The following is a 55,341-nucleotide window of genomic DNA, read 5'->3' as shown; positions in this document are numbered from 1 at the left end:
ACAACATGATATGAAAATATTGAACATGTATGTACAGTACATATTTATAGAAACCATATGACTTGAACATCATCACACTCAACCACATCACTGTCCTCCGTATCTGACCATTCATTATCTAGCTATCTCCTCATCTGAATCATTACTTGAACTGAGGTCACTTGCGTCATCCTCAACCAAGTTGTTTAGGTTCAAATTATCTGGCATTTGTGGCCCATCAAACCATTTGATTCATACATTGCCATGATCATCCATATTCCAGCCATGTTGTGCTGGATACAGCTGCAACCTCTCCATCACAGAAGTGGAAGGAAAAACAGGAAATGTGGAAGGAGGTGGGTTTAGGGAGGTTGTTCTGATTTTCATCTTTTTCAGTGTTTCCTCATCTTTCTTTAATAGGGCATTCCAGAGTGGTGAGCAATATTCCAACTTGGGACTTACCAAGTTTGTTTGTGGTTATTTTTGTTTATTCTGGTGAGGCTTGTGGAGGAGCTTGGAATAAATGAGGGAAAACTGACCATGAAATCTGATTTAGTAAAAAAAAATTACTTCATTCCAGGATAATTTTCATGACGGTGTGAAAAAGTCAGTTTCTGAAAGTTCCCTTGACTAGGTTTGGCATCGTAAAAGTGGAATCGGATTGGATAATGCACTTTGTTTAATCCCATTGCGAGTCACACTCAGAGTCCTGCTCACACTCTGAGGAATCTTTTTCAGTTTCACAAACATTTTCAGATTCTTCAAGTTATGAAGAAGAGTCTATCTCCATAAAATGGTCTCTTGCTGTTGTACCATTGGCTGTTGGACTGGTTTGGACAACCTGACATTTTCTACATGGTGTTACCTTCCTTCTGTCCTTCAGGTTCTTCCGCTCTCCACCACCTCTGTAATTAGATCATAACATTATTTTTGCTCCATTTATGGAAATGTGGAGAAATGAATAAAACCCATAAAATAACATGTGTTGCTTGATTCTGTTTCTCAGTCTTACTTTAACTCTTTCGCAGTGGAGTACACCGCCATCGAATCCTCTTCAAGAATTCCTGCTTTTTGAATAGGTCATGTTACCAAGCACTACAAACAGAATACCAGGACATGCCATGAAGCACATTGTTGTTTGTAAAGGAAGCTGGTGTAGGACAATGGACTTTGTTCATGAGTCAAGACGTTTGTTTGATGACCATGACCTTGATAGCTTTGACCGAGAGTCACATTTCAACGGCTATCCGAGCAGAGAATGAACTTTTCCATATTCACGATCCGTTGTTCTTTCAGTCATCTGCACAGGTATTCAAACTGTTACGGATCATTTAGATCCTATTAGACAGTATGTGCTCCGGGTGCAGTTCCGTTTCGCCAAGTGTCACTGTTTGAGTGATTTTTCATCTGTCTGTTTGTTACCTGTGAAATCGAAGATTCATAAGGATATCGGTTGGTCTGGTCTGTTATTCTGTCTGTCTGTCTCTTTGTATGTCAATCGCCTAAAGGGCATATATTTACTCCGATCTTCACGAAAATACACCAACTGGTAGAGTTGGTCAAAAGAAAGAAGCTTGTTGATTTTGAGGTCAAAAGGTCAACAACATATTTGGCCGTATTTATAAAATCTTCAATTGTAATCTGATTGACTTGAAATTTAAGGATGTTTTGCACCTCAGGTCACTAATTTCAATCGCAAATTATACTTGAGGCCAACTTTCTAAAACTGTCAATTTTCATCTGATCAACTTGAAATTTGAAGAGGATTTGCATATTTGGTGATTGGATTCAACCATCAATTATTTTTGAAGTTAACATCGGCCAAAATGTCAACATAGGGCAAAGGTCAAGAACTTTGGTGAAGTTTCTAACATCCTCAATTTTCATCGGAATGACATATTCGCATATCATGCCACTGAATTCAACAAACCAATTATTTTTAAGGTTCTCCAGAATGGCTGGACAGATGGAGGGGAAACTTCACAAAAATGTTCCCCAAGCTATGTGTGTACAAGTTTGTTTTTAAGGAATAATAGAAAGGTCACATGGTTTGGCAGCCACATTGAATTGAAATAAATAAAGAAATAATGGTTTCTCTGGAACCGCTTCATCAATGTATGTGAAACTTCGCATGTATGATCTAGTAGTGATGGGGAATAAATGTTTCAAATTTCAACTTGTTCAGGCACATGGTCTGGGTTTTTTTATTTATTATTATTATTATTATTATTATTATTATTATTATTATTATTATTATTATTACTTTTTGGAATAAGGCTCACTTGGCTGTGCCTGGATGAGTTTGAGGGTAGAGGAATAGCAGCTGAAATGCGAATCCTATCCAGGTTCCTCCTGATGACTTCATCTTTGCTTTTTGCTTGTTTGGGTTCCTTCTGATAACTCCAATGCAGGATTTGTATCTATCTGGTCTTCCACATGATTTGAATTGAATTAATTTTAATCCCATTCTAAATTCATTTGAATTATAATAAACGTCATGGGTCAGGGTCAAGTGTCCGATCAAAGCGGGGTTTCATCACAGTGGGATGTGTTGGTACCCTGTCATCACTGCCGGCAGTTATAAAGTGACCGTTCTAGTTATGTCTCTTATTAATTACGTAACACACCAGAACACAAAACTACACAAACACCACACAAAACAAGTCCTGCTGAGGGTCTGCAATCTCTGATTGCTCTTTTTCTTGTTCAAAAATGTATTGGGCTTGATATGTTCAACTGGATCAGGCAGTTGATATGTTGAATGGGCAGAGGTATGTGCTCTACCGGGTGCCCTTCGAGTTCGTCTCTCTGTTGTTGTCCAAATTACCTCCTATCTGTCCATGCAAGAGAATTGTACAAGGTTTTGGGCAATTTTATGGTCCCTTTTGTCTTGTTTTCTGGACATGGTGATAATGGGAGTTGGGGCAAAGACTGGATATCATTATGGATCTGAAGACTGGTTGTGAATGCAAATCTCCACTCATCTGCACTCTCATCGAGTCTTCTCTGCTTTAATGGCTTTTGTTATTCCATAGTTTTTGTATCTTTCATGGCAAAACGGGTGTTTCTACAGTTCAAGTAACATCCATGACACATGACAAACGCCTCTTTACCTGTGATCTAGCTGTTGTAGAATTTTGTAGTTAACGTTTTAACCGACTCGATGTAAATCCTGTTACTCAAACTGTAAGAAACAATTAATTCATTGTGCACAACGGAAAGTACATTACATCAGATAATTTTTATTAACATAGTACTATGGAGTACAACCCACTGAGATGGTATACATCCACAATGATTTGCACTAAACCAAGATTACATTTCCTGGTATTTACATGCTTTCATGGGGGAGTGGAGGGGGCTGATAAGCATTAGGCAAAAGAACTCCAACTGCAATACGTGTCTACTAGGTGAAAGAATCATGGCAAAAGTTGCAGTGTTATCAACCAGGTCACTTTGTTCCATAGCAAGACATTCCTTTTATCAACATTTAGGTCAAAAGTCTCTTGGCTAAAGGAAAGCATCACTGACATCCAATTTGACTTGTGGCATAAAAAAATCAAATTTATAAAGCACCAGCAACAATTATAATTGAGAGTATAATTATTATTTTAATATAATTATTTTCTCCCACATTGCTCTCCAGGTTGGTAAAGGTTTTAAACTGATTACGAAGTGCAGAACAAAAGTCTCCCCATGACGTGGCCTTATCCATCTTTTAGCTTTATCTGTAGTTGTTAGTCAGTTACACATATGACAGCCTGTATTGTTGCATTCCTGTATTGTCATGACTGGCTCATTTCTCATTCTCCTGTCCAGTCCTGATTCACTTCAAGCTCTTTGTAGGTTCAACCTCAAGGTTTTGAACCACAACACACCCAAAGATTAAACGTCACGCTGCTCTGAGTTTGTCATTTGGACCACTGAGGCAGCATCACACCCCGGGGAGAGGGAGGTGGTGGGAGGCTGCTCTGAGTTTGTCATTTGGACCACTGAGGCTGCATCACACCCCGGGGGGGAGGGGGAGGGGTTTGATGTGACTGTATGTTGGGTTTTGAATGAATTTTTTTTTAATTCGAACTGATATTTATTTTCACTTTCCGAGTTATTTATTAATTAACCACTGTTTACTCCTGTCCTGATCTAAATTCCATCGACAAAAGCCCTGTTGTTTATGAATGAATAAATAAATAAATAAATAAATAAATACCTTCTGTTTCAGGAGCCTCGACATTGACCTTTCAATGAAGATGTAGTCGGAAAAGCTCTGATTGTCCAACTTTTCTGTTAAATGTTAAAAGACGAGCCGTGGGTTCTTGATTGCGGTTCGTTCAGGAATTCTTGTTTGTTTTGTAGTTTTTCAACAAAACCCGAATGTTTTAAAGGAAATCCTCGCTCTGTGGCGAATCTGCCGATTGGAATTGGTGAATGAACTATTTACAGGGAAAGCTCGCACGTTGTTGTTTGTAGTACTACACTGTACATGACTCCACCGCAGATTTTACTCGACTGTATTGTACCCTACTGTACTCCGCCCTACTGTATCTTACCTCACTGTCCTCTCCGTCTTACTGTACTCCACCCTACTGTATCTTACCTCACTGTCCTCTCCGCCCTACTGTATCTTACCTCACTGTCCTCTCCGTCCTATTGTACTCCACCCTACTGTATCTTACCTCACTGCCCTCTCCGTCTTACTGTACTCCACCCTACTGTATCTTACCTCACTGTCCTCTCCGTCCTACTGTACTCCACCCTACTGTATCTTACCTCACTGTTCTCTCCGTCCTACTGTATCTTACCTCACTGTCCTCTCCGTCATACTGTACTGTACTGTGCGCCATGGATGGAGATCTCTCCGGTGAGGAGCACGGAGAGAACCTCCCCGGATCCACGAGTGTCTCCCATGGGAGGAACTTGGTCGGTGCGAAAAGCCTTACAAGTGTTTCGTTTGCAACAAGATTTTTGATCATTCCGCACAATTCTATGAACATAACAACATGCACAGTGAAAGAAGACCACACAAGTGCTCTGTTTGCAGCAAGGTGTATATCGCTTTATCATCTTTAAAAGCTCACCAAAGAAAACACACGGGTAAAAAGCCGTACCAGTGTTCTATGTGCAGCAAAGATTTTACAACTTCCTATTCAATGAAAAGACACGAAAGAATTCACACGGGAGAGAAACCCTACAAGTGTTCTGTGTGTCTTAAGGGCTTTAGACTTTCGCAAACTTTGAAGATTCATCAAAGGACTCATACAGGAGAAAAGCCGTACAAGTGTTCATTTTGCAGTAAAGCGTTCGCCGACTCGTCACGTTTATGCAAACATGAAAGAACACACACAGGAGAGAAGCCGTACAAGTGTTCTCTGTGTCTTAAGGGCTTTAGTGTTTTGCAAACTTTGAAGATTCATCAAAGAACTCACACAGGAGAGAAGCCATACAAGTGTTCCTTTTGCTGCAAAGCGTTTGCTCGCTCATCAAAGTTATATGTACATCAAAGAACACACACAGAAACAAAGAACACACATTAATGTCACCCAAGCAAAGACCGCATCTCCACCGAAGAAACGACAACGAACAGTTTAAAATACAAGAAAGGAGAATAAATCAAGCGGTCCTTAAAATTCTCCCCAAATCACCTAATCTGAGAGAATTTAATGATGTGAGTTTTGCAGCAGCACTTTATGTCCGAGAAAAAATAACAGGCAAACAATGGCACAAAAAAAAATATATATCTGATAATTATCTGACCAGAAACAAAACATCACCATGGAAACTGAGACTTGAGAAGCAGAGAGACCGACTGAGGGTGGAAACGGGACAAAAAGTACAATTTATGAAGGGAAATAGAAGCCCAAATCTCAAGAAGAGAAGCAGACAAATAGAAAATAATGGACTTGAACCATTAGCTGCCCATAATAATCTCCAAATTCAACAGATAGCAGGGAAAATTGAAAAAAAAAACTATGATGAGGCCGACAACAGAAGAAATCAAAAGAAACAGTTTGAAAACAACATGAAATAGTTGTACCGAGAGCGAGGGAAACAGAAACAAAATGTGACAGCTCTCCCCCCAAAAAGAGGACCTAAAATAGTTTAGAAAATAATATTTGAAGATGAAAAAGAACACAACAAGGAAGCAGAGCGGATACAACACTTGGAAAAGAAAAAGCAACATCTCCAGGAAATGCAGCCGCACACTTCTATGTGTATGCGGGTGTACACGGGTGCAATGATAATAATTGATGAAGAGAAAAATTCGAAACCATCTCGCAAAAGGGCTGAACTTCAAATGCCCAGGCCCGGATGGGATTCCAAACTTCTGGTGAAAGCAATTACAGCTCCTCCACCCTCACTACGCTCGAGCATTTAACAAGCTCATCCAAGGAGAATAGCCGATGGATGAATGGTTCACAAAAGGCAACATTCTTCTGATTCCCAAATCTGAAGAAATCCATCTACCCAACAAATACAGACCAACAACATACAAACTTTTAACAGGTATAATCACCGATGCAGTTTACGACCACCTTACTCGACAAGGAGCTTCAGAAGCAGAGCAGAAAGGATGTAAAAGGGGATGTTATGGAACAATAGACCATTCATCTATATATTACTGAAACTCTCATCTTGTATATATGCATGTATGTATGTATGTATGTTCCTGAAATACAGCCAAAACGGTACACGATAGCGCTAAAATTTTCAGCCCCCCTTACTTACCATTCTCCTGTGGTGTGCAGTATCAAGTTTCGTTCAAATCGGGCAACGAAAATTTTTTAAAAAAAAATCAATTCCCGATTCAGTCAAGTACTCTTCGGCAGAATTTGTTTGATGCAAACAACCTCAGCGGTATAGTTCGCTGGAACTATCTTTTTTTTTCTTTTCTTTTTTGGAAATGATTTTTTTATCAACCGCTGTCGCAACGGGTTCACGGGTCATCTAGTTGTTAAAATAAAACCATCCTCGAAAACTGCAAGCTCTATCAAACGAACTTATCCACAGCCTGGATAGATTACAAAAAAATGCCTTCGATAGTGTCCCACATTCATGGATTATAAAATGCATGCGAATACACAAAATTGGCCCCCAAATAGTCACACTGATTGAGAAAGCAATGACGCTCTGGAACACAACGCTGATACTACCTTACTTGGATGTAAAGATTGAAATCCCTGGAGTAAAGATACGACGTGGTATCTTACATGGTGACCGTCTTCTCCCCCTCCTGTTTGGTCTGTCTCTGGACCCACTGAGTAACCTCATCAATGAACAAGGACATGGATACAATCTGATATGAAATAAAAAAATGACAAAAAAATAGAAAGGTGACGCACCTATTGTACATGGACGATGTAAAACTCTTCGCCCCAAATGATAAGAAATTGGCAGATCAGCTGAAACTAGTGTTGAAGAATACTCAATTCCTCTTGTACATTTGAACCATTTAATACATATGCATATGGAGAACCAGAGGCGATTCAATAACACGAGCAAGCAACACGCTCTTCCTCTGATTCTGCAATACATAGATTTTTGAGTTCTTTTATAATATGCCGGGTTAAGGGTGGGGAGGTGGGGTAAGATCATGAGACAATATCTGATCATCCTTGAGCCAGAATGGCACCAAGGCTGAAGTTATGGGGTTCATGGAAAAGATCACTCATAGCCTTATTGCCATATTGCAGCGGCCATTCGGAGGTCAGCTTGAATTCAAAGGGTGGGGAACATTTACGATCTGAAGTTTGATTGTAGTTCAAAGTGACATTTGGACATTACCTTCGCACACATTCCATTCAAGCTAGACTCCTGCTTCGAGCCAGACTTTCAGATGCCAACAAATAATTATTTATATATATATATATATATATATATATATATATATATATATATATATATATATATATATATATATATATATATATATATATGTAAACAATCCCTTAATGAGATAAATAGAATGATAGATGATTCTATTCCACTGGATAAAGATTAAAGAATATTTGGAAGGCCAATCTGTTTTGGGAAAGAGGGATGTTTTACCTGGCAGACTGGTAACCTTCCAATAAGAGTAAAGAGATATAAGGTCATTTAAAATGCAAATATATACATTCAAAATAGATACATGTTCAAGCATATAGATGTATAATCATGTTGTATTGGAATATATTTCCCACTAAAGGGTTATAACAATACATTGTTACATGTTAAAAACATTTACTTTTTCAAGTTAATTATCAATTAAGTTTAATGTGCAACATTTTTTTCAATCTTTTTGTCACCCTTAAACCCATAATGCTAATTTTGGAGAAATTTGCATCTACACTAGTAAAGCAGAACCCAGAAGATATCCAAATAGAGTTTGGTCTTGACAAATGTGCCAAATGCACAGTTGTACAAGGAAAAACAAAAAGAACAGACAACATCTCAATCAATGAAAGTACAACAATACAGGAATTGGAAAACAAAGCATTCTACAAATACCTTGGAATAGATGAAGGCCCCGAGGTACAAAACAATGCATAAAATAGTCAGCAGAGTACTGATGCAGAATAAAATGAATTCTGAAATCATCCCTCTCCCCAATAAACAAAACCAAAGCTATAAACCAAGTTACAGTACCAGTATTCCAAGATAGCTGTGCAATTATAAACTGGCAACAATTGGAGATCAACAATCCACTCTCCGCCGGTACCTATAGGCCTCTGTCTGTCCATCCTCCAGGCTGATGCCTGGCCCATCCCAAACTCCTTGAGATGCCGATCAACCATGAGGCACGTGGTCGGCCCATTGGCCTCTTCCACTCATGAGGCTCTTGCTGAAAGAATCTGGTGAGCAGGATCAGCGCCGGGAAAATGAACCACGTGTCCGTACAGCCGCAGCTGATGCTCACGGACTATGCAGGTAACAAATCTCATTTGAGTCTTTCTCAGCAACCACTTGTTAGACACAAAGTCTGACCAGCGATAGCCAAGGAGTCTCCAAAGAGATCTGGCACTGAAGGAGTAAAGTCTGCTTGTCAGATCCCTGGTCAGAGTCCAAGTGTCACATCAGTAGAGCAAGACTGGAAGCACCAAGGACCTGGTGACTCAGACTTTTGTCCTCCTGCACAGGCACCAACAGTAACACACTGTTTTTGTACATGCGGGGATACTTTGTACAAGCCTAACCCTAACCCTAACATTCAATTGACCACACCCCATGATCCAGTGATTCCATGACTCCCCAGGCCCGACCCAGATGTCTATTCACCTGTGGCTCACAGCCAGCGGTGACCTGAATATCACGGCCAAGGTAAGTGAATCTCTCTGTGTCCTCAATATCCTCACCACAAACAGGTACAGACAAGATAGCAGCATCCAAGATGTCAATGAAAGCCTGGATCTCAGTTTTGACCCAGTAAACCAGTAATCCCAGCAGCTCTGATTCAACACCTCATCCCCCAAAAGGACATCAAACTCTCCGCCAAGATGACTGCATTGTCTGTGAAATCAAGGTCAGAGATCTTGACACTCCCAAACGATGCACCGTATCTTGATCTCTCCAACATCCTCCCCAGAATCCAGTGCATACAAGCGCTGAAAAGTGTGAGGGCCAATACACACCCCTTATGAGCTCCAGTAACAACTGGAAATAAGTCCGATGGAACCACCACATCTCATAGCACTCTCAGTACCAGAGTATAGTTCAGAAATCAGATTGATCAGTTTTGGTTGCACTCCACAAAGACCGAGAATCCTCCAGAGGGCATCCCGATTCACTGTATCGAACGCTTTGCCGAGATCGACATAGGCTGCAAGCAGCCCCTACCGAAACTCTCATCTGAGTTCGGTGAGGACCCAAAGAGCAAGGATACGGTCAATCGTTGACCTCTGTGTAAAGCCTGACTGCTCTGGGTGCTGGTGCTCAAGCAGATGGTGGCAAACCTGATCAACAATTGTTCGAGCAAAGACCTTGCCCGGCACTGAGAGCAGCATCACTCCTCAGTAGTTGTTGTTGTCTTGGCGATCACCTTTCCGTTTCAAGAGAGGGATGTCCAGGGTCTCTTCCAGTCATTTGGGATGATGCCTGTGTTCCAGGCAGAGCACAGAACCACATGCAACGACATGAGTACTGTCCAGCATTTCCACAAGCCTTGATATGTTCAGTATGGATGCCACAGATCCCAGGAGCTTTACCCCATTTAAACTGGTTTACCGCAGCCTGTGTTTCCACAAACAAAGGTGGATCACAATTGATTGGAGGGTCAGGAATAGGGATAGTGACACCCCTGACATCCAACTCAACAGCAGGTGGGTCAGCTTGCCGCTCAAAGTAACCGATGTTCAAACGCTGGAGCTCAGATGATTCGAGTTCTCTGATGATAACAAAGACAGGTGATCATCCTCTCTTAGGGATAGGATATTCCCAGAACAAACCTGAAGGGTCCGCCTCAGGTTAGCACAAGGAGACCGCCATATGGTGGACGACACCCCAGCACCACTGCAGTCTGATCAGGAAGTTTACCCCGTGATTTTCCTCCTATCAAATAATGTGAGTCTCAAAGGCTTTTTACCAATCCTGTCATCTGGTGAGCTGTCAAGCGAAAGGCAGCAGCACAAGAGGTACTTGTGTCCACGGAGTGAGTTTTCAGTTTTCTTTGCGTTTATGGGTTTTGCAGAATGAAGTGTTTTACGGTGGCTGGAGTGCAAAACCTGCCACCGACCTCCTAAAAAGTAACCCAACTGCAGGAGGACACCCGAAGACACAGTCGGGCACTAGATATGGATGGTTGTTGGCTCACAAGGAGCTCCTCCGCCCCTTTGGAGGCTCATTGGAATGGTTACCAAGAGGCCAAATTAGTTGGGATGGAGAACGAGTCATCATCAATGCCGAAGACCAAGGAAATTACACTAATGCCTTTAATATAACGGCAGGATTGAGCAAATCGGACAAATGCAGGTTTTGTGGGGAATAAACAAAGTACCAGTCATCTCCTTTAGGGACGTTAAAAACTCGTGTGGGAACAGCTGCACACAGAATGACATGACGGCGTCTGTCAAGTAATCCGCTGGCACATCTGTAAACATTACAACATCCCGGTTCCAGAACAATCATGGAAACACAAACTAAGTCCGATCCTTGAAAATGAACACAAATGGAGATAACCCCCAACATGAGAAGCCCTATAAGTGTTCTGTTTACAGCAAGGATTTTCTAAAGTCCTATTTCATCAAAAGACATGAAATAATTCACACACATGAGAAGCCATCCAAATCTTCTGCTCGTGGCAACGTGTTGTTTGTTCTTCGTGTTTATATAAACGTCAAAAAGTACAAAAAGAAAAATTGGAGAGAGGCTTCATGAGTAAGTGTTCACACTTGCAGAACAAAAACATGACCATGACTAGACAGTTCATAGCACACAATATCTCTTTTAGTGTTCAGATCTATCCTTCAATTTAAATAAAATAAAGATTGCAAAAGTGATTAAAAAAAATTATTTCCTGAATTTACTGCCATTGCTGCAGTGTCTGTCACACCACCATATCTAACACGTTACATTAGTTATTCGCGCTTGTTGTTTTTGTCCTTTATGATATCCTTAAAAACAATGTTTCCTGTTTGGAGTGATTTTCAATTTTGTTTCAATGACAGACAGACAGACAAAAAACGTTATGTCACTCCTCTCTGCGCATGTGTGATCGGAACAAATTCAGAGCCAAAGGCTATATCAAAATATAAACCAATTATTGCACCGTAGTCCTAAGAAGGAAGCCAGACATAATACACGCACACACACACACACACACACACACACACACACACACACACACACACACACACACACACACACACACACACGCACACGCTACATAGTCTGGGATCCTTTCTTTGCAACAATTGACCATTTGTCTTGCATGATATTTTGTGTTGAAGGGTAGCCGTCGGCAATAGAAAAGTGCAGTTTTTAGGTTCCTGAGTGGTGGGTTGATGTATCAGACAAACCATATATGTGTTAATTACAGTTAGTGGGACAACTTAGCTCAATATAGCATCACAATTGTGCATTTTGTGAGGAAAGCACCAAATTTGGCACACTAGTAGCCTATCATATTATGAACAGATTTGGATATTGGGCCATCTCAAAATTTTTGATGGCAGTGGAAAATGGCTGCCACAGCCATGAGCGGCTGAATTTGAGATGGCCCAATATCCAAATCTGTTCATAATATGATAGGCTACTAGTGTGCCAAATTTGGTGCTTTCCTCACAAAATGCACAATTGTTATGCTAAGTTGCCCCAGTAAGTGGTCATGGTTTTTTTTTTTTAAGTTCAGTATCACAGGGTGTGCTCTCCTGACCATATACATCATTCAAATCATACGATATTTGGTATTGATGTACTGTCGTGGTACCAGCATCCACTTGTGAAACCAAATTTTAGTGAGAGCTCTTAATTCTGAAACCGTATGGATTTCATTTTTCTAAAAATGGGAAAAATGACTTTCACCAGGGTCACTTCCTTTCTGTTTGAGTGAGTGATGCACACAAAACACTCGCCCAAACTTCGTATTACTGATTCAGAAAACTGTGCCATGTCCTCGCAAACAAAATGAGCGATATACGAGGTCCATATTTGCAAAAATGAGGGAATTACAGGCCTACCGGTAAATTACGAACCCGAAAGTGGAAATATGTATGAAAATCAGTCAAATTGGGCAAATCGACAATTATCACAATATCATTTTGACATGAAGATTTGATATGGAGTTAATTATTTCTTTAAACATATGAGTAATGGCAGCCAAGTGTGATATTTGCTGCACACACATATATTCAGTCAATAATGCACTTGACATGACAACATGATATGAAAATATTGAACATGTATGTACAGTACATATTTATAGAAACCATATGACTTGAACATCATCACACTCAACCACATCACTGTCCTCCGTATCTGACCATTCATTATCTAGCTATCTCCTCATCTGAATCATTACTTGAACTGAGGTCACTTGCGTCATCCTCAACCAAGTTGTTTAGGTTCAAATTATCTGGCATTTGTGGCCCATCAAACCATTTGATTCATACATTGCCATGATCATCCATATTCCAGCCATGTTGTGCTGGATACAGCTGCAACCTCTCCATCACAGAAGTGGAAGGAAAAACAGGAAATGTGGAAGGAGGTGGGTTTAGGGAGGTTGTTCTGATTTTCATCTTTTTCAGTGTTTCCTCATCTTTCTTTAATAGGGCATTCCAGAGTGGTGAGCAATATTCCAACTTGGGACTTGCCAAGTTTGTTTGTGGTTATTTTTGTTTATTCTGGTGAGGCTTGTGGAGGAGCTTGGAATAAATGAGGGAAAACTGACCATGAAATCTGATTTAGTAAAAAAAAATTACTTCATTCCAGGATCATTTTCATGACGGTGTGAAAAAGTCCGTTTCTGAAAGTTCCCTTGACTAGGTTTGGCATCGTAAAAGTGGAATCGGATTGGATAATGCACTTTGTTTAATCCCATTGCGAGTCACACTCAGAGTCCTGCTCACACTCTGAGGAATCTTTTTCAGTTTCACAAACATTTTCAGATTCTTCAAGTTATGAAGAAGAGTCTATCTCCATAAAATGGTCTCTTGCTGTTGTACCATTGGCTGTTGGACTGGTTTGGACAACCTGACATTTTCTACATGGTGTTACCTTCCTTCTGTCCTTCAGGTTCTTCCGCTCTCCACCACCTCTGTAATTAGATCATAACATTATTTTTGCTCCATTTATGGAAATGTGGAGAAATGAATAAAACCCATAAAATAACATGTGTTGCTTGATTCTGTTTCTCAGTCTTACTTTAACTCTTTCGCAGTGGAGTACACCGCCATCGAATCCTCTTCAAGAATTCCTGCTTTTTGAATAGGTCATGTTACCAAGCACTACAAACAGAATACCAGGACATGCCATGAAGCACATTGTTGTTTGTAAAGGATGCTGGTGTAGGACAATGGACTTTGTTCATGGGTCAAGACGTTTGTTTGATGACCATGACCTTGATAGCTTTGACCGAGAGTCACATTTCAACGGCTATCCGAGCAGAGAATGAACTTTTCCATATTCACGATCCGTTGTTCTTTCAGTCATCTGCACAGGTATTCAAACTGTTACGGATCATTTAGATCCTATTAGACAGTATGTGCTCCGGGTGCAGTTCCGTTTCGCCAAGTGTCACTGTTTGAGTGATTTTTCATCTGTCTGTTTGTTACCTGTGAAATCGAAGATTCATAAGGATATCGGTTGGTCTGGTCTGTTATTCTGTCTGTCTGTCTCTTTGTATGTCAATCGCCTAAAGGGCATATATTTACTCCGATCTTCACGAAAATACACCAACTGGTAGAGTTGGTCAAAAGAAAGAAGCTTGTTGATTTTGAGGTCAAAAGGTCAACAACATATTTGGCCGTATTTATAAAATCTTCAATTGTAATCTGATTGACTTGAAATTTAAGGATGTTTTGCACCTCAGGTCACTAATTTCAATCGCAAATTATACTTGAGGCCAACTTTCTAAAACTGTCAATTTTCATCTGATCAACTTGAAATTTGAAGAGGATTTGCATATTTGGTGATTGGATTCAACCATCAATTATTTTTGAAGTTAACATCGGCCAAAATGTCAACATAGGGCAAAGGTCAAGAACTTTGGTGAAGTTTCTAACATCCTCAATTTTCATCGGAATGACATATTCGCATATCATGCCACTGAATTCAACAAACCAATTATTTTTAAGGTTCTCCAGAATGGCTGGACAGATGGAGGGGAAACTTCACAAAAATGTTCCCCAAGCTATGTGTGTACAAGTTTGTTTTTAAGGAATAATAGAAAGGTCACATGGTTTGGCAGCCACATTGAATTGAAATAAATAAAGAAATAATGGTTTCTCTGGAACCGCTTCATCAATGTATGTGAAACTTCGCATGTATGATCTAGTAGTGATGGGGAATAAATGTTTCAAATTTCAACTTGTTCAGGCACATGGTCTGGGTTTTTTATTTATTATTATTATTATTATTATTATTATTATTACTTTTTGGAATAAGGCTCACTTGGCTGTGCCTGGATGAGTTTGAGGGTAGAGGAGTAGCAGCTGAAATGCGAATCCTATCCAGGTTTCTCCTGATGACTTCATCTTTGCTTTTTGCTTGTTTGGGTTCCTTCTGATAACTCCAATGCAGGATTTGTATCTATCTGGTCTTCCACATGATTTGAATTGAATTAATTTTAATCCCATTCTAAATTCATTTGAATTATAATAAACGTCATGGGTCAGGGTCAAGTGTCCGATCAAAGCGGGGTTTCATCACAGTGGGATGTGTTGGTACCCTGTCATCACTGCCGGCAGTTATAAAGTGACCGTTCTAGTTATGTCTCTTATTAATTACGTAACACACCAGAACACAAAACTACACAAACACCACACAAAACAAGTCCTGCTGAGGGTCTGCAATCTCTGATTGCTCTTTTTCTTGTTCAAAAATGTATTGGGCTTGATATGTTCAACTGGATCAGGCAGTTGATATGTTGAATGGGCAGAGGTATGTGCTCTACCGGGTGCCCTTCGAGTTCGTCTCTCTGTTGTTGTCCAAATTACCTCCTATCTGTCCATGCAAGAGAATTGTACAAGGTTTTGGGCAATTTTATGGTCCCTTTTGTCTTGTTTTCTGGACATGGTGATAATGGGAGTTGGGGCAAAGACTGGATATCATTATGGATCTGAAGACTGGTTGTGAATGCAAATCTCCACTCATCTGCACTCTCATCGAGTCTTCTCTGCTTTAATGGCTTTTGTTATTCCATAGTTTTTGTATCTTTCATGGCAAAACGGGTGTTTCTACAGTTCAAGTAACATCCATGACACATGACAAACGCCTCTTTACCTGTGATCTAGCTGTTGTAGAATTTTGTAGTTAACGTTTTAACCGACTCGATGTAAATCCTGTTACTCAAACTGTAAGAAACAATTAATTCATTGTGCACAACGGAAAGTACATTACATCAGATAATTTTTATTAACATAGTACCATGGAGTACAACCCACTGAGATGGTATACATCCACAATGATTTGCACTAAACCAAGATTACATTTCCTGGTATTTACATGCTTTCATGGGGGAGTGGAGGGGGCTGATAAGCATTAGGCAAAAGAACTCCAACTGCAATACGTGTCTACTAGGTGAAAGAATCATGGCAAAAGTTGCAGTGTTATCAACCAGGTCACTTTGTTCCATAGCAAGACATTCCTTTTATCAACATTTAGGTCAAAAGTCTCTTGGCTAAAGGAAAGCATCACTGACAGCCAATTTGACTTGTGGCATAAAAAAATCAAATTTATAAAGCACCAGCAACAATTATAATTGAGAGTATAATTATTATTTTAATACAATTATTTTCTCCCACATAGCTCTCCAGGTTGGTAAAGGTTTTAAACTGATTACGAAGTGCAGAACAAAAGTCTCCCCATGACGTGGCCTTATCCATCTTTTAGCTTTATCTGTAGTTGTTAGTCAGTTACACATATGACAGCCTGTATTGTTGCATTCCTGTATTGTCATGACTGGCTCATTTCTCATTCTCCTGTCCAGTCCTGATTCACTTCAAGCTCTTTGTAGGTTCAACCTCAAGGTTTTGAACCACAACACACCCAAAGATTAAACGTCACGCTGCTCTGAGTTTGTCATTTGGACCACTGAGGCAGCATCACACCCCGGGGAGAGGGAGGTGGTGGGAGGCTGCTCTGAGTTTGTCATTTGGACCACTGAGGCTGCATCACACCCCGGGAGGGGGAGGGGTTTGATGTGACTGTATGTTGGGTTTTGAATGAATTTTTTTTTTAATTCGAACTGATATTTATTTTCACTTTCCGAGTTATTTATTAATTAACCACTGTTTACTCCTGTCCTGATCTAAATTCCATCGACAAAAGCCCTGTTGTTTATGAATAAATAAATAAATACCTTCTGTTTCAGGAGCCTCGACATTGACCTTTCAATGAAGATGTAGTCGGAAAAGCTCTGATTGTCCAACTTTTCTGTTAAATGTTAAAAGACGAGCCGTGGGTTCTTGATTGCGGTTCGTTCAGGAATTCTTGTTTGTTTTGTAGTTTTTCAACAAAACCCGAATGTTTTAAAGGAAATCCTTGCTCTGTGGCGAATCTGCCGATTGGAATTGGTGAATGAACTATTTACAGGGAAAGCTCGCACGTTGTTGTTTGTAGTACTACACTGTACATGACTCCACTGCAGATTTTACTCGACTGTATTGTACCCTACTGTACTCCGCCCTACTGTATCTTACCTCACTGTCCTCTCCGTCTTACTGTACTCCACCCTACTGTATCTTACCTCACTGTCCTCTCCGTCCTATTGTACTCCACCCTACTGTATCTTACCTCACTGTCCTCTCCGTCTTACTGTACTCCACCCTACTGTATCTTACCTCACTGTCCTCTCCGTCCTACTGTATCTTACCTCACTGTCCTCTCCGTCCTACTGTACTCCACCCTACTGTATCTTACCTCACTGTTCTCTCCGTCCTACTGTATCTTACCTCACTGTCCTCTCCGTCATACTGTACTGTACTGTGCGCCATGGATGGAGATCTCTCCGGTGAGGTGCACGGAGAGAACCTCCCCGGATCCACGAGTGTCTCCCATGGGAGGAACTTGGTCGGTGCAGAAGGATCTCCCATGGACTGGTCCAGGATCGCTCCACCCGAGGATAACGAGTCGGGACACGGTAAGTGCCGTTCTCTCCACATTGACCCGTTTTCTCCACGTTGTCCCGTTTTCTCCACGTTGTCCCGTTTTCTCCACGTTGTCCCGTTTTCTCCACGTTGTCCCGTTTTCTCCACGTTGTCCCGTTTTCTCCACGTTGTCCCGTTTTCTCCACATTGTCCTGTTTTCTCCACGTTCCCAGCCAGCATTGGAAGCTGGGACCCAACTGAGTTATATATTTTTTCAATTTTTTCAAAATTTGGATTTTCAAATGGCCAATCGGGCAGATTTGATCAGAAAGCCCTGCAGAACAGAAATGCCAAATTTGATGCTTGTATCATAATTTGTACGATTTTCTACTATCTACTACACTATGTGGCCCCCAAGTCGATTTGTCCGTGGGGAATACATAAGGACCCTACTGGGCTACCCATGTGGGTTCTGCATGGGTTGTATGTGGGTTCCACATCGGCATTATGTGAGGTTGCACGTGGGATAAATCAGGGTCTACTTAGGATGTGTGGGCTCGAAGATTTTTATGGGAAGCACTTGCATTATTTAATAAATTATTGAGGCTTGTGGAAGAGCGAGAACACAGAACGGACAAGGATGCAGCAAAATGGAAAGAACAACAGAAAGAGGAATAAATCGATCAACAGAAGGGATGATGGACATAAAACAGAGGGTGACCAGGAGGGATGAGGAATTCCATTGGGACCATAGTCTGTGCAGAGCGTTGGTGCTGCCAAAGCAGTCTCAACCATCGGGCTCAATCTTGGACAGGTCACAACTCCATTGCAGGATACTTGAATGGCTCAATCACCCCAGCAAGCTGGTACTCATTTTGCCAATCTTAGAAAGATGACAGGCTGAGTCAACCCCACCTGGTGTTAATTCAACAACCAAGCAGGATTTGAACTCAGGGTGTGAGGATGCCAGTCACCAACCTAACCATTAAGCAAATCATCAACCTCGACCTCAAAATTTCCAATCCAATGCGGTATCGTGAAGTTTAGTATCATTTTATAGTTTATATCCTGTAGTTTTTGTCAGTTGCAGTGTTCTTTACTTTTTATCAAAAATTTAATGCAAAAAAAAAATTGTTATTATAATTGCTTGTATCATCGTTATGAATTTTGGAATTTTTTAAAATCTTATTTTCATCTGAGTGATTCTTCCATATAGAAAGTTTTTTATGTTGACGTTTTTCTTTTTCACATCAAAATCGATGCAATTACCTCTCTACTTGTGAAATAAATTTCTATCTTGCAAAACACTTTCTCAAATTGGGGTTTCATTTTGGGTCACTTCATTGATGTATTTGGGTCCGTAACCAAAAAAACAAAATCACTTTTTAAAAATTACTACACCGACACCAATGACTTGCTCAAGTTAGTTCAGTTTTGAGCAGTGAAGCCACTTCAATATTTGGCTGTATCCTTCCTTCCATTCGTAAGTCCGTCTGTCAAAAAATGAAGAACAATAACCTTTGTAACACACTGTGTGTAATTCTGATGGGTTCTAAAGGGTTCTAAACAGGTAATTATAAAGGGTTCTGAAGAGATCTAAAGGATTCTAAAGGGCCCTTTAGAACCCATGAGAAATACCATTTAGAATTACTCTTTACAATTAACCTTTAGAACCATTTAGAATTACTCTTTACAATGAACCTTTAGAACCATTTAGAATTACTCTTTCCAATTAACCTTTGAGAACCCTTTAGAATTACCCTTTATAACGACATTTTTGGAACTGTTCAGAATTACCCTTTAGAATCGTTTAGAATTGAGGGTAATTCTGAAGGGTTTTAAAGGGTTCTCGAGAGTTCTAATGGGTTTCGTTCATTTCTAAGCTTTGCCTATTTCATATTAAAAATGCCAAACTGAAGCGTTTCCTTCGGTCACGGGTGTGATTTATTGTTTCACGAAAAAATATTTTCACGAAAAAAATACGTGACCACTATATTCGTTATTGTTGTGTCTGTCTGTCTGTCTGTCTGTCTGTCTGTCTGTCTGTCTGTCTGTCTGTCTGTCTGTCTGTCTGTCTGTCCCGAGCATAGCTCCGTTGGTTTTGATCCGATGCTGATAAAATTTTGGTGGGAGGTTTATATCATGATCTAGTTGTGTTTTCCTGAGAATGGGCGTGGTGCGCCCATTATGGGTGGAGCCACGCCCAAAAAACGTGTTTTTAGGGGGTAGCCGATTTCAATTTGCATCTTCTCCTAGGGGGTTTGTTGAATCTGGCAGGGGTTTTGGTATTTGGTTAGCTCAATGGCACCTACATTGCCCCACGGAGCTCAATTTTTCATTTTCGTCCCAAGGTCAAGGTCACAAGGTCACAAACTTAGAAAATTTCGAATTTTGACACAAAAATCATACGACTGCCCAAACTTTGAGAGCTAGGATGACAATATTTTTTATGCATAATCTTGAGGTCATTCCCCACCTAAAGTCTTGAAACCATTTTACTCTATCTCGAACACCTTAACCGTGGTGCCCCCTTCAAGTTTGTTTTTACGCTGATTTCATCAAAGTATGGATAATCCGAGGAGTGTGAAATTCCATATAGCCTATATGACGTTATATTGTTCCTGGAATGTTCCAGAGGAAGTTTTGCACCAAAGGTCATAATCCTTGACCTTTGACCCTTAAAGGTCACAAAGGTCAAATTTTCAAAGTTGTGGGAATCGAACCAGGTTTTTTGACCTTCTTCGACGAACTAACTCCAATAAGCTATAGCACATATCCTGTTTCCTTATTTTAATGTCCACAACGTTGTTTTGTGACCTTTAAAGGTTATGCAAAGGTCAAATTTTTAAAGTTGTTGAACGAAACTGGGTTTTTGACATTTTGCATCTAATAACCTGTCACTCGTACATCATGTTGATCATTTTTATAACTTGGTCAAACATTATCACATTGTCTCATCCTTGACTTCTGAAACTATCTACATCGTCAAATACCACTCGTGAACCATCATCGTCTTCAGACTTGTATTTTTATTAGTATTATTTTAACTATTTTACAAAGCCATTTTCATGCTTTCCTATTCACACCATCTTAGATTTATTTTCTTCGAAATATGTTTTGGTAATATCTTCATTCTGGACGTCCTCATATTTGTGTATATCCGTGACAATGCTGCAATGTTATTTGAATTATTAAAGAACATTATAGCAAGAATAATTAAAGATAATTAAAATAATTAAATAATAAAAAATAATTATATAACATTTAGCTCCCATACAAGCCTCAACAAGTTATACAAAAAAAAGCACGAATAAACGTCTTTAAAGAGGGATCTTCCATTTTTTTGGTTAAAAAATAGATAAGAATTGCATAACAGTGCTGCTCTCTTGAGCAAACTGTGTTTATCTGTGTTACATCACTTCCTGTTTCTTCTTGCTTCCATGTTTGTCTGTTTTGAGTTTATTTTGTAATCCAAGTCAATCACAACCACCAACAACCAACGTGGGCAATTCACTCTAGCAAACATAAGGTAAGAGATGTCTTCGAATTTTAAATCATTTTTTTATGCATTTATATCTGTGTGCATCTGATACCTCTGATGCCACATACACAGAAATTAATATCAAGGAAGAACATTTGGTTTGCAGGTGAACCTCATCTGGGGACGATGGAAACTTTCCAAAGTTGTTTTCAGATTTCCCAAGTTCCGTTGAGCAATGAGCATGTAAAGCAAGAACCACGTGATTCTCCTCCCATGGAGTTCAGCAAAGCTGCTCAGCTGCTTGAAGGTAAGCCGAGCTTCATAGAGAACACATCCCACTGTTGGGTGGTCGCTAGACTACCCTTAGTCTCAGGTTTTCCGTCTGTCTGTATGTCTGTTGGGTGGTCGCTGGAGTACCCTTATTTTCACTTTTTCCATCTGTCTGTATGTTTGTATGTCTGTATGTAATGGACAGCTCTGGAGGCCAGAGGAGTCAACCGATTTTGATGAAACTTGACAGGTAGGTTCATACCAGGATCTAGTTGTATGCTTTTGAGCACCGTTGCTATGGACACCACGGTTGCCTAGCAATGGGACTTTGAAATTTTTTTTAAAATCCTAAAAAAATTATTTTTTCGAAAATCAAAAATCAGCTTCCAGGCTTATATGCGCACTATAATCAACCTCTTTGTCAAAAAATTTCAGCCCGATCCGTCAACAACTGTATGACTAGTATGCAATTATGTAGCGACCACCCATGTCGCCTACGGGCTTATCTGTCTGTTTGTATGTAATGGACAGCTCTGGAGGCCAGAGGAGTCAACCGATTTTGATGAAACTTGATTGGTAGGTTCATACCAGGATCTAGTTGTATGCTTTTAAGCACCGTTGCTATGGACGCCACCGTTGCCCAGCAACGGGACTTTGAATTTTTTGAAAAAAATCCGAATTTTTTTTTCTTCCGGAAATCAAGAATCAGCTTCCGCGCTTTTATGCACACTATAATCAACCTCTTCGTCAAAAATTTTCAGCCCGATCCGTCAAAAACTGTATGACTAATATGCAATTATATTACGATATGCTTTCACCCCAACGTTCACATTGGGATTCCCTAACGTAGGGTTAGGGAATCAAGCACAAATGATGAATGGACAGTTGCTCATCATGTTCCTATATGGAACAACGAACGGTAAAAATGCCATCTGATGTGTTCTCTTATCTACATCTATCTATAATTCCAGCAGTGTGTGTGTGTGTGTGTGTGTGTGTGTGTGTGTGTGTGTGTGTGTGTGTGTGTGTGTGTGTGTGTGTGTGTGTGTGTGTGTGTGTGTGTGTGTGTGTGTGTGTGTGTGTGTCTGTGACCGCTGTTTCTCGACAATCACTGGTCCGATCTAATTGAAACTTGCCAGATATATTGCTGGGGACCTGAGGATGTGCCTTTTCAAGGTTTGATATTAATCAGACAAGTGCTTCACAAGTTATGGCCATTTATTTACCAAACCAATGACAGGACACGTTGTTGCGTGGGCGTGGCCGATGGGGAAGGGAAGCTCAGCCGCGTTCCCCATTATGGGTTACAACGTACGGACTTCCGGGTAGTGATGACTTCGTGTATTCTAATAATTTTCTCGATTTCTTATGCGCATTTATAGATAAACACAATGCCCCAAGTTATGATTGTTTTCATATTAGACGGTGTATAAATTCCGGTAACATCAGAGTGCTGGTATGCTCCGAACCAGGAAGTAAATTTTTTTTCTCTCTCTTCTCTTCTCTTTTTGTTTTTCCTTGCCACGACATTGCGAAAAGGTAAAATATGTTGGCGCTAATTGAATATTTGGGCATTAAAACTAAATTGCGAATAATATGCGAACTTCCGGGCCACGCACGTACGGGCACGCGGGAGCGAACAAACGGCCTGTGTGTTTGTTTGTTGCTCGCGGTTTGAATATTTATTTATTTATTATTATTATTTTTTTTTTACGGGCACGTACGAGTATTTCAAATTCGCCTTGGTCTAGCGACCACCCATGTCGCCTACCGGCTTGTTTTGATTTGTTTTTAATGATGAAATTATTTCTTTCCAAACTCTGTGGAACAACAGATCAATTAAATTGTGTTTAAGCAAGTGGGTTTGTTTATCTTCATGAGGCAGGGATATTAGTTGATTATAATATCCCCAGAAATCTTTCTGTACTTTGTATTTGTGGCCTTTACTCAGGATTTATCATACACATGGTCAACTTTTGAAAAGTTTCTGTTTCACTAATACACACTTTGGAAATAGCATCGGAAATACCAAATTAACTGAGATTGCTGGGATTTGACAGGTTTGAAAGACAAGTTTATGACTATCTAAACATACCAAATGAGAGGTATATTCAAAATTGTTGCATCACACCGTATAAATCACTCACAACCCATTCAAAATGCTGTGATCGAGTTCCACAATGTTTCCCTCACCTACACCATCTGTGGATGACTTACTGTGGAAGTTCTGCATCTCAGTTACATAATCTCAGGAAAACCCCAATGGAGAGAGGGGGTATTATTCGTATTAATATTGTTTTGTCATAACATCAATATTATACCATTATCCATGGTGTTATTACTCTTCTTGTTTGAAGCGGCTTTGGGAAAATGCCACGATAAGCTATCTTAATGTGGATATACACCTGAACACTGATTTTGCCCAAGGTGGAAAACCCTCTTGGGAAGAGGGGAAATTTAAGTCGCCACAACATCCATCGTGTGACCCTTAGTCCTCTTGTCAAGTTTTATTGAGATGGTAATGACTCAATGTACTGTGGTCAAAAAAAGCATCAGACAGCCAAACACCAAATGGTGTATATTAGTATGATGTTCTCTCTGTCTCTCTGTCTCTCTGTCTCTCTGTCTCTCTGTCTCTGTCTGTCTGTGTGTGTGTGTGTGTGTGTGTGTGTGTGTGTGTGTGTGTGTGTGTGTGTGTGCGGCTGCTGGTTGCATCATTGGTAAGGACGCTGCTGATGCAGTGTCCCCCTTACCAGTACACTGGTGCTCATTTTGCCGACCTCAGAAGGATGACAGGCTGAGTCAACCCCCTGGTGTATATTAATTCAGCGGTCAACGGGGCTTGAACTCAGGACCCTCGGATCCCAAGCCGCCACCCTAACCACTAAGCCAACACCAGGCTCGTATGATGTGTTAAACCTGGAACATTTCTTTTAAAATCTGAAATCAGGTTTCGTTTGGTGTGAAGTGAAAATCCATTCCGTTTCTTGGATTGAATCCTCTGTTTGTAATCTTGTGGCCATTGTATTCTTTTGAATCCGGTTGCCGCTCTCTTAGTTAAGATTGAGTTGGACATCACACCATTCAAGTGAAATCTCATCTCACCATCTCTCTTATTGGAACACTCGCTTACGCTGTGATATAATTCTAGATTCCAATTTAATTTCCAGTTTGCTTGTGTGTTGCTGGTTCGTGAGTTCCTTCCTCCAGATCAACAAAGCGAAGGGTTCCATACCAGATACGTTGTGTTTTACTGTTTTATTTTTCACTCCTGTGTTGCTGATTATGTTTTCCTCCAATTTTCTGTACAGAACCGGACCTTGTTGTGTAGAATTGTTGAATTTGTGTCCCGAGTAAAGTCCGTCATACTCGCGTAGTACTGGGATCGTCAGGTTGTTGTTTCTGTATCCGTTTTACGTTTAAAACTTCTTTTTTCACTTATTTTCTTCCAGGTATTATTATTTGTGATTCCTCAGCTTAATCCTTTTCACCCCCTTGCCCCCCCCCCAATTTTTTTTCCAAACAAAGACAAAAAAAGTCTTCACTCAAAAATAACCCTCCCCCCCCCAAAAGCCATGTCAACAACAGAAAAACCCTAACTCAGTCTGCCAATGTACAGTTAGTTATTCTTTCATTCCCTCTCCTTTCTCCTTTTCGGTATCTCACAACAGAATCTTCATGGAATAGAATGTTTGTTCCTTTAAAAGGTCTGTGATGTGAAAAAAGCACTTCAAAAAATGTTGTTTTTTTTTTAATGCTTTGTTCTTTTTAAGACATCTTTAGGAACAACCCATGATTAATTATTCTTCATCAAAATCACTTCTTTTTCATAAGGCTGATTCCCAAAACCTTTTCACTTCTAAATACTTAGTTCATGCAGCTTTCTCTTGTACCTACTGCTCCATTTTACTCCATGCCTTCAACGGAAAACATCATTACCACCAGACTCATGAAGTCTGTTGCCATATATCCAGGTTTGAAAACCTGACAAGTCTATTTTTCAGAGGTTGTGTACATATGACAATCAATTCCCCTTCTCATCCATTCATGGTGTCAAACCCTCCATGTCAGTATCCCTCTCCTTCCTTCCCTCCCCATTATACTTCCCCCTCATTCCACCCACTCCCTCTCCTTCCTCCTTTCTACATTACTGCATCCCACCAGAAGCTTCCCTTCCCCTTTTCCTAATTGTGTGGACCTCAAACATCTGAGGCCTCTGCTCCAACTTAACATCTCAATCCAAGCCGCTTCCAATATACCGAACATCATCTGTTTAACAGAATCCTTTCTCCCACAGGACATCCCTGACTCATTATTGTCTTTCCATGGCTATTGTCTCTTCTGGTTTGATTGACCTGAATCCCGTCTTGGCGGTGAAGACACACTGTACATCAAGAACTCCATTTCTCATTCTCCTTGTACTGCTGTTACACATCCCAAACCCTTGGAATACCTCTGGCTGTCATTTTGCTTCTGCTCACATCTCATGTTTACAGTGAGGGTTCCAGTTAAGCTACATCTCTTTCTCTCTCTGTCTCACTGTCTGTCTGTCTGTCCCTCTCTCTCTCTCTGTCTCTCTCTCTCTCTCTGACAACATGGACCAACTTTTATCCACTCATCCCAACCCTCTCTTTCTTCCTCATAAGTGGTAATTTCAATTGTCACTAAGCCAACTGTTTGGGTGTTGGTACCTTTCTCACCAGACCAATCATGGCACTTGAGCAAAGGACTTGTGACTCCACAGGACTGACTCGATGTATAAACCTTCGCACCTGTATTTCTGTCAATGGCAAATCCTCCCTCATGGATTTTAATTTTTTTTTTCTTTCTGGAAGTTGCTGCATTCTAATTTTTTTTTTTTCCTGTGTCAGATTTAGTTATCCATTTGAAGTCACCGATTCCGTGAATTCTGTCCATTTTCCGTTATTGTGGAAAATCACTGGCTCAATATTGACCAGCAGAAGGTCAAATTATTGGGTTTCCTTTTCTTATTTGGTTTCAAATCAATATTTTTCAGGACAATGAAAAGTAAACTATTGCTGTCCGACCTGTATTATGATTTATATTTTTTCAGAAGTACTATTTAAAGTTTAGTTTGAATGGGATGTTTTTTTTTTCAGATTTTATTGTGGAAGTAAAGGTGGAGTCCGAGTTCATTGATGATTATTCTTCACTTGTTGAAGGTATGAACAACAACAACAATAATAAAAATAATAATCTTCAGTGATTGGTCTAATAACACAAATGCTTTCCTGAGTAAGAAACAAATTATCCAATGGTTTGCAGGTGAACCTCATCTGGGGACGATGGAAACTTTCCAAAGTTATTTTCAGATTTCCCAGGATGCTTTGAGCAATGAGCATGTAAAGCAGGAACCATGTGATCCTCCCCCCATGGAGTACAGCAAAGCTGCTCAGCTGCTCGAGGGTAAGCCGAGCTTCGTAGAGAACACGTATCACACTGTTTATACTTGTTTGTTGTTTTTAATGATGAAATGATTTCATTCCAAACTCTGGGGAATAACATATCCATTAAATTGTGTTCAACCAAGTGGGCTTGTTTATCTTCGTGAGACAGAGTTATTAGTTGATTATAATATCCACAGAAATCTTTCTGTACTTTGTATTTGTGGCCTTCACTCAGGATTGATCAGACACATGAAGTCAACTTTGGAAAAGTCTCTGTCTCACCGATACACACTTTGGAAATATCAAAACAACTGAAATTACTGGGATTTGACAGGTTTGAAAGACAAGTTTATGTCTCTTTCTCAACATATGAAATGAGAGGTGTATTCAAGATTGTTGCATCACACTGTGTATATATATCACTCACAACCCATTCAATATCCTGTGATCGAGTTCCGCAGTGTTCCCCTCACCTAAACCATCTGTGGATGACTTACTGTGGAAGTGCGTTCTGCAACTCAGTTACGCAACAATCCCAAAACATCAACTATCTGACGTTTCCTTTACCTGGAACATTTCCTTTAACATCTGAGATCAGGTTTTGTTGGGTGCGAAGTCAAAATCCACAACATTTCTTGGATTGTGTTCCTTGTTTGTAATCTTGTTGTGTTCTTTTGAATTATTGGTAGCAACTCTCTTAGTTAAGATTGAGTTTTACATCACACCGTTCGAGTTCGATCTAATCTCACCATCTCTCTCAGTGGACACTTGCTTGCGCTATGACGGCATTCTAGATTCCATTCTTGATTGCTGTTTTGATTTTACAATTTGTCTGGAAACCTTTCTTACCGTCTGACGTAGGAAAATACTTCCGCCCATTGACAAAGACAGTGGTTCTATCTCTCATAACCTACAGAAGATCAGATACTGTGACCACACCTGAAACATGACTTTTAATTCAGGTATTCCTAAATAGTCACAGTTCCCCTCTGAAATGATAAACCAACTCTCATATTTACTTTGTTGATTAACCTTTTAAATAAGTGCTGTCCTGTCTTGAGAGCTCTGTTGGTCTCACCATCCTTGATGGCATGTCCATGAGAGGCTAACTTTCCATGTGTTTCCAAAGGCAGGTGCAAGTATGTTGTGAATTCTACAACTGCCTTGTCTTCCTTTGGTTCGTCTCACTGGCAAAATGCAAAACCTTTTCAGAGCACTGCGAATTATTCTTATCCCTCAAGTTGTTTCTCCTCTCGTTTCTGGAAATTGGAGATGTCAGAGCTTCGAAAATCATTCTGTGTCGGCGGGCGAGTAGAACGATGCATTCCAAATTCAACATTATGGTCATTGAAGTTTGATAACTGCCGTGAAAAGCAAGGATGAGCTAACGTTTCAGGTGTTACCCCTTCGTCGGATGGAGCCACCTTTTGATTGAAGACATTCTGTTCTGTTCTTCTCCTCCTCTTCCCTTTATAAGGAGTGAGGTCCAATGCCACCAAGCTTGTGCCTGCCCTTGACCATGATACTCCTCTACTTCCCCCTGTCCTCAGCTAACTCTCTCCACTCTCCAACCACCCCTACCTTAGCGATATCCCTCCTCACACAATCCTCTCATCTCAAACGTGGTCTTTCTCTTTTCCTCAGACCTTGTTCCCTCAACCTATTTGCTGTCTTTGCCATTCACTCTTCCCCCATCCGCACCAAGTGCCCAGCCCATCTCACTAATCTCCCCATCAAACGATTCTGTGCACCAACCTCCTCCCACAGTTCATTTATCCTCCTTCTATCCACCCTCTTCAATTACGCAATCCTCCTGACCCAGTTGTTCTCACAAACCTGCAGTCTCTGTTGTCATCTCTCTGTCAGTGCCACCGTCTCCAGACCATAAAGGTAGGCCGGCATTACATACAAAATCAGCATCTTCCCTTTGAGTTTCCTTGATATTGTTACAGTTGTGGAGGGTAGATGGAAGGATTTAATTAGGAAGTTTATCATTGTGTGGAGTTGCTTGGTCCGTGGACGAGTAGAAGCATCTCGATGGAACTAAGTTGGGGAATCTGTGAGCTTAAGTGTTACGTGTCACCACACGAGGGGTGGTGCGGTGTTGATTTGCCTCGGGAGTAAAAATAAGTCCCCCAGTACGTGATTGCCCTCTGTGATTTTCCCCATGTTTTTTACATTGCAAGCCAGGCAGTAAAGCTGGGAAACGCATCCCTGAAATGACAACAAACAGGAGAAGCCCCATCTTCCCGGGTTTGAGGGTGAGCAGGCCACGCTCTGGAGGAGGAGGATATAGAGCGCAGAAGGAGAGCGGAGTGATCGAAGAGATGGGATAGGCTGGCGCATTGCACGTGGGGATTGTGGAAGTCTTCCGTCTGGATAGGACGGGAGACTAGCAGAGCACAGACACGAGGTCAGTGTGAGGAACGCATGAGGCAGGTGGCACCTTTGAAAACAGTAAGGCAGGAACATTTAGAGCCTTCGTGTGGAAAAAGCTGCTTGCGGATTGCCTGGCGCATGTCTGCCCAGCTCCGAGTGACGGCACCATTTTGCGCGCGTGTGCCCTGCTACAAGTGAAGCACCATTCTGCCTGCGTGTGCACGTGCTGGTGGAGGCACCTCCATTCCGGGTTCGATGGGGATCAGCTCTGGCCCAAGCTGAGTATCAGTGTACAGTGGAAAATCGATATAACGCTCACCGGTGGGGTCCAAAGCGACAAGGGCGTTATAAATGATACAGCGCTATACTGATGCACTGAAAAATATTTTATATTACATACAAACCAGAGCCAAAACACGTGGACATGTACGTCCACCATCTTGGATTGTTGGGGTTGATGACGAAGCGGTCAAGTTATTTTCTTTTCTTTTTTTTTTAGACAAGAAATAAACACAGGAATTGAATGCATATAGAATATATATATTTTTTTATGTACAATCGAACATTACTTACAAAATAAAAAATACAAAATGTACATTATCACATAAATCGGCAAAATATTTTACGCTTCCTTAATCACAAAACGGATACGGAATTTACTTCTTGAAGAAATTGGTGATCTTGGTTGGTTTCATGGATGCTCTTGAGAGTCTTCGGGTGTCATCCAGAAGGATTTTAACCTGGTGTATCTTCAAACGAAGATTGGGGCATTCCTGCTCATCCAAGGACTCCAACCAATGAAGACTATAAAGGAAAGACTGTTCAGCTTTGGAGTGGAGAGGCTGGGGGAGAGGTTCAACTGGTGCCTCTTCTTCTTCCGACTCCTCTCGGGTTTCCTCTTCCTCTCCAGTTGACAGCTGTTCTTCTCTGAGCAGTTCTTCAGCCAGGTCTCTTTCTTCTTGATCAACCCAGGCCTGGAGAGCATCAAGAGCTGATGTGCCAGGGGCGAGGTTGAGGGCCGTGATGGCAGACCTGCCCACCTCCTCCTTGGAGAACCCATTGAAGTCTTCTTCATTATCAGACTTGGGAGGACCTAGGCCTTTCCTCCAGCAGTTAATGATGGTGTCCTTGGTGACCTTCTCCCAGGCTGGCCCTGCAAACTCCATCGTCTTCTTAACGTCCATGGCCTTGAGGAAGACGGTCATCTCTTTCTGCTCCCTGGCCATAGCTTCACATAATTGATCTTTGTAGAATAGCTTGAAACAGTTGATGACCCCCTGGTCCAAAGGCTGGATCTTGCTGGTGGTGTTCTTGGGCATAAAGGAAGCGAAGATCTTCCCATCCTTGGACTTTAAGATGTCTCCTGATGGATGAGATGGGGCGTTGTCGATGAGGATAGCTTTCTCTTCTTGCCCAAGCTTACTCAGGTGCTTCCGCACAGCAGGGCAGAACCTCTGGAAGAACCAGTCCTTGAAATAGGCTCCTGTCATCCAAGTCTTCCTGGTGTTGGTGTAAATGCAGGGAAGGAGGGATCTGTTGACATGGTGTAGACACCTGGGGTTTAGTGACTTCCCTATGACCAACGGGGTCATCTTCAGAGACCCTGACCTGTTGGCACAGAGAAGGAGGCTGACTTTGTCCTTTGGCTTCTTGTGTCCAGTCTTTCTTCATGGGTTGTCATCCAGGTCCATAGTTCTGTCTGGAGGGGTCTTGTCGTACAGACCAGTTTCACCTGCATTGAAAATCTGGTCTTCTGTGAAGTTGTTGTCTTCGATTAGTTCATTGAAGACAGAGAGGTAGTTCTTGGCAGATTCAAGGTCTGCAGACTTGGCCTCTCCATGTTGTTGGTTCCCCAATCTCCGCATCAAACGAATCTTTGCACCAACCTCCTCCCTCAGTTCATTTATCCTCCTTCTATCCACCCTCTTCAATTACGCAATCCTCCTGACCCAGTTGTTCTCGCAAACCTGCAGTCTCTGTTGTTGTCTCTCTGTCAGTGCCACCGTCTCCAGACCATAAAAGTAGGCCGGCATTACACATGAAATCAGCATCTTCCCTTTGAATTTCCTTGATATCTTTGTCTACCATTCCACACATTCACACCCCCCTGAACCTTCCTCCACTCCTCTGCCTCCAACTGACCATCCCCTGTCCCTGTTCCCCCCACTCAAACCTATTTCCCTGTGTGATCTCCTTCCCCTCTTACCTGATATTAATTTATTTTCTCAGCTGTCCAATCAACATCACCTTTGTCTTCTCCATACCCATCTTCAGCCCATGTTTCCCAAGTTCCTCCTTGTACTCCCCAGTACCCCCTGCATCTCGCACCCACTCTCCATCACAACCGTGAGATCGTCCACATACAACATCCTCCCCAGAATATTCTCAAGCTCACCTTTCTGCTTACCAGCTCCATCACCATGATAAACATTATTGGGCTGAGAGTACTTCCCTGCCTCAAAATGATATTCACTATGAACTCCTCAGACATCCCAGGACCAACCAAAACTCTTCCCTTTGTTTCCTTGTACATCCCTTCCACCAACCTAACTTCTGCTTCCGGCACTCCCATCCATCTCAGTGTCGCCATCACCATCTCTCTTGGGACAGTGTCATGGGCCTTCTCCAGGTCCACAAATCCCAATGCCATTTCACCTTGCACCTCCAACCTCTTCTCAACCAGCTATCTCAGCATGAACATCACATTCGTCATCCTCCTACCCTTTTTACACTCCAGCTGCTCTTCTCCGATCTCCATCTCCACACTCTTCCTTAGCCTCCTATCCAGAATCCTCTTCAGCATTGTTCATGACAAGACAAAGGAGTGTAATGCCCCTGTACTTCCCCGGATCTTGAACATCTCCCTTCCCCTTATATATCTGCACAATTAACCCTGTCCTCCACTCCTCCGGAATTGAACCTTCTCTCTTTCATACATTCAACAGCCTCTTTGTCCAACTGACCCCAACTTCTCCCACTGCAATTATTCCTGTACACACCTCAACAATGCCTGGTGCTCTTCCCTTCTTCATCCTCCTCAATGCCATCTGCACCTCCTCCTCCATGATCTCCACCAACTCCACTTTCCCCACAACATAACAAGGTAGATCCAGCTCGCCACCGCCCCCTCCCCGGATCAACAGCTCCACGGAATATCCTTCTCACACTTGGCCCTGTCACGAGCCAGTTTATAAAATAAACAATCTTCTTCCCATCATCCTCTTCCAAGTAGTTGCATACCTCCTCGTCCATATCATTCCTCGCCTTATCCACCCCTTTCCTTGCTGCTTTCTTCTTTTGCTCATACAGGTGTGCATGAACCCTGCATCTGGCTGCCTCCCTCTCTCCTTGATCTTCTCTATCATCTTCCAAACCTCCTTTTCTCCAACTGCCTTCACTACCTCCTCCGTCAACCATACCTGGTTTCTATCCCGAGACGATGCACCCTCTCCTGATGTCCTTCCACACAAAACTTCATACTTCTTCCACTCTTTCAAACCTTCTACTTTTTCGCTAAGTTGCTCATGCCTGGACCTCAACCTCTCCTTGTACTCCACGATGACATTGTGCCAACAATTTCTCCACCTAATAATCTCCGATCCCTGCTTTTAAAGATTGAATAACGTCTGATAATGTAGTTTGTGTTTCCTCAAATCTAATTTTGTGAAATACAGCAGACCGTCCCCGTTGGTGGGGGTTACGTTCTTGAAAATCCCTGCGTTGGGAAAAACCGCGATGCGCAAAGGTAAGACCTTATGGGAAAAATAGGGTTTGGGGAACCAATTCCAAAATTTATCGACTTTTTTGCTTAAAATAGTGAAAATGAAAAACACTTAATATTGTACTTGCTTTTTATGATGATGATGTAGGGTGTTGTAGGTTATTGAGATGACATTGACATCCCAAGCTTAGGGTTGTCAGGGTCCTCAGACTTTGTGAAGAAGGTGGTGATATTTTCTGCTTTGCTTTGTTCTGTACGTCCTTACAGACCTCCGTTTAAGGTGTCGTCGAAGAATTCAATTCCTCCTGAGCAATTTGAATCATTTATTTAATATTGCATCATGATGGAGGGAAAGAGGCAATTCATGAACACAAGAGCAAGGACACGCTTTATCCTCTTTTCCTAATAATACATGGATCTTGAGTTCCTTTTATACGAGGCAGAAGTGGGGAGGGTGAGATTATGGAAAGATATCTGGTGATACTCAAGACAAGGTAACTGCTGAGGCAGCTTGAACTCGATGGCTGGAAAACAACTTTATGATGAGACGATGATAAGGGTTCAAAGCAGACATATGGACACTATCGAAGCACACATTCCAATAGCACTAGACTCCAACTTCAAAGGGTCCAGCCAGACTTTCAGACACCAGCATATAATTATTTAATATATGAGGATCCCTTAATATTGTCGTGTCCAGTGGGTTTTGCCTCTACCTGGTCGGATGACCAAACAGTTCTCCCTTGGAGGCTTCCAGCCGAGATTCTCGGAGATTATGGCATGTGTGGGAAGGAAAGGGCGGCAAAGATGGAGCAGATGGAAACACAACACAAGGAGGTTTATCTCGAACCCACGGCAGATACACAGACACCAGCAAATTAAATAAAGAATTATTTTAAAAAACAGAAGATCAAACAGTTATGCTGGAAATAATTCACGACGTGAGGAAACCTAAATCGAATTTTGAGGCGCCTCCACACAGACCTAAATACAGACAAGGGGACAGAATAAATAAAAGAATATCCCTCCTTTATTCTGGCACTTGGCTTCGGGTCCAGAAGTGATCTTTTATGAGATTTGGGGTCAAACCGCGTTGTCCTGCGTGGCAGGAAACCGCGCCCAAAATGGCGCCGATCTGCTCTCGTTGCGGGAAGTGTACGGGAGGTAATTCGTGCGGATGGTCCCTATGTCAAGAGAGCCCACAAGCTGTTGTGAAAGTTCCTCTTCATGATTGGGGCGGTCAATGCCGCTCTTCTGCAGAATGCTGGACTCTCTCACCCAGAATGGCACAACACAAGGCTTTGAGGCACATCTCACACGATGCAGCCCAACAGTCGATGACTAGCGTCTTGCCCTGTTATGCCGGCAAATTCACAGCACGACATGAGAATTGTGTTTCTGTATTTCGTGTCCAGATGTAGCCAGCCAGCAAGACCCTCTCACTCGATCGCGTCCTTCCACAACTGTGTCCTCCTCGTTCTCCTCTCAGAACACCGATGCTGTCTCAATCCTCCTGTTCTCGCCGAACCTTTTTCGTCTCCCGACCGCAGATTCTGCCTCACTCGCTTCTATCTCTTCTCTCTGGTCATGTTCCAACCACCGATTCTATCCCAAACTTGGTCCACTCGCCACAAAACAGCGTGACATTTTTCTTTCCTCATTCAATGGAAGGCTTCTCCGTTCTCCTCTCATTACTCCCCATATCCTCACTCCTCTAATCCCACTCCTTTCTCTCATCTTGAGCCTTCTTCACGCCTCAACCGCATTCCTCACAGCACCTCCATCTCCCTCGTGTTCCACGCCCAACTTAACTTCCTCCTCCTCCCTGACATCACTCCCATCAATCCTCCACTCCAGGGGCATGGTTTGCTAGCCGTCATTTTTGGAGGCGTGGTTTTCCTGCCTGTTTGGACGTGCAGCTCGATTGTTGTTGTTTTAAGGATGTGATCCCTTTTTATCGCCGGTCTTGAAATACAAAAACATAGGAGAAGGTTACTGGGGGTAATCACATACTGGGAGAACTTATCCTTAAACACTACCTACTTTAACACAGCACCACCCCCCCGTGTGGTGACAAGTAACACTTAAGCTCACAGTTTCCCTACTTAATTTACATTGAGATGTCTCCTACACTTCCATGGAACCAAGCAACTCTATACAATCCTATCTTTCCAATGAAATTCCTCCATGTACCCCACAAACATAATAATATATTTTAATAAGCTAAAGAGAATAATAGATAATTCGATTCTACTGAATTAAGATTAAAGATTATTTGGAACGCCAGTCTGCTTGGGGGAAAGGGGTCTGATGTTTACTTGGCAGGCTGGTAACCTTCCAATACAGTAGACAAATATAAGGTCGTTTAAAATCAAATGGATACATATATTCAAAATAGATGCATGCTCATAAAGCAAAAAAAAAATGTAATAATAATTTTGTATTTGAATGACATTTTCCATTAAAGGGTTATGACAATACATTGTGTTATATGCTAAAAACTTTACTTCTCAAGTTAATTATCATTCAAGCTTAATTGGTTACATTTTTTCCTTTTATCACACTTAAAACCATTGGGCTAATTTGGGAGAAATCTGTTTCCGCAGTGCCATAACAGCGTCAATCTTCCGCATGAATTTCAAGCACCTCTCCATGAAGACTTCTTCTTGTTCTTCTTTTGGTTTAATGGCATTTTCAGAGCCATGAGGTTTTATTTATGCCACACACTTCAACAATTTGGCTAGAGCAGACAAGTATGGGGGACTTTATATTGTTAGACCCGTTTCTTTTATAAATTTCAACAATGATTTGTGGAGTTGAGGGTGCTTCTGGCTCAATCGGCACAGTGTGTCCGGTACACCCGACCAGCTGATCTCCATCTCTCAGGCAGAGTGGAAGAGGCATGATCTGGGTCCCCTGTACCAAGGGCGTTGTGTGAAGATGTGATCCAAATCTTCGGGAACCTTACACTGCTCGCAGAACCCCATTGGGTGACACCTATCTTGTGCAAATATTAATTTAGAGCACAATGTCCAAGTCTGAGCCTGTAGAGGATTGCCTGGTCTCTTCGAGAGAGTTGGGAAACTCCATAAAGACTAGCAAAAACCTCTCACAATATGTGCCTCATTTTGCTTTATCCCAACCCGTGTGTTCTCTTTCACGCTCTTCAACTTTATCATATTTCCCCCTCGTCGCTTCAAAATAAACAAACAAATATTTTTGCTCAAAAAAATTAATAAATCATGAATTCATTCTGCCTCCGATTTCCTTCCTTGGTTCATTCTTTATTTCTTCCTTTCTCATTACCTCTCCATTAAACCAACATTCCTCAATTGAGTTAATTTGCTTCTTACTTTTAAAGTTTTTAATAATATTTTATGATGTTTCATTTGCCTTATTTTACTAAAAACCCACATGTTGTTGTTCTTCTTCATTACACCCCACATGTTATTCTTTTTCTTAACTATTTACTGTCACAAACACCCCCCACCCCCCCCCCCCCCGTGACATCAAACTAAATCATCCGGTATGACGAGATAACAGTCCATGCTGAACGATATTGAAAGAGCAACTAAATTTGCGAAGGAGAACAGTGTGGGACTTTGAGGTAAGACGGAGATGGGGGATTGTGTATTCCGCAGCGCCAGACCGCGATAGAGTGAGGGACCCATGTCACGATAATTCAACCGCGATAGAGCGAAACCGTGATGCGGTAATCCGTGGTCGGGGCAGGCCGACTGTCGTTGTCAATCATGCAATATTTTTCAAAGGTGTTTTGAATTTTTTTTTTTTTTGTTACTTGTCTTTGCAGAGAAACAAATGAAACTGGTTTCTTGTTCCAACTGTTCCCAGTTGTTCGACCTGGAAGTTTTCAATCCGCACAAGACTCGGACCATTTGTCAAGAAACTGGCACATTTAGCATCGCGTCTTACAACAGCAATTGTAAACATTGTACAGAGACCCTCAAGAATACCCAAGGAAGTGAGAGACCACACAAGTGTTCTGTGTGTGATGAATCATTTACCTTATCATCTTTAAATATTCATGAAAAAACACACACAGGTGAGAAGCCCGGCAAGTGTTCTTTGTGTCCTGAAGCCTTTGCTCAATCAATTTTTTTAAATGAACATCAAAGAATGGATGCAGGTGAGATGTCTTACAAGTGCTCTATGTGCAACAAGTCATTCAGTTTTATCTCGGAGTTGAAAACGCATGAAAGAATCCATTTGTTTCTGAAGCCTTTCAGGTGTTCTTGCCTCAAAGCCTTCACTCACTCATCAAGCTTCTACGAACATCAAAGAATACACACAGGTGATCCCATAAATGGAGATTACAACCAACGTGAGAAGCCGTACAAGTGTACTGTGTGTCTTAAAGGCTTTAGATGTTCAAAAACTTTGAAGAAACATGAAAAAATACATACGCGAGAGAAGCTCAACAAGTGTTTTGTTGGCAACAAGGTTTTTGATCATTCCGCACACTTCTATGAACATAGCAAAATGCACAGTGAAGCAAGACCACACAAGTGCTCTGTTTGCAGCAAGGTGTTCATCACTTTATCATCTTTGAAAGCTCACCAAAGAACACACACGGGTGAGAAGCCATACCAGTGTTCCATGTGCGGAAAGAATTTTCCAACTTCCTATTCAATGAAAAGACATGAAATAATTCACACTGGAGAGAAGCCGTACAAGTGTTCTGTGTGTCTTAAGGGCTTTAGTCTTTCGCAAACTTTGAAGAAACATCAAAGAATACATACACGAGAGAAGCTCTACAAGTGTTTTGTTTGCAACAAGGTTTTTGATAATTCCTCACATTTCTATGAACATAAAAAAACACACAGTGAAACAAGACCACACAAGTGTTCTGTTTGCAGTAAGGTGTACATCGCTTTATCATCTTTGAAAGCTCACCAAAGAAGACACACAGGTGAGAAGCCATACCAGTGTTCCGTGTGCAGCATGAATTTTACAACTTCCTATTCAATGAAAAGACATGAAATAATTCACACCAGAGAGAAACCATACAAGTGTACTGTGTGTTTTGAAGTCTTTGGTCGATTGGTTTTCTTTAAGATTCATCAAATGATTCATACAGGGGAAGAGCCTCACAAGTGTTCTGTGTGCGACAAATCATTTACTGCGTTATCATCTTTAAAACTACATCAAAAAATACACAGTGGAGAAAAGCCGTACAAGTGTTCTGTTTGCAGCAAGGATTTTACAACTTTCTATTCAATGAAAAGACACGAAATAATTCACACAGGAGAGAAGCCGTACAAATGTTATGTGTGTCTCAAGAGCTTTAGTCTTTCGCAAACTTTGAAGAAACATCAAAGAATTCATTCAAGAGAACAGCTGTATAAGTGTTCTGTTTGCAATAAGTATTTGCAAACTTCCAATTCGATGAAAAGACATGAAAGAATTCACACTGGAGAGAAGCCCTACAAGTGTTCTGTGTGTCTTAAGGGCTTTAGTCTTTTGCAAAGTTTAAAGAATCATCAATTAATACATACAGGAGAGAAGCCATTCAAGTGTTTTGTGCGTCATAAGGCCTTTAATCAATCATCGAATGTACACGTTCATGAAATGGTACACACAGGGGAGACACCTTACAAATGTTGTGTGTGTCTTGAGGGCTTTAGTCTTTTGAAAACTTTGAAGAAACATCAAATAATTCATACAGGAGAACAGCCGTATAAGTGTTCTGTTTGCAATAAGCATTTGCAAACTTCCAATTCAATGAAAAGACATGAAAGAATTCACACTGGAGAGAAGCCCTACAAATGTTCTGTGTGTCTTAAAGGCTTTTGTCTTTTGCAAACTTTGAAGCAACATCAAAGAATACATACAGGAGAGAAGCCATACAAGTGTTCTGTCTGTCATACGGCCTTCAGTCAATCATCACATTTACACCGTCATCAAAGAACACACACACAAGAGAATCCCACAAAAGAAGATAACAATCAACGAGAGAAGCCCTACAATTGTTCTGTGTGCAACAAATCATTGACGAGGTTATCATCTTTGAAACTGCATCAAAAAATACATAGTGGAGAGAAGCCTTACAAGTGTTCTGTTTGCAGCAAGGATTTTCGAACTTCCTATTTAATGAAAAGACATGAAATAATTCACACAGATGATAAGCCCTACAAGTGTTCTGCATGTGGCAATGCGTTTGTTTGTCCATCATATTTATATAAACATCAAAAAGTACACAAAAAAGGAGAGAGGCTTCACAAGTGAATGTTCACATTTGCAGAACAAAAACATTTCCATTACGAGAAAATTAGCAGAATACGATACTCCCCATAGTGTTCAGGTATATCCTACAATTTAAATTAAACAAGTAAAAATGACATTAAAATGCCATAGCCCCTGTTGTTTTAGTAATTTTGCTGTACGGAGTTAAAGGGCTAGCCCATATTTATGTTCAAATAATATGACCGCCAGTCAGCCATCTTGGATCTGATCTCGAAAAAAAAATGACGTGCATATGTAAGCCTTCATTCATTATCTGTTTGCCAAGTTTGAACGAGATCGGTAAATGCTTGTCCGGGAAACGGTTGAGGACGTGTTCGACACCGGATTTTTTTAAAACTAAAATGGCCGTCAGCCGGTCATATTTGATTGCGTTGCAAAACAAAATGATGTGCTTATGTATACCATCATTTGTTGTCTTTGTGCCAAGTACGAATAAAATCGGTCCATACATATCCGAGATATGGTTGCGGATGCACGCACGCACTGACACGAAAATCAAATCCATAAGTCCCTGTTTCCGACTAAGTCCAACAGGGGGTTAATAAAGATTGTAAAAGTCGTATAAAAAATTATTTCCTGAATTACCGCCATTGTTGCAGTGTCTGTTACACTGTGGTGGAATTACTCGAACCTCCAGCGGAGTCGAACATCCCTCCAGTAACTCCAGTGCAAGTTGAACCATTTAAATTCACATATGCACAGGAAAGAAAACAAATGTGCAAAGATACACCAAGATGTTGTCCTGCGTACCTCTTCTCTCAGAGTTCCGTTCACAAGCCGAGCTTTTTTATAGCAAAATTATTTGCATAGAAAGGGGGAAAGAGGGGGCATGGGTAGAGCAAAGAACAGTACATGTTTTCTTAGAAAAACTACATATTACTCAATGTTCCTCAGTCTGTTAATTAGCAGAACACCATATATGGTTTGTGTGCGAGTATGGGAACACTGGTCACAATGTGCAAGCATGAGAATTCATCTCCCACTCAATCAATCATGCAGGCAAATGTGTGTGCTGCTTCCTTTCTTGAAGGACGTGATGTGCATAAATCGTGCATAAAAACACTTTCATTTGCCTTCACTCTGGGTTAGATCATTTACCCATGATCCTTCTTGGTGACACAACTCCATATATGGTGACAAAACGACTTTAGTTAATTACAATGTTTTGCAATAGACTTTATACCTTTACAAGCATTTGAAAGCATAAGTATGTTTTTTAGCTATTAGTTTAAGTCGCAATAAGAATACAGAGCTGTATCAATTATGTCCCCGTGGACCTGATATGCATGTCCATGGGGCTCATGTTTGTAATCACACAAGCTTCAATCTTGTCAATTAATACTCACACATGGGTATAATTAATACCGAATCACAGATACATACTCATAAAATGAATGTAATAATCATGTTTCCAATGAGCTTTGAAATCAATCAATATCTATCATCCAGGTTTTTGCGAATATATTTATTATATGGGCTAAAAGCCTTTATTTGCGAAGTTAAATAAATCATTCGGCTTAATTGGACCACAGCCAAAAAAAACCACAAAGCTAATATTTTACAATAAATTTTCCACCACAACACCACCCTATCTAACACATTACATTAGTTATTCATACTGATGTTTCTGTCATTTATTGACATCCTTAAAAACAGTATGTTTCCTGTTTGGAATGATTTTCAATTTTGCAAAATACAACAAAAAATAATTAGAATAAGACTAATTCTGAAGTCATCCCTCTCCCCCAAAAAACAAAACCAAAGCTATAAACCAATTTGCAGTGTCAGTATTCCAATATAGAGGTGCAATTATATACTGGCCACAATTGGAGATCGACAATCAAGACACCAAAACAAGGAAACTTCAAACTATTCACAATATGTTCTACAACAAGCTCAAATGAGCTAAGATCCTCGTCCTCTTAATGATGACGTCATAAAAACGAATATGATGTCATTTTTATGTATCAGGTTTGCGATAAATTATCTGTGCTAATGCCCGGCTTGATTCCCGCAAACAAAATTCAAACTGCTTGCCGAGTTTCGGAGATAATGGTATAGGCGATTTCCATTAGCGGCGATATTATGACGTCAACTTTTTTTCTCGGAAGGAATGAATAAATTGATCATAATCAAGTAATTAATTGAATAATCAAAAAAATACCGTTTTTGCCAAAGCACATCTTCACTTTTGTCTCCAAATGTCAGCTTCCCCGCTCAAAGGATGGCTGAGATAATCGCTCGGACAAACAAACAAGACAATAAGAAAACAAACGAGTAGCGGTACATTCAAAGTACACCGCCCCCATGCTAAATAAATAAAAACACAAGAAGGGCACTCGGTAGAGCACATACCTCCACCACGCAATGCCTGATCCAGGAGAACATATCGGGCCCAATACATTTTTGAGATATCGTGCTACATATCGTTTTTGGCCCGATCTCTCAATGTTGAAGAATCACTTTAAACATGCTCAAATGAGCTAAGATCCTCGTCCTCTTAATGATGACGTCATGAAAACGAATATTACGTCATTGTGATGTATCAAGTTTGCGATAAATTCTCTGTGCTAATGCCCGGCTTGATTCCCACAAAGAAAATTCAAACAGCTTGCCTAGTTTCGGAGATAATGGTATAAGCGATTTCCATTCGCGGCGATATTATGTCAACTTTTTTATAGGAAGAATTTACAAAATCGGAGATGGTTACTGTCTGCACGTGGGCTTTCTGCATATACATGGCAAGTTTCACGAAGATCCGATGAAAACTCTGGGTTGTGAAACAAAAAATGTCAAAAAATAGGAATGACGTCATAAAAATTGATATTACGTCATAGTGATGTATCATATGTGTGGTAATTCATCTCTGCTAATGTCCTGTTCGATTCCCGCAAACAGAATTCAAAAAGCTTGCCTAGTTTCGGAGATAATTTTTAGGCGATTTCCATCAGCGGAGATATTTTGACGTCATAACTTTTTTTTCTAGGAGGAATTTTCAAAATCAGAGATGGTTACTGTCTGCGCAGGGAATTTGTAGATATATATGCCAAGCTTCAGGAAGTTTCGATGAAAACTGGAGGCTGTAAAACAAAAAAGTCCACAAGAAGAAGATGAAGAACTACGACGTGAGTAAGACTTGGAGATCCTTCACGAGGATCTAAAAACCAATGCATACTGAGGTTGTACTTACCGAGGCGAGAGGGAGGAGATGGTTTGAGGGAGCTCAACCAAATGCACAGAACATCGTGCGTCGGACATGCGGAGTATGTGAAAAGCCCAACAGATTATTGGATGAGATTTGTACACAAGCAAGAAAACAACAAACCCGAAAAGAGATCCTAAATCCATTGAGCAACAAACTTGCAAAAACAGGTGCAAATGAAGGATACCACACAGGAAAATTAAACAGAAAGAAACACAGCCCCATGATCGCAAAGAAAAAAAAAGGGTTAATTATAAAAAAAATAAAATCAGCAGATATACTCTGACAAATGGGAGAATGACAAAAGAGCGGGAAGATTTTTTTTTTAGAGTTTGACAGGACAGTGATTGACAAGGAAGGTTCATTGGAATGGTTAAGAAGTGGTCAATTTATTTGAGATGGGGGAACGAGTCGTCATCACTGCCCAAGTCCAAGGACATTATACGAATGCCTTAAAGAAAATGGTGGGATTGAGTCAATCGGCCAAATACAGGTTTTGTCGGGAAGAAACAAAGTACCAGCCATCTCCTTTCGAGATGTTAAAAACTCGTGTGGGAACAACTGCACACAGAATGACATTACAGTGTCTGTCGAGTAATCCACTGGCACATCTGTAAACATTACAACATCCCAGTTCCAGAACAATCATGGAAGCATGAACTAAAAGGGATAATTGAGAACAAGGACGTAATGCTCACATACAACCTGATGATCCCATTGAGCGTAAACACGGAAAACGAAGCATTGTGACCCCATATAGTACTTGGGTATAAAAAAAGAAAAAAATGGCATTGCTAATTGAGGTTTCCAGTTCCCAGCAATTTTGGCATAAACAACGCAGAAATCAAGAAAATGACCAAATACCAAGACCTCAAAAATGAAGGGAAAAGATCCTGGAATCTGAAGAGCACCAAAATTGTACCAGTTATCAGTGGAGCAATGGGAATGCTGAAGAAGAACCATTCAAAGATATAACAAAACCATCCCTGGGAATATTACTACAAACAAACTGCAGTTGGAAGCTGTCCGTCCGGGGCTCAGTGACGATCCTGAAAAGAGCCGTCAGAACAAAACTTTGAGAACAACACTTCACAGCTTGATCCATGAATCATGGCTCCCATCCCTCCCCTTTACCGAAATGGAGTTGGATACATCGAGACCTGGGAGGAATCCGTTCCACCTTCTGAAACAAGCACATGGAGATAACCAGCAACACGCATGCACGCACACACACACACACACACACACACACACACACACACACACACACACACACACACACGATTACAAAACCCCATCTCCCGCTGCGTGGGGGATGGGCTCATTAAAGCAAAATTAACCAAACAAAACGAAGAGAAGAATACAGTAAGTTGAAAAGGCAAAAATAAGTGAATGGTCACCAACAAATGCAAAACTTCTGCCAATGCCAAAATGGATGGATATGGCATATACTTGGGATGAAAGTCCCAGAGTACAAACTTTCGAAGAGTAGGAGCACCCAACAGACTGCAGTGGAGCTGCACAGCCGATGGAGCTACCAAAGGCAAGTACAGCCACACAAGAGGAACCGGGATACTGGTCTTCTCAGGAAGCAGAAGATAATGACAACCTATCACAATGACAGAAAGAGAAGCTGTGCAACAGGAGGGCAACTCAGACCATGGCTCAACACCAGAAGCCCAACAGCAGGACCGTAATATATCATAAGGAAACTAGAAGGGCACTCAATAGAACACATACTTCTGCTCCGCCAGGCTGAAAGAGTATACAGTTTGCATCCCACTGATAGGCCCGGTCTATATCTGGACCTGAAACAAGATCTAAATGGCTTGTTGTTGTCACACGCCCAACCTGTCCACCAAGTTTCGTCCGAATCCGTCCACAACTTTTTGAGACATCATGCTCTATATCGTTCTTGGGCCCATCTCTCAATGGTGAAGAATCACTCAAAAACATTTTTTTATTATTATATCCAGATTTGGATCTTCACCAAAATCGAATCAATTCGTCGTTGTCACACACCCAAACTCTGCACCAAGTTTCATCCAAATGTCCATAACTTTTTTGAGATATCCTGTTCACAAACATACAGGGGTGAAAACATAACCGCTGTCCACCCTCGGTGGCAGAGATAATGATGCAGACCCACTACTGGGAAGAAAGAACAAATCCAAACCGCAAACCCAGACCAGAGGACACCTACAAGGACCGGATAGGAGCAATAATGGGAGATAATAATGAGAAAGAAGACTGAGAAGATAAGTGGAAGGAAAAACAGGAAATGTGGAAGGAGGTGGGCTTGGGGAGATTGTTCTGCTTTTCATCTTTTTCAATGTTTCCTCATCTTTCTTTAAGAGGACATTCCAGAGTGGTGAGCAATATTCCAACTTGGGACTTACCAAGTTTGTTTGTGGTTATTTTTGTTTATTCTGGTGAGGCTTGTGGAGGAGCTTGGAATAAATGAGGGAAAACTAACCATGAAATCTGATTTTGTAATAAATATTACTTCATTCCAGGATCATTTTCATGACGGTGTGAAAAAGTCCGTTTCTGAAAGTTCCCTTGACTAGGTTTGGCATCGTAGACGTGGAATTGGATTGGATAATGCAATTTGCTTAATCCCATTGTGAGTCTCACTTGGAGTCCTGCTCACACTCTGACGAATCTTCTTCAGTCTCACGACCACTTTCAGATTCTTCAAGTTACGAAGAAGAGTCTATCTCCATAAAATGGTCTCTTGCTGTAGTACCATTGGCTGTTGGACTGGTTTGGACGACCTGACATTTTCTACATGGTGTTACCTTCCTTCTGTCCTTCAGGTTCTTCTTCTGCTCCACTACCTCTGTAATAAGATCACCAGATTCTTTGACTTTGGTCCATTTATGGAAATGTGGAGAAGTGAATAAAATCCATAAAACAACATGTGTTGCTTGATTCTGTTTCTCAGTCTTATTTTAACTCCTTCACAGTGGAATACACCACAACTGAAAAAACACAACCCTCTTCAAGAATTCCTGCTTGTATGAAGAGGTCATGTAACCCAGCATGACCAAACAGAATACCAGGACATGCCATGAAGCACATTGTTGTTTGTAAAGGATGCTGGTGTAGAACAGTGGACTTTGTTGATTGGTCAAGATGTTTGTTTGATGACCATGACCTTGATAGCTTTGACCGAGAGCCACATTTCAACGATTATCCGAGCAGAGCATGAACTTTTCCATATTCACGATCCGTTGTTCTTTCAGTCATCTGCACAGGCATTACAACTGTCATGGACCATTTTGACCCCGTTAGACCCTTTAGAACCCCTAAGACTCTTAAGACCCCTTGGAATCCTTTTTGACCTTCACACCTTTCAGACCTTTTAATACCCTTTAGACCCCTTTGACCTGTAAACCCGTTAGACCAGTGGTTCCCAAAATTTGGAATCGCATTTGCTTCCTGACCCAAATGGTACTGGTACCTGCGATTAAAATTGTCGGAGAAAATGCCTTCGAGGTGAAACCCCCCCCAAAAAACTGGTTCTTGAGGGTTTTTTTTTTCCAAGTTTGGATCGTGGCCTTGGGTTTGGGAACCCCTGCTTTAGATGTTTTAAGACCCTAATTTTGTCTGACAGTAAAACAAGATTGAAAATCATTCCAAACAGAAACATGTTTTTTGGGTTGTTATAAAACACACAAATAATATGCATGAAGAACTCATTTAACATGTGAAATAAGATGGTGTAAATGAGGGTGCATCACGTCAGTAAACTTTTGATTCAATGGTTGATTTTTTAATTTTATTTTATATTATTTCGACAGCCTCAAAACTTTTATTTTATTACCCTCGCGAGAGGAGAGCATATTGCATTTTGGTCCGCTCGGTTGTTTGTGTGACTGTTTGTCCGCACAGAACGTGAGTGGTTGTATTAATTACATTAAACCCCTATATAACTTCAGGTCAGCTCGGGTATGGGAGCATGTGCCGGAGCAGCGTGTCGCTGCGTCTACTTTCCATCGGTACTCCAGGGGCTTCCATCTGGCCATCCCCCAGGCAGATGCCTAACCCATTCCCATCACCTTGAGATGCTGATCAGCCTGCTGCAATCACGAGGCACGTGGTCGGTCCATTGGCCTCCTCTGCTCACGAGACTCCCTCGCTGAGAGAATGTTGAGCAAGATCAATTTCAGGAAAACGAGCCACATGTCCATACAGCCGCAGCTGACGCTCACGGACTATGCAGCTAACAAATTTCATTTGAGTCTCTCTTTGCAACTGTTCGTTGGACATAAAGTGTGACCAGCAAGAGCCAAGGATTCTCCGAAGAGACCTGGTGCCAAAGGAATTAAGTCTCCGTCTCAGATCCCTGGTCAGAGTCCAAGTCTCGCACCCATAGAGCAAAACTGGAAGCACCAAGGACCTGAAGACTCGGACTTTCGTCCTCCCGCACAGGTACCGGCAGCGCCACACCCCATGATCCAGTGAATCCATGACTCCCCAGGCCCGACCCAGACGTCTGTTGACCTCTGGCTCACAGCCAGCAGAGACATGAATATCACTGCCAAGGTAAGTGAATCTCTCCGTGACCTCAACATCCTCACCACAAACAGGTACAGGCAAGATAGTAGCATCCAAGATGTCATTGAAAGCCTGGATCTTAGTTTTGACCCAGGAAACCCGTAATCCCAGTGGCTCCGACTCCTCATTCAGCACCTCGAGGGCCCCCAAAAGGATATTCAAAGACTCCACAAAGATGACTGCATCATCTGTGAAATTAAGGACAGATATCTTGACATTCCCAAATGACACACCGCAGCTTGATCTCTCCAACATCCTCCCCAGAATCCAGTCCATGCAAGCGCTGAAAAGTGTGTGGGCCAGTACACACCCCTGAAGAACTCCAGTAACTACTGGAAATCAGTCGGAGATGGTACCACCACATCTCACAGCACTCTCAGTACCAGAGTATAGTTCAGACATCAGATCGATCAGTTTTGGTGGCACCCCACAAAGACTAAGAATCCTCCAGAGGACATCCCGATTCACTGAATCGAACGCTTTACAGAGATCAACATAGGCTGCAAGCAGCCCCTGCTGAAACTCTCATCTGCGTTCGGTGAGGACACGAAAGGCAAAGATACGGTCAATCGTTGACCTCTTTGGTGTAAAGCCTGACTGCTCTGGGCACTGGTGCTCAATCAGATGATGGTGAACCGTATCAAGAATTACCCGAGCAAAGATATTGCCCGGCACTGAAAGCAGCGTCACCCCTCGGTCGTTGTTGCAGTCCTGGTGATCACCCTTCCCTTTCCAGAGAGGGACACAACAAGGCCTCGCTTCCAGTCAGTTGGGATGATGCCTGTGTTCCAGGCAGAGCACAGAACTGCATGCAACGACACGAGTACAGCATTTTCACCAGCCTTGTGAACTTCAGCATGGATGAAACAGATTCCAGGAGCTTTACTCCATTTCGACTGGTTCACCGCAGCCTGTTTTTCCACAAACGAAGGTGGACCACAGTTGATTGGAAGGTCAGCAATCGGGATTGTAACACCCCTGACATCCAACTCAAGAGCTGGTGGATCAGCCTGGTACAGCCGCTCAAACTAACCGGCCCAGCGGGCCTTCACTTCGGACTCCTCTGTCAAGAGCCCTCCACCCTCTGCTCTAACTGCAGTATACCGAGGGATGGGCTTGGAGGAACGCAATGCGCAAATTCCCCTGGAAGCAGGTCGAGAATCACTTGGCCACAGGTGATGGTCTATTTCCTCACAGATTCCTTGTACATAGGCTCCTTGTCCACCCTTAGTGCACGTACAGTTTTACGCCTCAACTCACTGAACACCTCAGCTCTGCCATGAAACCTGGCCCTTCGACTCTGGTCAATGGTTTCCAGTGTCCCTTAAGAGACAAAATTCTTCTTCGTCCTATGGTGAGTTCCAAGACATCCACCGGAAACATCAAGGATGGTGGTCTTGAAGGCACTCCACAACTCTTCAGGATTCCCCAAAGCACCCAGACCCCCCCCCTCCCAAATCTCCACTCAGCCTGTTCACAAACTCTGCAGCCATCCTCTCATCCTTGAGCTTGCCAACAAACAGCCTAGGCTGGGATGGTATCATTCTCCCAGATTTAATCTGCAACTTCAGAGTTGCAACTTCTACAAGCTTGTAGTCAGTATTGAGGAACTGAACACTCTGGTGGACCCTGCAGTTCTTCATCATGCTCCAGCGACCATCAACGAGCACATGGTGAATCTCCTTTGCCACACCACCATCTTTCGAATACCAAGTCCAGCGATGAGCTTGTCGGTGCTGAAACCATGAACCGGCCACCCTAAGTCCATGACTTGTTGCAAAGTCAAGGAACTTGGTGCTCTTCTGGTTCACAGTTCCAGACCCCTGTGGTCCAACACACGTCTCTTAACCATCCTTCTCAGCTCCAGTCGATGCAATTAATTCCCCCAAGACTAGAAGAGTATCTCGCCTGGGGTACTGATCAACCAGAGACCTAAGCATGGCTCAGAATGTGACCTTCACGGTGAGATCACTCACCTCAATCGGAGCAGAAACAGAGACTAAGGAAACAACACCCAAGGAGTGACGAATCCTTAGTCTCATAATACGCTCGTTGACCTGTGTTACTTCAGTTATCATTGGAGTCAGTTTCTTGGACACAGCTACAGCAACTCCTTGGGAATGGTAATCATCAGAGCGACCAGACCAATAGTAGGTGTAACCAACCGCCATGATCTCGCCACTATCTGGTCTCCAAACCTCAGTGAGTGCTGCATTACCAATGTTCAAACACTTTAACTCAGATGATAACAGTGGCAGGTGATCATCCTCTCTTAGAGAAAGGACATTCAAGGCACCCACCCCAAGGGACCACCTCAGGTTAACCCAAGGAGACCACCGTCTGGTGGACAACACCTCAGCACCACCCCAGCACACACTAACACAATCTGACCTGGGAAGGTGACCCCATGGTTTTCCTCCAGGAGGGCAGCTGCAGAGGAAGTACTCCCATGGAGTGGGTTTTCAATTATCTTTACGGTTTTCTTGTGTTTTGTGGAGTGAAGAGTTTTACGGTGGCCGGAGTGCAAATTCTGCCACCAACCTCCTAAAAAAAAGTAACCCAACTGCAGGAGGACGTCCACAGACACAGTTGGGCACAAGATATGGATGGCCGTTGGCTCACAACGAGCTCCTCCGTCCTTTGAGATTGACATTTATTGGTATATATTTGATGTACCATACCTGTTTTCCTCAGCATCTGTGCCGCTGAAGCAGTTTCCTGAACAAGGGTTATACTGGGTGGTTTGCCATTGCCTTCCCAGCAGTAGTTCAGGCAGGAACTTGTAATTTGGCCACAGTGCTGGTGATAGCTCACTCACTCTTCATGAAGGACACCGTGGGGATCTTTGACATCCATTAATTAATGTCGAAGACAGGACACCCAGTTTAATGTCCATCAGAGGGACGACACATACAATTCACCCAGCCTGTGAAATTCTGCGATGATATTTTATATCTGGACCGAGATTAAAACTCAGGATGACAGCTTCGAGGCGAGTGTGGGTACCTCGAGGTCAGCCGAGGTCGTATCTTAACGCACTGTTAATAAACAAACTGTGATGACATGTTGTACGTATACTGTTGTGGATTTCAGAATCAGATCCGATTAATGCACACAGCATCCATGTCCTCAGGCAGTTATTTCCATAAATGCATGTTCAGAAAAGACCCATCCTCTTGTCTGGTGGGATTCTAACTCTTTGATGCATTGGAGAAGCAGAGAGAATACGTTCCCTTTCTTTCCTATGGGATAACCTTTTCCTCTTTACGACACGTTCATGACATGATCTTACTTCAGTTTTCATTTCTGCATGAGCGATATTCACTGTTCGTGCATGTGATAGATCGCCGTTAGCCCAACGGAGACTCATTCTATTCCCTTTCCATCAAGACACATTGGCTTGGAAATACACGATTTATTTACACATTTAAATTTGTATAAATTTACACAGCGGATACAGGACCGATCGCTTAACCAACAAATTTGGATACCAAAATATTTTTTAATTTCAACAATTTTCTGGAAGAAATGGTGCATTATTTGAAAAAAAAGTGCAATGGTGCCAATATTTTTTGAAATGACTATTTATAGAATAGTTACCCCCATGCAGTCTTGCGCAGTCCCCATTGCAGGCAGCAAATTTGTAATTAATAAAATTTAATTCAAATAAAATGGAAGACCAAATAAAATAACTACTGCATTGGAGTCATCAGATGGAACCCAAATAAGCAAAGATTAAGTCGTCAGGAGGAACCTGGATAGGATTCAGGTTTCAGCTGCTACTCTTCTACATTCAAACCCATCCGGGCACAGCCAAGTGAGCGTAATTCCAAAAAAAATAATCAAAAAGAACCCAAAATTAAAAAACAAAAAAAATTAAACAAAATTATGAAATTTCACATCGATTGATGCAGCGGTTCAAGAGAAGGAATTAAAAAAATATATTTTCCTTCAATCCAAAATAGTTACCAAACCGTGTGACCGATCAAGTATTCATGAACACCTTGGTATCTCCAAGGCTTACGGAATATGTGTGTGAAGTTTCCCCTTGAGCTGTCCAGCCCTTCTGGAGAAGATTTTTAAAGGTTTGAGAGTAAATCCAAGATCGCTGCCAAACCATGTGACCTATGACATCATAGGTGGGGAACTTTTTGTTCCACATGGATAGGCGGTTGTACCGGTTGTATCTGTTGATGTACCTGTGATGTTTCTCCTCAATCTGTTGAGCCGTTTCAGAGATTTCTGAAGGTTTAAAAAAAAAAAAAAATTCTGCTGCTGAACCAGGTGACCGACGAGGTAATTTTTTTTCTGTTGATCAATTTATCCCCAGATGACCCTCAATTTTTCACACTGATCGGATGTAGCATTTTACGTATGCAACTATGACATCATAATGAAGGCACCCTATGACATCAAAAAAAAATCACATTCCCCATGGGGAGTACATGGCAAGTGCCAAATTTCAATTTTTTCCATGGAGCGGTTTCGGAGATACAGAGGTCCAACGTTTCTCCTTTTTTCCAACATGGCCACCACACCACGTGACATTTGACGTCATAATTATCATTGAAAAATTATCCAGGAGGAGGTGCGCCAATGGTGAAAATTGTGTCCATTGGACCAACAATTGCAGAGAAAATTTTTTTCTTACTGCCTGGATCAAGCATTGCACTTGTCAAATTTGACGTCATAATGAAGGCACCGATGACATCATCATTGACATATCTTATTCCCCATGGGGAGTACTTGACAATGAGCTATGTGTAGTTTTTTTTTCCATGGAGCGGTTTTGGAGATATAGAGGTGCAACGTTTTTTTGGTTTTTCAAAGACGCCTGTACCACGTGACCCATGATGTCATAACTCTGAGTAAAAAAATTCTACAGGAGGAGGCGCACTGCTGGTAAAAATCTCATGACAAATCGACCAACAGTTGCAAAGAAATGTTTTTTTTTCATTGCTTATCGAATGAAGCGTTGCACTTGTTGAATTATGACGTCATAATTACGACTAAAAAAATTCTACAGGAGGAGGCGCACCTATTTGTAAAATTTCATGCCAATCAGACTCACGGTTGCTGAGAAAATGAATTTTAAAAATGCAGACACGTACATGCACGTACGTATGGCACATGTACACGACCAATATGTCAGAACAGCTGTACACACAACGACACAACAGAATTTTTAAAGTAATCCGCTGGTACATCTGCAAAAACTTTGATATTCCAGTTGCAGAGAATTTGTGCGAACATGGACCAAAAGCAATCACTGAAAACATGAAAGTACCACTCACATGCTATCTAATGATCCCATTGAGTGTGAACATCGAAAACAAAGCATTGCGACCAGATATCATACTTAGGTAGAAAAAAAATGAGAAGAAGAAGGCATTACTAATTGAGGTGTTAATGTTAGTAATTTTGGGCTAAACGATGCAGAAATCAAGAAAATAACCAAATACCAAGACCTCAAGAATGAAGTGAAAAAATCCTGGAAGCTGAAGAATGCCAAGGTTGTCCCAGTGATAGTTGGAGCTGCAGGAATGACAATGAAGGAAGAACCTCATAGAGATATTAAAAACCATCCCTGGGAATGGTACTTCAATCGAACTGCAGTTGGAAGCTGTCCGTGGCTCAGCGATGATCCTGAAGAGAGTCCTCGGCACCAAACTTTGACAACAGAAAACTTCACAGCTTGGTCCATGAATCGTGACCCCTTACTGAAATGAAGGTGGACACTTTGAGCCCACCCTGGGCAGACTCCATTCCACATTCTGAAACCTGTATGTGTAGATACCAATCAACGACACACACACACACACACACACACACACACACACACACACACACACACACACACACACACACACACACACACACACACACACACACACACACACACACACACACACACACACACACACACACACACACACACACACACTTTAAGACCTGGGGCACACACAGATACGTTGAGACCTGGGGTGGGAGCATTTAAAACTCATGCTGTCTTCCTGGCAAAGTTCTGCCTGCATGCATGTATGCTCATACATGCAGAAACTTTTGCACCCCACTGGTCAGCTCACTGAATCTGATTTGAATGCGCAACATTCCCCTCAACAGAGGAGGACGGGACACAGAGCAGGGGGAGGGTTGGGGGAGAGAAATAGAGAGTGGAGAGAGAGGGAGGGAAGAGGATGGGGGGGAGGGGAGTGGTCAGAGAGAGAGAGAGGAGCCAGGGTGGGAAAGAGAGAGAGAGAGAGGGGTGCAAGAGAGGGGGTAGGGTTGGGAAGGAGAGAGAGGGGTGTGATAGGGGTGAGAGAAGCAGAGGGGTAAGAGAGGGGAGGGGGGAAAAATGGAAAAGAGTGAGGGGGGAGAGGGATGAGGGAGGGAGAGGAGTGAGGGATGTGACGCCCAGTTTATTGTCCATCCGAGAGATGGCGCACACATTGATGAATCACCCTGCCTGTGAAACACCAGGATGGCAGTTTCCTGCTGGGTCGGAATTCAAATCCAGGATTCAAAGAGTGAGCATGCATACCTCTCGGCTTTCCTGCCATGATGTGGCGATTCATTATGAAAAACATTTTTTATTCATTGTGAGCATATAATTTATTTTGCCTTCCTCCCTCCAGTGTAGAACCCCGGTATCGCACTTGAAATTTTAAGAACGTGTGCCAAGTGGCTTCACCAAGCATTCCACAAAATGGTTGAAGAAACTTTTGTAAGCGAAACGTTTATTATCCTCCGCCATCGAAGATGGATGAAGGTTACTGTTTTCACCCTTGTCTGTTTGTTTGTTTGTTTGTTTGTGAACAGTATTACGGAAAAACTCCTGGACAGATTTCAACGAAACTTGGTGGGGGGATTAGGTATGGTCCAAGGATCATGCCATTAGATTTTGGACTTGGTCCAAAGTCCAATATGGCCGCTATGGCGGCCATTTTGAAAAAATATTTGAATTTTTGTTTTTGCATTTCTACATGTTTTAAGTGATTTCCAACTCCCCCAAAAAATTGTTAGAGAAAAAAACCCCAGAAATTTTGCAACTTTTTTTTTCAAAAAAATTTCAATTTTACTTGAAAAAATATTTGATTTTTTTTTTTGCATTTCTACATGTTTTAAGTGATTTCCAACCCCCCCCCCAAAAAAAAATTGTTAGAGAAAAAAAAAACAAAATTTTGCAACTTTTTTCAAAAAAATTTCGATTTTATTTGAAAAAATATTTGAATTTTTTTTTTGCATTTCTACATGTTTTAAGTGATTTCCAACCCCCCCAAAAAAATTGTTAGAGAAAAAAACCCCAGAAATTTTGCAACTTTTTTTTTCAAAAAAATTTCGATTTTATTTTTTGGGCATTTCTACATGCGCGTCGATCGAGTTTAGTTTATTCAATCGTGGTTCAGTAGAGTCTGATCTGTTTTGACCTACAATGAATAGGATATCAGGTTCACTTAAGTGACCCAGCAGTATTGGCAGCGGAGGTTTTGCACTCTACCGAGTGCTCCCCCTCTAGTTTTGTATTTGTATTTATCTATGCCAAAGTGATGGGAATTGTGGAAAATAAAATTTCATATTTTCAGTGAGACAGCCACCCCTTTGTGGTCGCAACACGTGGTCAACACATGTCAGTGGCCCCTGAACATTGTTCAAGTTCATTGATGCACTATTCAGTGACAATGTGGATATTGTAGAGCGCTCGCTAAGTGGCTTGAGCACTCCAATGAAATGTTTGATAAGAAACGGTGCGCTTGCCACACAATTAGCAATCACCAAACCGTCATATTAAACGTCCATCTCCTGGAGATGCCTGAAATGTCAAATATGTCCGAATTGGACAAATGAACACTATTTTAGGAGTCGGAACTGCTTCTAAGTTCGATTCTGGAGCTTAAATTTTGTAATCCAGCTTAGTTTAAGAGATTCTTGAGGTTATCTCATGTGCGGAAATGCAATAAAGCCACGAATGCTGGCGTCTCCGGACGTTTATAAGCATTGCAATGTACGCAGTGATTCACAGCTATGATGAACTGGCATTCAATAATATGAGTGAGGAAAGTGAAAAAAAAACTTTATCGTAAATCGTTGCAGCCTGTTTCAAGTCGAGGCATGGTTGAGCAGGCCAAAAAAACATGGCGGCTTCAGACCCCAGCGAGGTTACCAAGGATACGCCTGAAGACCCCATTAGAGAGCGGTGACCGAGGATGCGCCTGATAAAGGATATAATTAAATAAGGCCGTTAATTATCTTCAATAGGGGTGTTTGAATTAACCTAAACACCCAATTTTCAGTCATGCGCTTCCTTGGAGTTTGTGAAAAAAACGTCTCTGGTGTTTGTTTATCCATTCAGACAA

At 41.6% G+C, this 55,341-nt stretch overlaps 2 protein-coding genes across 5 annotated transcripts; both read left to right on the top strand.

Moving 5' to 3' along the window:
• Positions 1 to 17,253: 17,253 nt before the first annotated feature.
• Positions 17,254 to 36,209, top strand: LOC147009536 (uncharacterized). Of its 4 annotated transcripts, none has more exons than XM_085861309.1 (6): positions 17,269 to 17,752; positions 21,347 to 21,487; positions 26,571 to 26,633; positions 26,737 to 26,877; positions 27,094 to 27,192; positions 35,565 to 36,209. In XM_085861309.1, the coding sequence occupies exons 1-5, from the start codon at positions 17,605 to 17,607 to the stop codon at positions 27,171 to 27,173; spliced, it is 573 nt and encodes a 190-aa protein (XP_085717435.1). In that variant the 5' UTR covers positions 17,269 to 17,604; the 3' UTR covers positions 27,174 to 27,192; positions 35,565 to 36,209. The 4 variants fall into 4 exon arrangements, with proteins under 4 accessions (XP_085717438.1, XP_085717435.1, XP_085717437.1 ...); XM_085861313.1 differs by lacking the exon at positions 17,269 to 17,752 and adding an exon at positions 17,763 to 21,228; XM_085861312.1 differs by lacking the exon at positions 21,347 to 21,487 and having other exon boundaries at positions 17,254 to 17,752.
• A 568-nt stretch (positions 36,210 to 36,777) lies between these two features.
• On the top strand, positions 36,778 to 39,713 carry LOC147009535 (uncharacterized). The gene has a single exon (XM_085861271.1). It carries the CDS (start codon positions 36,778 to 36,780, stop codon positions 39,202 to 39,204), a length of 2,427 nt encoding a protein of 808 aa, XP_085717397.1. The 3' UTR covers positions 39,205 to 39,713.
• Positions 39,714 to 55,341: the final 15,628 nt, after the last annotated feature.

Source organism: Eptatretus burgeri, chromosome 17 (genome assembly GCF_056783735.1).
Source record: "Eptatretus burgeri isolate ZD-2024b chromosome 17, Ebu_testis_v1, whole genome shotgun sequence".
In the NCBI taxonomy this organism is placed as follows: Eukaryota; Metazoa; Chordata; class Myxini; order Myxiniformes; family Myxinidae; genus Eptatretus; species Eptatretus burgeri.
This window is presented reverse-complemented; position numbering and strand designations above follow the sequence as displayed.

What these genes read in the sequence shown, in the direction of transcription:
- LOC147009536 (XM_085861309.1), top strand. Translation starts at nt 17,605, where the DNA reads ATGGATGGAGATCTCTCCGGTGAGGTGCACGGAGAGAACCTCCCCGGA. An exon ending in GGATAACGAGTCGGGACACG is followed by an intron (nt 17,753 to 21,346) that starts GTAAGTGCCGTT and finishes TTTGGTTTGCAG; the next exon opens with GTGAACCTCATCTGGGGACG. An exon ending in TTATTCTTCACTTGTTGAAG is followed by an intron (nt 26,634 to 26,736) that starts GTATGAACAACA and finishes AATGGTTTGCAG; the next exon opens with GTGAACCTCATCTGGGGACG.
- LOC147009535 (XM_085861271.1), top strand. Translation starts at nt 36,778, where the DNA reads ATGAAACTGGTTTCTTGTTCCAACTGTTCCCAGTTGTTCGACCTGGAA.